Genomic DNA, 72,089 nt, shown 5'->3' with positions numbered 1-72,089 from the left:
CAAGTGTTTCGTCAATGCGTGGTAACGGATAAGCATCTTTGATGGTGGCAGCATTGAGTTGCCGATAGTCCACGCAAAATCTCTGCGTTCCGTCTTTCTTACGTACAAGAACTATGTTTGATGACCAGGGACTATCTGTTGTTTCTATTAGCCCTTTATCCAAAAGTTCTGATACTTGTCTTTTGATCTCAGTCCTTTGACCGAGTGGATGCTTCCTAGGTCTTTGTCTAATGGGATGTTGTCTTTCCGTGTCAATGCTGTGTTTGACAAGATTGGTTCTGCCAATATCATTCTCTCCTTGCGAGAAAACATCGTGAAATTCAGTTAACAGATTTGCTACATCCTTGTGATACTGGTGAGGAAGTTCCTCAGTGCTTCTTTCTAATAGATCTCGCAAGTGTTCTGGTACTTCATCAGAGTTTGCTACTACAGAGTTTGGAGTGGTCTCAATGTCATTCTCATCAACTACTGTTATCGTTCCCAAGTAAGTTCCTTTCTTGATTACTTTGTTTGAAGGTGAGGGATTGAAGATTCTCATTGGGACAGTTTCATTCCCTGTTCTGACCAAAGTACGAGCTACGATCAGTCCTGACTTTGTTAGATGGTTCTGAGCATCGCCTACTTCCACAATTCCAAACTTATTCGGCCTGAGTTTGTCTTTGACGGTTCCCTTGATAAGAACCTCATGTCCCGCTGGGACGGTAACAGTCTCTGTTGTACTAATACGACAGAAAAGTAATCCACCACACTCTCTTTCGCATTCAATGCTTCCCCATTTAGTTGAGAGCTCAAAAGTGCTAAAGTCTAACTTAGCTCCCATTCTACACAAGTTGTCAAGACCCAAAATACCATCATTGCTAATGTCAGCGACTAGCAATCTAGAAATTCCACAAGTAGGGCCTATCTTCAATTCGAGTGTCACTACACCATCGAGGGGAAGAGGAGAGTTATCTGCTAACTTAGCATTTCTGTTTGGTTTCTGTAGCATAGGCCTGTCATTCAATGGGATATTCTCATATACCTGTCTAGAAATGTAGGAGTCCGAGGCTCCAGTGTCTACAAGAAATTTGTATTCCCTATCATGAATACATACTCTAACAAACAAACCATCACAATTTGCAGTATTGGGGGAAGAGTGAGTTTTCGGGGTTTCATTGTTTCTTTGTTTTGGTTGGCGGGCCGATTCTACTTTGTGATTGGCCGCGCCGTGGCCCTCGTGGGCGGCCCAAATTGGTTTGACTGACGAATTTGTTCAGAGTTTCCCATGTGATCGTGTCCAGGTCGGTAGTTAGTCTGCACTTGCTGTCTCAAATCAGACTGTTTCTTGAAACAATTCCTCTCAATGTGACCTGGTTTGTTACAGTAGTAGCACACAAAGGTTGTAGCCTGTTGGTTCTGATTAAGTCTATCATTTCTGTCACCGTTGTGCTGAGACATTGCGTGTCTAACCGCTTTTTCTACCGCTTGATCAATTGTTCTCTGCAAGTCTTTCTGACATTTTTGCTCTCCATCTACGGCTCTGTTGTGCGTGGTCTTTTTCCACGAACGCTGAGATTCGGTTAGCAGAAATGTTTCAGTTGTTATTGCCGCTTCAATCATATTGTCCAAAGTCTTAGGTTTTGCGTGGAAAATCCCCGTTCGGATCTCCGGATTCCCGATAGCATCAGTGAAGTGGATCTTAGCTAGACGGTCAATTCCGTCCGAGTCAAAGTCTGGATAGGCCTTTGTGGTTAGTTCCCTAATAGCTCGTCCAAGCTCTTGGAAAGATTCGTTTGCTCGTCTCTTACGAGCACGAAGTTCAAGCAGGTAACTTTCAGCTTGTTTGGAGGACGAGAATCTCATCGACAGTTTGGATTTCAAGTCAAAGTATGTCCACTTGGTTGCTCTACGTTCGTTCAATAACCTAAGGGCAGGTCCCCTAAGACTAGCAGACAAGTATCTGACAGCTTCGTCGTCAGTCCAGTTGTTAATCGTTCGGCAAGATTCAAAGTGTGACTCATAGTCAGCCCAGTCCGCGCTACCGTCATATTTATCAGGCATAATGTGTGGGCGAGTAGAGAGACCATGTCCTGTTCGCGGTTCATTGTTATTTGGGTGGTCTGTAGTGCTGGTTGGTTGGAAAGTGTGAGTGCCAGTGTGAGTGACTTCTTCTACAGTCTCAGCCATTGGCTGATGTGTGGTAGCACTCAAGTTCTCAACTGGTTGTTGTTCTTGTTGGTCCTTGTCAAAGTTCAGCACTACTTCACTATCTAATGAAGATGTGTCAGTTAGTTCTTCAGTAGAAGAGTTTGAACCTGCACGTTTACGCCTACTTCGTTTGTTCGTACGTTTGGTCAGAGTCATCATTTGTTCCATCAATTTCGTCAGTCTAGAGAGAATTCGAGTTTGCATACCATGTCTCTTGGACTTAGATTTAGTCGATTTCCTAGACGCTTGTGTGGTTTCTGTGTCGGAAGAAGACTCACTAGACTCATTCTCTATTTTGGGGTATTCTGTCAATTGTTCTGTTATTTCATCTCCTTGTCCCTCCATGTTGGATTTATTTTCCAAATGATCCCACTCCTGACACCAAAAATTTGTGTGGCGGGCTGAGATGGCTTTTTTAAAGGTCGTTGTTGTTGTGTGTATCGCCCTTCTGAGTTGTTTGTTGTTTGATCGTCGTCGCCGAGGGCGCACTGTCGCCACTACCACAGAATATAATATGACCGAGAGTTATTAGTGTAGATGTTGTGTGTTTTCCAGAAAGATTGATCAACTCCGTGGGCGAGATGTTAAGCCCAAATGTCCGAGCGGTAAAAACATATACAGAGTTAATCGACCTTTCGGAAACTAATAGTCTCGGTGGGGATGAGTTCTTAGGTCAAAGTATATGACCGAGGAGGGAAGATGGAATATTAAAGGAGAGGAATATATGTGTAGTGTGTGTGTGTGTGTGTGTGTGTGTGTGTGTGTAGTGTTTGTATGTAGTAGATGTGTAGTAGTAGTAGATGTGTATGGGTTGTGTGGTGTGTGAAAATAAAAACTAAGTCAAGTGAGTCGTACACAGAAACAAAGAAAGACACAAGGTTGTGGTACTCAGATTTCAAGTTCAACAAAAACAAAAATCAAAGTTTAATCTTTCATTTACAACATTTCAAAATCGCCACTGTTACATACTCATTTATTAATGCATGCCTAAGCCAATTCGTAAATTCTAATACCGAACCATGCATACACTTCGTTTGATTGTACGTGTGAATAAATTCTTCTATTTCCCCTTTATAGTTTCTGACTCGCCAGAATCCCTAACATGACATCTCATGAAACTAATACAAAGCATGTCTCTAACTCTTTTTGAATTTGCCGAAAGATCCTAAAATATAAGTTGACATTTTACATGGGGACATAGGGGGGGGGGTGTAGTTGAGATGTAGAGGAGTGAGCAGATGCTCGATACTTGGAGTATAACTCCAAGAGTCTCCTCTACATAAGGGGAGGGGGGAGGGAGAAAGAAAGTAGTGTGTTGAGGAGTGAGCAGAGAGTAGCTCGTTACCTGGAGCAGGACTCCGGGAGTCTCCTCTCGATCTAAAAATTTCTCCTGCTTATATACTCTTAATGCGGACGTCGCGGGAGACACTACGCGGAGGTAGCTACGGTATGCGCTAAGCGCTGAACTTGTACACTCCGTAGATTTTGTGCTAGTTTGACGTCGCAAATCTCTATTTATCTCGACAACTATCACTTTCCAAGTATGGAATCCGTGTTACAATAAACTGTGAGTTATTTACCAAATGACCAGATACATAAGATAAACCACATTTCTCTAATATTGACCAGAATCGACAAAATAACAGCAATTTTTACACACGAGGGATCCAAATCACACGCTGACGTGGCTACGTCATAACAGCGATGCGAAGCCAAAGCTCGCATTCAAACTTGCATCAATTTGCGAGTTAGCTTCCGAAGAATAATAAAATTCATTTCTATCACCAAAAGCTAATTCATATATCAGTAATTACAACTTATTTTTCTCAGATATGGTGAATTTAGGGAATTTTGGATATGAATTAAAATAAATGGCCAAAGTATCGATGATAACGAACGAGGGAAGGTCTACAACCCTGAATGAACACTACGCGGTACGCGCATCTATCGGCAATGTTTTGGATCCTTCGTAAGAACTTAACATCGTCTTCAAACTCCATATTCCTTCATATTTCCGTCAACATGGGGTAAGTTACCACTCAAATATTCGCTACACATACTAAATCCTTCAATTATTAGAATATTCCTGGCCGTCAGTTCATAACAAAACGGAATTCCCTGCATTCTTCAATGCCTTAAAGAATGTATGAAGTTGCTGAATGCAATGTGCATTAACCGTTTCTATACTTATAACACGTATTCAAGCAAAACAAATTCAACTACGGATAGGTCAACTGTAGGTCATGAATGCCGTAAACTTCGATATTAGAATACCGATCAATGACTAAATTTCAGATTTCTATTCTCGGATTAGTTATGCTATGAGTTATATGCTTGTCATGACTAAAGCAACTCTAATAACTTCTATGACAATTCACAGCCAAAGCATAAACTTCTAGCGACTTTACAATTCATCTTACATTTTGAAGCAGTGAGAGAAGAGAAGAGGTGGAGAGTGAAGAAAAGAAAGTAGACATAGCAACAGGCGGAAGGATATAGAGTGAGAGAATAGGTGAAGAAATAGAATAAGGCACTGCTTCGTTATTGATGAAAGAAATGCATGAAAAGACATTTTTATATGGGAAAGCTACTAATAAAGAACTGTAACGAGGTTGGCTCGTTACAATAAGTTAGATCATCAAATCGAGAAAATAAAATATTTTCAATGACACACTCGTTATGTAAAAAAATATATATGAAGATATTTTCGAAGTCATCACAAATATTTCATTTCGTTTCTAGCAGCTGCAATCTCAAATATCTGAAATTGCTAAAATGGATGTACAGTATCTGTTTTTGTATTCAAGCTCTTCATATGGTATATATAATTATATATATATATATATATATATATATATATATATATATATATATACAGAGAGAGGGGGAGAGGTTTGCATATGTATATATATATATATATATATATATATATATATATATATACACTCAGCAAAAAAAAGTAAGTTCCCCCCTAACATTTGTGGATATATCTCAAAAAGTATTCAACTGATTTTCATAATTCAAACGGAAATGGATAAAGAATTTTATTACTCATAACATGAGTGGAAAATCATTGCCACCAGATATCATTATTGGTGTGAAAAAATGCATTTTATGTCAAAATGCATGGAAACAAAAGTTGCACTTTAGTGATTTGGAATGACTTTTACACAAATAATCAAACAATCACTCATGATTCTGAACATTTAAGCATGGGTTATTGCATATTTCTCTATCTCTTTCTTTTCATGAGCATATTATTATAGTGAAGTATTTGATAATTGATATGTCCACCACCCGCAATGACCAGCCGCCATCTCCTCCTCAAACTGTTAACTAAAGTTTGTACTTGGCGCTGCTCAATGTTGGTCTATGCTCTCTGCAAGATGCGCTGAAATTCTTGCAGTGAAGTGTCATCTTTCAACTTCTTGCTCGCTTTCCACTTAATGATATCCCAAAGATTCTCTACTGGATTACAGTCAGGGGATCTTGCAGGCCACTCCATACGTTCGATGCCATTTCCCTCAGCAAACTGATCTACAACTTGAGGGCATGATGCAAAATGCCCACAGGCACATTAATGTGATCACCCTGAATTGGAATTACAAATCACATGGCTTCTACCAATATTTTCATATTGAGAAGGCCTATTGTTCAAAAAGTATGCATAACATCTGTTTGATAGGGAAGCACATTGTACTTGAAGAAATTCCTGAGAATTACACAATTTAAAAAGATCATTTGATAACTTACATAGGAAATGTATACAATATGCTCTCTATGGCCTAAAGTGCAACTTTTTCCCCATGCATTTTGACATAAAATGCGATTTTTTACACCAATAATGATATCTGGTGGCAATGATATGCCATTCATGTTATGAGTAATGAAATTCCCTATCCATTCCCGTTCGAATTATGAACATCCGTAAAATACTTTTTGAGATATATCCAAAAATGTTAGGGGGGAACTTACTTTTTTTGCTGAGTGTATATATATTCATATATATTGTGTGTGTATGTGTGTATATATGTAATACACACATACACACATGTGTATAAATTACTGTATTTTGCCGTTTAAAGAAGAAAAGAATAGCTCAAAGTAACAGCTGATATATTTTTTTCACATCACCCATGCTTCGTAAAGATCGATGTACATGTATATTACGTGCATTTAGATGAGGAAACAAGCTACAGCTGTACCTCAAAATCTGCAGACATAAAAGAGAACGACATCGTCCGTGTACGTATTATGTTTGCACAACTTTTATACTTGATCATAAAGAAGCCTCGAGTCTTGTCAAGGTGTATGTGATACCTCTTCGGTGTCGTCAAAAGTGGGTCGCATAATAAATACTGTAACTTTCGTGATACACGTTTGATAAATATATACCAGCGCCAAACAAGACACGGGGCTTTGTCCCGCGTTGTTAAAAATACAGATACACAAAGTGCATGCAGCCCATGGCAATTCCCAAAACAGTGCTAGCCCCAAACTCATATATTATTCATGCAGCCATTCAGCAAGTTTTACCGCGACATTCCGCCGGAGCGGACAATGGGCCACACTACATGTACATGGAACTCACTTTCCAGTCAACGAGAAAGTTTGCGTCTTCACCCTCTGTGACACGAAAGAAAAGGTCAAAGAAATCGATGGTTGCGCCGGGCAATCCAGTATACAGTGTTGTATTATTGTCCCTTGCTCCAAACTTCCTAATTAATGCACTACACACACGTGGTATAATAGTTACACAAAACATCTGACCGTTCATTATTGCCCCAGACTTCGTTGCTCAGATTATACGTGTTCCATCACATATAGTTCCCGTTTCTCAAGCACTTTAATCTACTTACGACCACCAAAGCTGAAAGGCTGATTTAAGGTGAGTTAGCGTCGAACACTGAATACTTTTTTGTGTGTTCTTTTCTTCCTGTATGCACCAGCATTCTATTACGTTTATATTGGCCTTATTGCACTTTATGGGTAAAATGCGTTATCGAAATTCTCCCCCCCCTTTTTTTTTTGGGGGGGGGGGTCCAATTTAATTTGGAATTTTAGGCAGTTTGATAAAACAGTCATGTAGTTATATTCCCATGTAATAAGATGCATGCAAACATTGTGTACAGTAAAAATTTAATGCAACCTTTTCATTAGCATCAGAGCGCTATAAATGACAGGAAGTAAATATAAAATAAAAAATAGCACCTATGTCATTTGAAACATATTTAGTGGGTCCATTGAAATTATGTAAAACAAATGAAAATATTTCCAAATGAGATATTCACAGGAGAAGATGTGTTTTCAGTACTTTTAACAAAGAAATTGACCAGTCGCCTGCTTAATTTCGTCTTACCACTGTATGAAACAATTCAAAATAATGTGTGAAAGTTATATTACATCTTACGTCTGGAAGAAAAAAAAATCGAACTCATGTAATCTGACAGTAAATTCCTAACTTAACTTAGTACAATGGTAGTATACTTACAGTGATGTGGAAGCGGATGAATAATGCTAAGAGCTACAGAACTATAATACACAGTATAGGTTTACTACGTTTTTATTCGCGTCAAGTAAATTACTTAAATTCCACAATTCCAATTCCACACTGATATAAGTTACAACCACAAACTCAAATTGCCAGGCGGAATTGTGTAATCTCATCTCCCAAAAGTCTTGATCTACATTCATATTTACATAAAATCTTCAGTAAAATCTTTCTTTTTACATCGAAGTAACAAATGATGTATCTTTTATTTCAAATCATTGTTGTTTTGTAGTCATAGCGACGATGAATTTAAAAGGGGGAAAGAGAATGCAGTTTCTGAATTATCGACCCTAATTATGATTGTAGAAGTTTATTTGTGTGTAAACCAATGGGAGAGAGAGAGCGGGAGAGTCCTCAGGTAATGGCGTCACCACCTCTTCGAATTTGCATGCATTTGGTCAAGATAATTATGCGAAATGTTAGAATTCCATAGTTTTCTCATTTTATGTCCATGTTTTTGCTGAAACTTGAATTTTATCGTTTAGTTCGGCTGTTAGTACTCTATATTTCTAGTAGTAACATTTTGTGTGTGTGTGTGTGTGTGTGTGTGTGTGTATGTCAATCTTAATTTGTTTCTACAACTTTTCTTTTTCAAGAATAGAAATGAAAATACAACAATAGCATAGAGTTTGGTAAAATAAGGTTTGTCTATGTTTTGCTGAAACTTTGTATCATCGTTCCGTTCGTCTGATATTACTCTAAATCTATTTAAGTCATTTTTTCAATTCTAATTAATTTCTGCAACTTTTCTGGAAGATTTTCTACTAAAAATCAAGTTTTAGTATCAAATTCAATAAACCATTCGATCACAAAATACAGTAAATTGTTGTATTTTCTCTTCCGTGACAATCCCGTATTCCATGTTGCGGGAGCTGTCACAGTAAAAATACGTAATGATGCTTACTGAGATGACAGCCCTTTATTACTCGTGACAAAACTAATACTAAGTAAACTGTTCTCAAGGATTTACACGCAAAAGAAGGGGGAAGGTGCAAGTTGGGTGGGGGGGGGGGGAGGGAGGAATCACGAACCCTGGTTTCATTTTACTTTGGAAATTGTGATTACATGCTTAAAGCGACCATGAATTTATATAACTTTGCGTTTCTGTTGTAGTTGTGAATATACTATGCACTGTATTACAATAAAAAACTTTTTCTTAAAATATGACTACTTAAAAGAAAAAACTAGATCTATCTATCATAACTGGTTTGATTTTCTTTTGAAAGGTTTTAAGGAAAATGTGAATCGTTTCAGGCAGTTACCTATAGGGAGAGCATCTCATACATCAGGTCAATGGTTCCTATACAATGATTTTGTCCATACTGTCTTAACATTGAATACGGACTCACGGAGTAGAATATTGCATTGTACAATGATTGAATATATTACTCGATAAAATACTTTGTGCTTTTTTAGCATGCAGAGAAGTGTGAAAAAGTTATCAATATCTACCAATATCGAGCACTCTTTCAAGAATGGGAGGTTCCACACAATAAATTATTTTCCCACAGAATTAATTGCGGACATGCAATCCTCAGGTTTACGTTTGTCACGTTATCAATTCCTGAATTACAAATGTATTTCATTTAGATACCTAAGTTAGATAATTGAAGATGATCTATTGTGCGCCAGAACTCACTACCGATGAATTTATATTGCCCACAAAATTCAATTCTATCAAAATTGGTAATAGTTAATGGAACTGCACGCATACATGCGAACAATGTCAAGTCTAACATCAAGCGCAATAAGTCATTATAGTCAATAACCATCGTGGGATACTTTATATGAGGCTCTCATGGAGTTTCTAAACCGGGGTTCTAAACAGACGGTCTTGTTCTGGGTTCGAATCTTTCCCGGTATGCGTTCATCTTTGGACAAGAATTCACGTCATAAAGGTTTTCGTTGACCCGTATTGGCGATTTGCTTACTAGTACTTATTAATAGTCTACCTGACAAATACATGAGCAATTATCAGGGTGGCAGGACCCTCTTTATGGACAACAACGCTAACACTGAAAAAAAAAAACAACTATCGTTAAAAGGTGACGATGTCATACCTTATTCGTTATGAACAAACTCAAAGCCCATCCAACATGCTTAATCATGGCTTTTGTCTGAACAATCTCTTTCCATTCGTTCAGTGCATGATCGTAACTGCTTAACACAGACAGTGCATTTTTTTTTTTGGTACGGTTGCCTGAATGGATACTTTTATGATTTAGCTTTGAGTACAGATACAGATACAGATACAGATACAGATATTTTTATTAGTCTTTCTTCCAACAAAAAAGATAATCATTTTCCAGGTGAAAAAATACAATACAAATTATACAAAGTACACTGTATACACCACGGTATACATAATTCAGACATGAAAATATAACTACAACAATATAACTTAGCAGTCGCACATAATATACAATCCACATAAATTAAAACACAATATCCACATGATAGGTACCTGCCCATGTGGACAAGTTTCTCCTGTGTAGATTTTATTGTTAATTGATATTTCCAGTGATTTCTGATCATTAATATCACGTGACTTTAGCGTTTCTTTCAGCCCACATGACTTCTAGCTCCTGCTATATTCTTTTGAACAGGACATTACAAAGATTACTCAACGTCATTCTGATAGGACGTTGTGTAATGTGTGAAAACGTGCGACAAGTTTTCTTTATACTTGTTTTGGTGCCGAAAACGGACACTCTGACGGAGAAGTACGTTCATTTTTTTTAAACAACATAGTGTGGTGAAAATGGAATTTAGGGAAACGTCCCACACAGGTGTGAAATGTGCATGTCCCCCATGAGGGAGCTGAAAATGGAAGTGTGGTTTGTAAGTTAATTAGCATTGGTGTACCGTTAGAGTGGTATTATAATAATCTCGATGTCTGTTACCTCTTGCAGCAAAGCAATTATGAAAGGGCGAGTGGATGACTATAGATCGTCTCTTGTTTTCTAAATCACTTCTATTTGATAACAAAAAAAAAAAAACTCGTTCATGAGTGGCGCGTATTAGGTGATTGGTGTATATGAGGAGCTTGAATACAATAGCGATACAAATGTGGAAACTCGGAGACTTCAAAATGACACAATCAAAAGAAAAGAATCATTAAAATTTATGAAAGAGAAAGATACAGGGTGACAGTACTCTTTACCGGACAGGATAAAGTTCATCGTTGTTTTTCCCCTGAAAAACTCCCAACTCCCGACGGCTCTGGCCAACGAAGTTCAAGTGCTAATCCGATTATGAGCTGGTCGATAATCTGTATCAGTGGTTTAACAGCGTTGACGCGTAGATATTCTTGATCAGGATTAAAATAACGGGGAACAGTTTCGCCGTGAAAACACCTACTCAAAAATATCCATCGCGTCCACAGTCGTGTCATGGATTGCAGTATATGAAATAAAATTCTCACGTATCTTTATATTGACGTTGGTAACATGAGTAAAATCTGACGAGCATAACAGTATGATATCGTACCAAATTTGGACTTAGAATAAGATTGATGTAGAATATAAAAATAGTGACATTCATATGTCCAATAAACAGCGACACTGGATATTCAGCACTGTCTTTTATTCTATGAAAATGATCTCGTCACCAAAGTAGCATCTCCATCCTGCGTTGAAGTAATTTTCCTTCTTATCAAAATAAGTTTAGAGCGTTTAATACTTCCCATCCCCAAAATGGAATAACTTCTGGTCAACGTGCCAAGTATTCCTGAAATGTAATCACAAAATAAGAGGCTGTTTTTACTGAAATTTACATTAAATTGAATTTTTCGATAATAAGGCTTTCCTTCTCATTCAATTTAACCACATTTGAGTCATAACTGGCCAGCTCGTAAAGGGTTTTTATTACATGTATCTATATACATGTATAACGTTATTAGACGGATTTGTCTATCAAATAAGTTACATCACAACACAAGACACATAAAACCAGATCGTTGTACATTTCTATTTGACTTGTGGAAAACCTGAGCAATTAAAACACACTTCTGTCGCCATGAACATTGTATCAGATATCTTTGTATCCATACACAGCACTCTTTGTTTGTGTTTTCTTTCAAGTCCCAATAAGCTGAAGTAATCACTAATAATTACAATTTTCAAATTTCTTTTTCTAGAATTTATTAGATAACCCCAAAAATGCTATCAAAACTGTGAGAGGAGAAAAACTTTGATAAAAAAACAAACAAAACTATCTACACTACCATGCATTTACAGATATCAGATACCTCCATAAGATATTTTGCTATTTTTTTTTTGTATAATGTGTATATCGTAAATTGAATACTATTGTACCATTCAATACAAGCTGGAAACAAATATTCCAAGCTCCTTACGGAACTAATAGGATCTATCCTCGGATCCATAACGGCATGATAATGTTAACAAGTTGATTAAAATAAGTCATCTCTGGGATCTTGGGAGTTTTTGTACCTGATGTAGAACAATCCCATGGAATGGATTTTTGTTAGGATAACAATTTATGAGCACTGTTATTGCATTCATTATCGACATCGCCAGAGCACAATTCTAGAATTGAATCGAATTTACTTCATATTACGTGGAAATGTGGCTTTAGATAACAAGTTAACAATGAGTATAGCTTGGTCCTTCAATACTGTCTATTGTACTTAAAGCATAAAAGAACATAAACACCTCAACTGAACGCATCAGTGGGTAATGTATTCACAATATTATGTTCATTTACACGTCTTGGCAGCAAAGGGTATTTCATGATTAAATCTTGCTTAGTATAGCTCAGTGTTGTGTCTTGAAGAAAAAGAAGAAAGACCTCAAAAACTTATTTACTCTTTTATTATACTTTTTGTCCACAAGACATCTATATTTTACATATAGATAACTTTATCACTTTTAAGCAATGAATATTTTAGCATCCAAACTTTTTCGTGTATGCCGTAATTATCAAATTGAAGAAAAGAGTAGTCATAACAAAAATTCATGGGAAATTGCCTGCCCCAAGTGCAGAAAATTGTTAGGATTAAATCAACAGTGTCGAAATATGATTAACCTTCACCATATATTGTGCTGGGTGCTGGGAGGTGGAAATTTGCCCACTGTAAGTTTCATTGTGTTTCATATTGTTTCATGGGGGGGGGGGGCGGTAATGGAGGACAAGGAGAGTATGAGGGATGGCCTTGGAACAGGCGTCATTGACTTACCTACACAAGAAGAGGAGATTTTCTACTTGTTAATTTCATGAAAGGGTATAAAGGATGGGGGAAAGTTTCCGTCTGTGGTGACAGCGCAAACTTCAAGACATGATGTCAATCTGAGATGACTTTTCTATCATGGCTATTCCAATACAGTTGTCAATTCCTGTGTTTGCAAAACTTAATTGAAACACATCAATTAATCATGAGATGAATAGGCTGTTCGTTATTTTGTTGTGTTTGTCGTCCGAATTTCGCTCCTTTTAGCATGAACTTGCCACTTCCTTGTAGTGGATTAAAGACAATGTGTTATGTTCCTTCATGCGTGCCACAAGTGCGTTATACTCTTTGTCTTCTCTTAATCACAGAAAATGTGTATTTTTTTTTTTGATATGTTGATATAGTTCGCGATGCTGCCATTTTGATGATATTTAGTAGGGTGTATGTCACCAATTATTATTTGGTATTCCTTTGACTCTGCACTCACGTGTATACTATTCTTTTTTGTCAACTACCATTTCTACAGAATAATTTTCAATAGATTAGTTAAAGCTTTAATTTAAACGTGTGTCACAGATTTCTCAAGTGTTATTTGTACATGAAAGTCAGGATCCATACCCCTGATACGGTTAAGTGTAGAATAAATAGAGGAGGTAGTAATACATTTTTATGTATATGCAATGGTATACATGCAATTTAGCAAGGATAAATTTCCAACATTTGAAGAAACTATATCTTCTATTTATTAAGCATTGGTTAAAGGATTTCCGAGTAATTAACACACATGGGCATCACATAGATCCAATACACTTATAGACAAACACGTGTTTATTTATTGTTACGAGTCTGAGCATTCCTTAGCATCCCTGCATAATTCGTCTATACATCGGTCATTCTTTAGCCTGTCTCTTGGTGAGTTCCATCAATATTTGTATCGATCCTTCCCGCATCCTAGGGGAAGACGCACAAACTCATGTACACACTCTTCGACATCCACAATACCAATTCCTCCGTCTCGGCAATCGATTCGGTAACTTTTTGACCAATCAGCGTCCCCCGTTAGCCCACTCTCCTTTGTTCTCGTGTAGCAACCTGTGGGTGTAGGCCTGTTGCTTAGCAAACGCGGGAGGAGCTAATAAAACCTGAACTCTTGGTGAGGGTGGATCATTCCCTCCACCAGCGGTCTCACCAGTGATCTCGTCACAAGCTCTGCTCCTGTGATACATTTTGGGATCTTATCTCGTTTGTGGAACCAACGAAACCGTACATTGCTCCAATACCGATAGTTATTAGCAGGAACTTTACAGAGAACATTTATTGTTCTTCTCAGGATCTATATTACTGAGCATCTCTATTTTTTAAGGTAAGACAACTTCATTTTCGGTTTTTGTTCCCTTTTTGTCGGGGGGGGGGGGAGGGGACATTGGCCTGTGGCACGACAGCATCCATGATTTCGGTGCTGATTAGAGCTGCAGTTATTTCTCAGTCTGTGTTGTTGCCTTTCGTTTGAAATTTATCCGGTTGAAGCTTTTCATTCTATCTATTTTAATATGTTCTGTTTCATTTCTTTTGAGCTTTCAAATCCGCGTTCGGACGAAAATGATTTCATATCCAATGGAGATTTCAAACGAAAGTGATTAAAGCGACGACGGAAGTCTCACTGTAGTATATTGTCTTTCAACTTTATTCGGATATCATTATAGAAAGACAGATAAGTTTTTAGAACACCAAAATTTTAGCATGTCGTAAATGATAAAGTCTCCCAGATCTGCATGTGACTGGCACTGCTACAGCGCGAGATTGCTTGTCGCCATAGCGACGGTGCTAAACGGGGTGCGCTGGGCCGGGCACCTGATCGATAAACGCCTTTCTTATATCCGCGAACTATAGAGGAGGACCTCCCCTGCGGACAGGGGTGTTACGTTGTTGCCCCCGACTACACCAAAACGGAGTTTCATGCTTTCTTGACGACTCCGACGATTTCCATTTATTATTGCCGAACTTCCTCGTGCTTCAATATTGTTTTCGTCACACTCTCTCCAAAACCTAATTCCCTTTTCCAAATAGATGTAAGTAATCATTGTTTCGAACTACTGCGTAGAAAACTGTTTTTTTTTTTGCAGAGTTGAATTTTTCTCACAAGTTAAAAAAAAAAGAACTCTAGTTGTTTTATGACAAACTTAGTCTAACCTTTTTTTTCCTTCCCATTGTTACTCAACAGATCTTCAACATCCAACTCCACATCTCCAGTGTAATGGCCCTGGCACGCTTTATCGTCTTCGCGGCTCTCATCGCCGTCGCATGTGCCCAATACATCGATGTCGACGCCTTTTCGGTCGACAGCCCTTCCACCATCTACGGCGGAGCCTCCTTCGACTTCACCTTCGACCTCCAGTTCACGCCTACGCTTGGTGCCGCCGACCTGATCGAGGCATCCAACGACACCTACCGCTTCATGGTGGCCATCACCCTCTCCGAAGACGGCTCCACTCTGACGATGGACGGTGCTGGCTCGGCGTCGCTGTCGAGCAGCCAGCAGCTCGTCGACATGACGGACGACTCGACTGTGACATGGAACAACCTCGCGGCCACTATGGATCTTTCCAGCGTTGACTGTGGTAACGGGGACACCTACCAGTACCTCTGCGTCTCGGTCACACCCTACCCCGGCGTCAGCTGGGATCCCGTTGACACCTCCAACAGCTCCATGTGTATCAGCTTCGTTTGCAAAGGTGAGCATCGTGAAGGAAAACTCGCACATCATCTTCCAAGTGTTAATTTCACTCTAAATGTTTGTGTGTGTGTGGGGGGGGGGGGAAGAGAAATGTACTCTAAAACGCATAAAAATATCAATATGGGATCGTAAACTATTTTACAAATGACAATACATCTTTGCTATTTGCGTAGGTATTATTTCGTTTATTGATGACTAACTATAGATAATATATAATTAATTTGATGTCGTTTCTCTCGTACTCGATAATTTACCATCTACTTTTCTCCTCTCCTTACTCTACCAACAGCTGTTGCTGATGTCACCGTCACCACTTTCACCATGACGAACCCCGACGACGCAGTGATCACTCCCGGTGGTGGCCAGGCCATCGAGTTCGACATGGTCGTTGCCAACTCGGGTTCAAGCGACGACGTGTCGGGCAGCGACAACTGGCTGATCCGCGCCTACCTCTCCGACTCCGAGACCGGCGGCACCGCCGTTGCTACGGAAACCGTCTCCCTCTCCTCCTCGGAAATGTCTGTCGATGTCTCTGCCGGCAGCACCGGCTCCTTCTCCGACTTGGCTGTCACCCTGGATCTCAGTGACGTCACTTGCGACGACTTCGACTACGCCTGCGTCAGTGCCTCGCCGAGCTCCAGCGCCTACTGGATTGCCCCCGTCTCCGGCGGCAGCGATAATTACCTGTGCATCAGCGTGACTTGCGGGGCGTGCATCGTTAAGACGAGTATGGCTGTCATGCTTGTTGCTGTTCTCCTAAGTGTATTCTTCAGCCACTAACTATAAGCATCCTCAAAAGCGAAAATAAACAAAAAACAACTACATAAATCATAATCTTATGACACTTTATACTACCGGGTATCGATTTCGACTGCGAAAAAGCTCTTCTGCGGGAGGCAAGGCAATCTCAGCGCTATTGCCACCATTTCATCTGATATCAACCCATGTTCTGGATTGATATGAAGAGACCGACGGCATGTTTAACCCCGGATATGAACAGTATCATAAACTGTAACAAAGTGTAGTCAAATGTACATAAAGAAAATATTGTATCAAAGACGATAAGGCTTCGATTAATGTTACTTGTCGCATCATACTGTGTATAGTATGCACAACTGTATAAATTGCCATATGAGTTTCTTTTCGTGTTTTGTATCGTACAGTTGCAAACGATAAGTTGATAGGGGACTCATGTTAGAAAGCACTTTGAAAAAAGAATAATGATTATTGCTTGCCACTTATTTCGGGTCAGTCTGACGGATGACCGTGGGATGTGAGATTTGCTCGGATTCGAGTAGTCGCAGCTTCGCGAGACAGAGTATTGCGTAGCGGGTCGGGATGTTTTGGCGCGCCTTGGTGTGACGACCAACTCACACCGAAAAATGTCACAACTCGCTAGCACTACTCGGTCTCGTCTGGCGTCGACTGGTTCATCTCCGCCCTACAGCGATGTCAAGATTATACTTTGATAATAATTGTGGTTCAATTAAAAAAAAAAGACGTCTAAGATATTATGTGAACTCTGTCCGCATTCAGCAAGCCTGGTGCCAATAATTATTGTCATCCAACCACCTTGATAGAATATAGCTAGGATTGTATTCGCTTTTGATTGTCATTTCTTCACCTTTCATTCTTTCTCACATAATGTTTCCACAAATTTGAAACATTGTAATGTAGCGCTACATCTGTTTCTCTCTTTTTTGTGCTCTATCCTATTTTTTTTTTTGTGAGAATGTCTTACCTCATTTTTTTTCAGCTGAATTATTGTGAATGAAATTTGTGGTGCGCACCCTAAAATGTCTAATTTACCATTCAATGTCGCAATATTTATTTATGCATGATGCTGAGTAAATAAAGTGGCCACTTTGTTTCCTGACTAAACGTGACGCTTCGATTCTCTGCTCGATTTGTTTTATTATATCATTTTACTATCATTGGGTATCTCTAAGGATTTGAATGAAGTGTGCACTTTGCAGAGTGTGATTCGAATGCTATGTTGTAAATCTTGACTTCACAAATTGAGAAATTCAATTCGATCAGCCATCTAATTCTTATCATATATATATATATATATATATATATATATATATATATATATATATATATATATATATATAATTGTATGTATATACATATACTTATATATATATATATATACATATATATAAATATATAGCTAGATAGATAGATATGCGTGTGTGTGTGTGTGTGTGCGTGTGCGCGCGCGTGTGTGTGTATGATTATAATCATAAGAATGCATATCATATCACACGTAGGCATACAAACTCAATGACTGACAATTCAGTGATAATTATCTCAAACAGAACAGTTGAATGTGAACATGTTTCGGCTCGCAGTCCATATAGGTGGGATTATTACCAGTGATAGATGGGAAATGTAGGAAAAGGAGAAATTATCAATTTACAATATTCTATACAATAAACACTCAATTGCAAGTTAGAATTTCGAAGGATTCATGCCCTTTTTTCACACACATATGCACATTTTTCTATCCCATCCAATCGAAAAGTTCCAGTACCTTTTCGTTGCTACCCCATGCAACAAAAGTGTTTGTGGGCCTATAACAATCAACAAAAGTTTATTTCTTGGACACCGCGGGAACGCGACTCTCAAACTAATATGCATATTGACCCCGGGCAAAGGGTGCTTTGTTGTTTCCTTGGATACGAACAATAGACCACTCCCATCGTTTTCATCTCATCTAGTGTTGATATCGATCAGAATGGTCGTTGTCCGGCGGAAGATATCGATCTTATCGCTGATGTACAGCAGTGCAGACATCAGGAACCAAGTGACCGGCGAATGGTACAGTGTGACACTCTCCCTATAACGGGACTTTACTCGGACTTAAAGTGTTCTTGTAGAAAATTGTTTACGGACTGTTTGGACCGGCAACAGTCTCACAAAGTCAAGTTAACAAAACAGGCACATTTACTTTCTCTTTCCATATTCGGCATAATTTGGAAGACGGGTGCCTCAACATTACTATAAACAATCCTTTATGGGCGATTTCTCCTTGCTTGGAATAACATCTTTATTCAAGTTCCCTTCTCTGAAAAACGAGCAAACAATCAAGCAAGCAAAAAACAAACAAACAAACAAACAAACAAACAAATCAATGAATGTTTGAAAACTATATAAAGTGTGACAATCGAAGTCTTGTATAAGGAGCATTTCTGCAATCCCTCATAATTATATAATAACGTCTGGGCTCGACACAAACTTTTTACTCTGGTTGCCCATTCGAGACCCTGAAATATTAAAATCCCAAATTTTGGTGGCACGAAAAGGAAATTGATCGGCACGAAATAAATGGAAAACCTAGCAATTCATTTTGAATCTTAGTTACCCGAGCGGGTCACCAAAAGTTATAATCTTTTGAAAAATTTGGCGTCCAGACATCAATTCTTTAGTGGCCACGAGTCGCCGGGCCACTGCTAATGTCGCGAGCCCTTATTTTTTATTTCATGTGGTGAACCAATTATCTGATTGTACTGACGTTTTCAGGCCTTACCTTTGAGAACACCAGGGAGACTTGGAAAAGAAATTGGATCATCGTGGTATAACATTGCAACACTAAATCTTGTCCAAAGATCGTCATTTTAATTTCTATCTAATATCTATATCTACTCCTGACTAGGGAACCCCTCTGTCTTACAACTACATGTACTTGAAACTCCCAAGACATTAAAAGGGAAAATGAACACGAACCCATGAAGCACTATATACCACACATAATCTTCCCTGTACACTGATCGACAGTTCCAGCTCAAAATTTGCAAAATATGCTCTTTTAACACTATACCTCATTATACTTTGTTTAAAATTGGGAGGGCATATCATATACAAGAGACTATGAATTTTAATAAGCCCAGATTATCTAGACCTACTAGAAAGTCGATGTGACTTTTTTAAACACGAAACCAGGAAAACACATGATGCTGACCCCTATCAATAGTTACTAATTTAATTGCGCGAGCAAATCTTTCCTTGTCGTTTAAAGCGTCTTTGTTAGAGACGTGCGCCTATAGTATCTTGAAGTCTGTTGCTACTTTTTTTTTTTGGTTTATAAGTATTTACCGTATATGCTCATAAATATTGTTCACAAGAATGTTTTATGATATGAGAGCTATCAACTGTCCCAGCCACTGTTGATATTTTGGCCCCATCGGCTGCAGTGCTTGTCATGCATTTGCCTCATCTTCACTTCTGAATTTTGATATTATAGCTACATTCTCGCGATTCCATTGCCACCTCGTAACTTGAGAGAGTCTCGGAGTGCTATATTTGATGAATTTGACATTTGCCATGGTCTCTAAAGAGATAAGTCGCAATTCACATAAAAAAGGAATGTGGTTTCCATGGTGACATCAAACAAAAATACTCTAAGCTATCTGGTCGTTGCCAAGCTATAGCCGTGGTACCGGCGGTTATTGGATTTTTGCGGTTATTGCTAACTGCTTTCTACATGGTGAAGGACCCTCAATGTACTTGATCGCCAAATTCCAATGCGGTTTGTGGCTCACCGGAAAATAAGAAACAAAGACGAGAGGTGAAAATGACCTTGACGATTATGCCCCCTCTGAACTCTGTAGATATGATAGACTGGCAATATCTTTATATAATACATGATAAGAGAGCGAGTGAGAGATAGAGAAGGGGGAGGGATGGAGGAAACGAGACAGAATTGTGAAATTGAAATCGTTTTTCATTTCTTCAAATTGTTGTGTCATAATCCCTTAGAATAGCACTTTGCCTTGCGTAAAGGGAATTACATCGCTATGAGTGTAACAATACAATGGTATATTTTGCGCGACATGACTGCGACAGCTGCTGCTCCTCTGAAAACTCTACTGTGCTGCTCCTGTGCCTTTGAAGGTGAGAACCATTTTGTCTGTATGTCAAACTGATTCACTTCACATTTTGCTGGTACGAAGAAGAATTCATGATATTTGAGCATGTATATTTGGGCGCTCAATAGTCACATTGCGACGAAAACTAATATCTGCTTCAAAAACCTTGTAATATATTCATCGAACACGTTTCTGGAAAAAAAAAATTGCCCGATAAATGAACGATGATTGAATACTAATATCACATGCACACAAGAATTCACAACTACTGTACTAATAAGTATTATGAGTCAAATGTCTTGTTCCAGTTACCCTGACCATACAAGACATCACACTGAAACTTTGATGCTGTTTTTATGTTATCTACCCTATTAGACTGTGGCAGAGCTATTGTATCGAGAAGGCACCTGACTTCGACTGTGGTCTATAGAGTGTCTTTGTAGATGTGTAAGTACTCTTACTAGACTGTGGCAGAGCCTTCTATTACGGACTGTGGACTTACATAGCCCCATCTACGTTCATGGTGAAGCAGTCTGAGGGTCTTGAATCAAAGTCATCGATCTCTATTATTTCCTCAGATCTTCAGATCCTCATCAGATCCCCAAAGATCAGTGATCAAATTCCAATGCGGTGGCTAACCGGAATATAAGAAACAAACCAGACGAAAGGCGAAAATGACCTCAATGATTATGTCCTCTCCGAACTCCCGATGATAGACAGGCAACATATTTATAATAAGAGAGAGAAAGAGAGAGAGAGAGAGATGGGGGTGGGGAGAGAAAGGGAGTGACAGACAGACAGACAGACAGACAGGCAAACAGACAGACCGAGAAAGAAGCAAAAGTGTGAAACCAAAATCCTTTTTCAAATTGCTGTGGCAAATGCCTTTTATAATATGTCATGTCTAAGATCACACATAGCCCTTTGTCATGAGTAAAGAAAATAATGTATTTATAGAGTGAATTTCGTGTGCCATGGCTGCGACAGTACCGTATTTCCCCGCCCTCCCCCCCCCCAAAAAAAAAAAATACAACGGTGCCCTCCGCAACGGTTAGCTATAAAAATAGTTAATCAATCAAAATGCCATTTCAGGGTATGAAACTATAACTCATTGCCCACACCTTACAGAAAACCCCATTCGATTTGCTTCAGTGGTCAAAGAGAAATGAGGAATTTTGTAGAGCATGTCAAGAATCTCTTTCCTCCAAGTTCTGTCTATTGTGTTCACACATTAATTTGCATTTCCAAGGGCATCCAAGTGCTAGACTTGGAAGAATCAGACTCATGACATGCTTTACAACAATACACATTTCTCTGTGACCGCTTAACCAAATTGAATGGGGTTTTCTGCAAAATAGAGCTAAGATGAAGTAGCATTTAGACGGTTTAGTCATATTGGGTGTTATCAGTGCGAAAAGTGGATTGTTTTTTTTCTTTGGGGGGGGGGAGGGGGGGGGGACATACTGTACAAGGAACATTATTCTGGTTAGATTTTCATTGCCAATGTGTTTTGTGTGTGTTTCTTAGATTGTGTGTTTAATGTTCGTGCGTGCGTATCAGCATTTATTACGGTGCCAAGGTGTGACATCTTCAACTTTTAATACCATATCTATTTCGGATATATGACCAAGCAGGAAACGTCACCTCCGACTAAAGCACATTAATGAATAAGCGTAGTTTCCTTTGTAACAGATGAGCACAAATCATTCAGCAGCAATTGCTCACATTCTTACTACAAAATATGACAAAAGAAATCGCTGAAATTTTAATTGAGAATTACTTTAAAGGGGAATTTACTTCAAATCTATATACATACATCTGGATTCAGGGAATTTTTCTAGCATTACAAAAGAGCAATTCAACTACCTCCTTCGGAAGGCAGGGAGAATAATGATTACTATAGTACCCATAAGATAATCAGTGACCAGATGACAAAATGTGTAGTTTTTGTTGTTTTTTAAAATGAAATTTTGTGGAATTCTCTTCCTATCTCCTGTTACATCATTTCCTTGCTGTGACATCACAAATTCCTGTAGTCTTCCCATCCAGCCATGACAGCACAAGGATTTGACCAAAACTTTGAAAAATTCCAAACTTTTGAAGGGATCATCCCATTTCCTTCAAACTTCATTGACGTGTTCTGCTAGGATCACTGCATTCACTGAATTCACATATAAATGTGTGTGTGTGTGTGGGGGGGGGGTCCCCTTTAAAAATTGTGTATCTGTCTTGCCTTTACAATTGCAGCTACAGCTGTGAATAACAGATAATCAAGACCCTAAATATCGTACATTATCACATATTATGTATATAATTCTTTTGTCTCCCCACTTTATTTGACTGTCTGTACAGCAGTCACTTATTTGCAGTAGAGGTAACTTGATTTAGTGTCTGGACATTTTCTGTCTAAACTGGGTGGAATAAACTTGGCTAATCAAAAAAAAGAAAAAGAAAAAGGATTGGAAATATGCCTCTCAAATTTAATGTTTGGTGACTCCCCTTTGTTTTATTTCACTGTATACTGTATGAAGGAAGGGTTATCTTCTTCTTATTCTTCTTCTTCTTTTTTTTGTTAATATCACAGTTGATGCTGAGCTGAGAACAAAATTAAGAGTGGCTTGAATAGTCACCGAAGTGAACCCACCTTTGACATTTCTCTACTACATTCAGTTCTGGCACTCTCACTTCAACTGCTACATGTGTATAGATCGAGGAAACATGAAATCACATCCACGGTTTGATTTTCATCACAAGTATTTCATTTATTCTCTCAGTTGTTGTGTGCCTGAGATTCATGCACGGAAAACAAACAAACATTTGTAGAATCTTCTTCCTTTATCCCATGAGACAAGTGGGAAATGAATAGAGGTATGGATACACTATTTCTTTCTCAACAAGTCACAGCTTTACAGGGGTATGTTAACGGCCATTGTCTGCTACATCTGCCAGTCTGAACAATCAACAGCATAAACAAACTACAGTCTGAACGATGCCCATCTTTCCACACATGTCTCTACAAAGCGTCCATTACTAGAGTATCAGCGAGGTTGACCAGTTCACACCACCATAGTCAAACACATCTTGATGCTGCACATAATAGAACTTTGCGAAAGCTACTCCTCAACTAGACCAGAGGGCTGGAATAAAAAGATAGATGCTATCTATAGCAATTCACAAGAAGACAAAATATATCCTATATTGCGTCAACACGAAAATTCAATAAAATATTTCCACTGAGCAAATTTAGACAAGAGATGTTACATCCAGTTGTCTTCTGATTAAATTCACAATGCGAACAAATCTAAAATTTACAAATCAACCCTTGTAATAATGAAACAACAAATATGAATATTCTCTACATTCCATTCAACATTCACATGTTATTACTATGGAGGTGGGACCACCTCCCTGTTTATTACATAATGCTGCACAGTTCACTCATATATCATACTTTACTAAATATACCCAGCAGGATGGAAGACACAGGGACACAAAACCAATACCAATTTGTAAGATTTTTTTTTTTTCTTGAGGGAGGGGAGGGGGACAGGGTAATGGTGGGGTAGGAGAAATGCCAGGGTACAGTGAGCAGCAATTGGGATGAGGTATGATATCAACAACACTAGCAACCTTACATTTTTTTTTTTTTTTGGTAAAAAAACAGCAATTCAGAGTAAAGATATGCATGGGCGAAGAATGTCTAGAGCTGCAAAATTACATCAGTCAGACATGTTACCATTAAAGACATTTCAAAGTTCTGTTTAGAAAGATTAGAGCAGGTATCGTAGCACTGTGAAGGGTATGTGCTGTCAGTTAGACATATTTATACAGCACTGTCATTTTCAATAATATCATGAAGTGAGAATAAATCTACTTCTCATTTTTTTTCTGCTTTTGAGCCGTCAAATATTCACTAACACACAGAATCTATTTCCACACATTTTGTGCATTGTAAGAAGATGAACTCATATCCTTATTATGTTGACAAACATGAAGGAAACACAATGGAAAAAGTAAACCATGGCATTTCAAATTCATGATATTGACCAACACTGTGTTATCATAATTGTATATTTGTTACCAAAATACTCTATCTGGCTGGTTTTTAGCATAAACTTCTTGTATTGTCATATTAAAAGTTTATGGTGAAACAAAGAGTCAAATTTGAAGTGGGTTGAGAATAAAGAACAAATACATATCAACTTAAACAGTAAATAAGAGTGTCAGATGAATAAATTAGATACTATAACATACCAAGTGACTACACAGATGTGTCATGTTAGTTAACCTATTAAAATGTGTACCAACCTTACTCCCTATACACACCCCACTATGAGCAGTTCTCTACAATCAGATGTACAGGGAAGTGCACTACCAGTATCACAAAGACTTTTATCATGTACATCTACCTTTTCCTTCTTCAAACTCTCCCTTCACTTTCATCCAATCAATGTATGTAAATTTGTACAATCTCTCACTCAGTTCATTTCTAATTCCTCTTTTGTTCGTCTATACAGGCTTGTTTTCCTATGAAAATAAAATCACTAGCTTCGATCGATAAGCACTGTTCGAGCGAATATACTGAAAAAAAAAATCAACAAACTAATAGAAAATCTTCCCCCTTACTTTGCTTGTTTCTTCCACTTGTTTAAATCAAGTTCATTTTTCTTTCTGTGTCTACATGTCATTTTGAGAAAAGCAGCTGAATTTGAATCATCTCTTCATACTCAAATAGTAAAATAAGTGATAGCCCGAGTACACATTTTTGTCGCTGTTGCTGTTGAGCCACTATTTCCCCCATCCCTCCTGAGAAAAAAAAAAAGATGCTTCACTGCCAGGAATTACTGTCACATCTTGCCACAAAATCAGATGGATATGTCTTTTCATCATCTTTTCCAATGTGCTCATATCCTTGTAAAAAAACAACAACAATCAAACCAAAAATCACACTAACTCATCCCTGCATAACCCTTCTTTCTTTTTCAGTGAAACCTCACAGACAAATATAAGCATGTGATTCACTAGTCTCACCAATAAATCACCATGGTTACATTATCTAAAAAATGATACACCAAGATGATAGATCCTAAATACTGTCATACTTATGGGGCTCACTTGTATGAGGTTTTTTAAACAATTCTTTTGCTTTTATAGCTTAGTAGTTTACAGCCGAGTTGTTTTGGTAATATGGAAGTAGATGTTCAAAATCTGGCACAAAAGGACATATTGCCTTCTTCCCGTCATCACTCACTGATATGAAATATGCTGATGAATGGATGTCTTCCCCTACAGACGAAATTTAGACATTGTATTTAAATGAGGGATGTGACTTGAAATGCTGTGGCTGTCCTTTAAAATGAGTAATGCGATGTCTGAAATATTACAAATCAAGTGTAATCAAAATTAAGAAGTTAAGGACAAGAAAAGAAATGCAGTTAATATATGATAACAGACGTCAGTCCTTGACCCACGATACATTCATGAGGTAAATTGAATACTTTGGAATGTATTTATCCAAAATGCTCAAAGTTGGGAGAGATCAAAGTTATGCTCCACTTTTAAAAAGGCGCTGCATTAAACATGCAATCATTTCTTCTTCATTTTCTAATATATGACACAAGTACAGTACTTCTTCACACACAAACTTGAACCTAAACTCTCCACAAGTCAAGGTGAAGACTGAGTAAATATTTATCAGGGGTTCGATGCGTTAATCAAACACATCATTTGTGCTCGGTAATATGCCTCAGAAAAGCTGAATCTGGGAGGCAGGTTGTGGATTTCACATGTCATACATCTCCCCAATGAGTTGTGCGATGATAGGCATGACATCATGTAAATGACAAATTGCGTAGTATTCTTTGCAAGAGACAATCAATCTCTACCGCTTAACCCATTGAATACAGGCTGATATTGCTACAACACGCATTTCCCACAGACACCTGCCCAAGTATACTTGGGACTGGTCTTCAGTGGGTTAAAAACCTGTTAGTGTGGGGATACCATGGAGTGGTAAGGCTGGCCCAGCTCCAATATATTTAGGAATCCCTGTAATGAATTGTCTACAGCTCTATCACTGATTTCTGATGTATTCAGTACACACACAGCCAAAGAACCGTATCTAGAGTCGACCATTATCAATGAGTGCACGCTTCAATGCACATATTCGCTGATGGGCACTTTTCATTGTTTTTCAATGTACCCAGGTGGGCAGCGAAAGAAGACAGATTCAATCCGACCACCCATGTTTCTCCATGCTATCAGGTCTTTAAACATGTGACTGAGCATATAAATTCATAACAGTCATGCCGACTGTGACACAAGATCAACTATTTCATTACGATTCTGAAATTGGAGATGTGGAGAGTGCTAGATAGCTGTTTACTTGTCAGATCACACACTTTTGTTTACATTTATTCGTCACATATGCATATAACCTATCATTCAGTCACAATGACATTTACTGTATGCAAATTGTACACTACATACTGTTTCTTTTTTTTCCCATCATTACTATTGCATTTATCATTGCATCTCTTCGTAGGCCCAGTAAGAATTTTAGAAGCTCCAAGGCAACCAAGGCTGAAATTGTCATTTCGTAATGCACTAGCATTCACAGGAACACTTGATATCAACTTGATGGGCAAGGAGAGACAATGTCTAAATAGCGTTACAATTTTGCAAAATGAAGCATCAGTTCTTCTGTTTTCTTGTGTTGAATTTTGTTTTGTTAAATTTTATAATTTATCATTATTACTATTATTTTTTTTGAGGGGGGTTCCCCACTAGAGAAAAAAAAAATATGGTGCTTTGTAAGGATGATTTCACTGCCTCATTTGCAGAGCTATACACGCTCCATGCAATGTATAAACACCAATCTTAAGTAAGGCTAGTAGGACGGTGTCTTTCCTTGCACTGTGTAAAACCTACACAAATCAAGACATTAAACCTGGCATTACAATATGCAACAGGCCTTTCATTCATGCAGGGCTTTGGTATCCAATCACAAGCTATGTTGAGGAACAGTTCTAATTTGGCTGGAGCATAAGCACCAAATATTTGAATTTGACTGATTTATCATTTTCCCCTTTCACTGTTAAAATAGCCAAAGCCCTTTCTGTAAAATTAATAATATTTCATCTACAATGTAAATTGATATTGCAATGTGAATCATGGAATTAAATTTCTCACATGGGGCATGTTGGAAAAGAAATGTGGTATAACCACTAATTTGATCTTTGTCAAGAAAATGCATTAAATTCTTTATTCAAACATCAGGGGACCGTTTCATGAAACTTTTTGTCAGTGATTTACACTGACAACATTACTGTTAAAAGCTACTGAAATCCTTGCGTCTGATTGGCTGATAGCAAATTTGTCAGTGAAAACCTCAGACGAACTCGTTGATGAAACGCCCCCCAGGTGTTTCCAGCCATGAGTTGTCAGTTTGCGCTCTACCCAGATACTGAGTACCTGCTTTCAACAAGAGCTTCCATGTTCTTTTGCAAGCAAAGATTACCAAACTATACTCAGAATTAAATTTGTTGTTCATTCTGGTGTCTATGACATCACTTGAACTTTACACATGCAGAACAATCATAAATGTATGTTAGGCCTGCTATTTTCTATAACACAGACCTGTTTGAAGTATAGTCTATTTCTGTCGGACTCATGTATATGCATTCGCGTCGACGCAGAACATTAAGAAAATACCTATAATAATACAGGACGGCATCTCTAATTCTTATCGTCTTACAGTTGAGCACAACTATCGGGTGATCCATGAGACTTAAGGCAGTGACCAAGACTTATTACAATCTATCATTATCATCCCTCCATGCCTTGAGATGATCAGGTGACAGAAATACAGAGAGAGAGAGGGAGCAAAACAGGGCTAGCTATCTAACTAAACAAAAGTACATACAAGAGTGCCCCTTTTGTGCATTTATGTTGAGTTGAATACAACTGAATTCAAACAAAGTGCTCCCTTCAAATGATTCACTTTACCTCAAAATATTAAACTTTTAAGAGCTATGTGTAGATACATAAAACATTAATCAAATAAACTAGTAACAAATATGTACAAACAAACCAAAATTAGTTTTTCCTATGAAATATTTCACTTGACCTGCTCAAATAAACATACACCTGTAATTTCACAAATTGAGCCACACAGCATGGGCCACTGCTTAAGAAACTGAATTTTTACAGCATAGTTATCTATAAAGTATATGATTTTTCACAAAAGAAACAAATATGAACTAAAATTTATGCCTATGACCTGCCAGTGTTTACTCTTTATCATCCCAGTTAATTTTTCCCCTGTCCAAGTGGCTGATTATTAAGAGCTTAATACCAACAATTAATGGTTACCAGCCCCTAACAGTACATCCTATACAAAACTCTTTTGGCTGTGCATGCTGGCTTATAGACAAGCTTGTGTGTCTGTTGGATCAATCCATTGCTCCTTGAGGGGGGTCCAAGCTTGCTGCAAGTGGGCGCGCATCCACATCACATAAAACTCAGGGCAGAGCAGGTCTTCTTACTCCGTAGGCCATGCCTTGTTGAGGATTTTCACCACCTCATCGTAGATGACGAACACCAGGGCGACGTCGAGACAGACACGTGAGAGACGTGGTAGTGTGCCCTTGTAGAATCTGAGAGAGCAGGGATTGAATTCAGGAAAAGGGTAAAAAAATTAATTCCTACCATTAATCATCATCATCACAACCACACACATATATTTGCATTTAGATATATTAATCATACTATGGATTGTAAATATGAAGATGCAGAAATGCACAAAATAGTTGGTTACAATTTTTGTTTTAAAGTTTCTGACACACAACACTTCGTAGATTTCTGAGGGCAAACATTACGGCACTGTGCATTTCAGTAAAATTAGCGTACTGAAATTGCATGGAAACAGTATGGTCAATGACAAAATACATGTAGCTTTCCTGTGTCCCTTTTATAAGAGAACAATCTTCTATTGCCTATAAACACTGCCATACCCTCAACTATCTGCAAGACTACCATCTGGTGTACAACGTGAAAGCATCGATCATCATCATCATCATCATCATCATCAGAAATGCACGATGAAATGCATAGATCCCAGTGCTATTGATGTGGTGGCGTTTAGGCAGATACATCGAAATAGCGCCGTCTAAGGGCCACTGATTTCTCAACCTGTGTGTGCATTTAAAATGGCATTGAATACTCACGCCTTTGCACCCTCGTACTTCCAGATCTTAACAATGCAGTCCCATGTGTTCTTGTACTTATGGGCATCCAGACCCTGTAACAGAAGAAAGAAATAATGTTGGGATGGTGATTTTGATGGACCACTTTCACCTGAAGTCCCTGTCATACAATCTTAATGGAGATCAAGTGGAGAATGACCATGATGACAAGATTTCATTCTTGCTCACTACTAATTCTACACGTAGGTGGAGTTTTACTCGCATAGTACACTGATTGGAGCTAGCTTGAGAATGTCAAAAGGAAAAGTGCTTGGACACTTTGAGTAACAGATGATGTAATGTGTCAGTGATTAAAGGACAAGTCCACCTTCATATACATGTGGGTTGAGTGAATGCAGCAATATTAGTCGAACACATCAGTGAATGTTTGAGGAAAATCGGACAATCCGTTCAAAAGTTATACATTTTTAAAGTTTCATTGCCACCATCACTGTATGAGAAGATTACTAAAGCTTGTGATGTCACCAAGAATAATATAAAGATAATATAGAACATTCAAGATATTTTCACTTTTCTTGCATAATCAAAGAGCACTTGACTTGCCTCTTTCAGAAGGCAGAGTGAATAACATTACCCTTGACATATGTTAGCAAAAAATTGAGGGAATATGAACTTGTAAAAAAAACCCAAAAACAACTTCAAAAAAAAAAAAGATTCTCTCTATGATATATTTTCCTTTTATCATTCTACACATGTGACATCACAAATTGTAGTAGTCTTCTCATCCAGCAGTTATTAACAGAAACGCACACACAAAAAAAATCATAACTTTTGAACGGATTGTCCGGTTTTTCTCAAACTTTCACTGATTTATTCAACTAATATTGCTACATTCACTCAATCCATCTGTATATGAAGGTGAACATCCTCTAAAGCATGCTGGCATTCAGAGAATGTTTGTGTTAAAAAAAATGGTGGGAAATGTGAACCTCATGGCAGCACTCCTCAATCTGCCATATTAGCACTTTACTCTTGCGATCATGTGGCTGGTCTTTTGTTACCTACTGCACCAATTCTGCATTAGTGCATATGATCTTGAAACATAACACTCAACAATACTCACATTTTCTCCCTTATAATCACTTTTATTATTTTTCTCAAATTGGCAACCTTTCATTCTCTCTCTCTCTAGAATAAAAAAAAAAAACCCTCCAAGTCTGTAAATAAAGCACATACTAAATCATACCAGTGAACTCTGCACCTGAACAAACACGAACAATTGGTAGTAAAATTTGCAAAAAAAATAGGAATTTCAATCAATCTCCTATAATTCACCATGAACAGATGGTCAAAGAATAGGAACACAACATTCAATAAAGCTTCTTCTTCAATTTCCTGACAACAACAACAAAAAAAGAAAAAAAAACAAATATTTTGATAAAAGTAGGACAAGTTGGCAAGTATGCAACATTAGGGAGCTTTAGATTTTAGACGCGCGGACGTTCAGAGGGAAAAAAACATGGTCTGAGCGTGCGCAGTAACTTGACTTGCGCTACTGCGCACGCTCAGACCATGTTTTTTTCCCTTTGAACGTCTGCGTGTCTAAAATCTAAAGCTCCCTATTATAGAGTGATCAAACATACACAAAATACACTCAGAAAATTTCTTTACCTATCTAAAGGAGTTGCTATCTGCAATCACAACATGCAAAATTATAATTTTTCTGGCATGGAATGATTTTGTCAAACAATGCAAACTGCAGTACTTGTTCTCCTCCAACTCACCTGCATGCGAGTTTTGACCACGTCCAGTGGGGTGTTGCCGAACACACTGGCCGCGCCAGCGATCCCGCCGAAGCAGGCGGTGATTAGGGGGTTGATGTACTTGTTGGGGTCGCCGCCGCGGTACCATTCCCGCAGGGAGTCCATGACGAAGAAGCGAATGGCCTGGTTGCTGCCTTGCTTCATGATGGTGGCGGACAGACCTTGGTAAGTGCCTCGCAGACCTGGGGTGGGATCAAAGGAGTTGTGGGGTGGAGAGGGGTGATGAAAACAGACAGAGAATGGGACTTTTAATATATTCAATCTTTACTCTACGTTCTGTTAAATACTGTAACATTGGTGTGTACACCAAGTTTTATGACATTATTCAGAATCTATCACATTTCCTCATATGACGCAACATTTGGTACCCTGCGGTACCAAATGAAAATTCACCGTTTTGTTGAATTATTATTTTTTTTTTTGCACAGTACCTGGTCTCTGGGTTACCAAAAAATGTGTAAAAATTATTTATGGGGGTGGGGTCTAATAATAATACTGTAATAATAATAAATTCTTAAATAGTTACTCAGTGAAATTTTTATTACCATTGTGATTAGTTGTCTAGATTACACAAGTTAACATGAAAGGAAAATCAGTATTGGGATCATTATCACCGTGCCAATTAATGACAGTGCTGATGATGAGAAAATAGTCGCCCTGATAACATTGCAGCTGGCATAACTGTATGATGATAGACATGGGATGGTGCTATAATGCCATACCCCGGTTTACAGGGGTACCCCGAGTAGGGCATGATGAATCATATGTGAGAATTAATATTCTCATGAGGGACAAGCATGAACACTATAGAATTCTAAGATGAAAGTGACCCAAACTTTCAGTTCGGCTCATTGTCACCTCACCTCTCTCGTACATCATTTGGTGCATACATGTAAGAGGATCTTATTAGACAATACACTCTTGCTTTCTTATACAATGTAGTTGTAACTCACCTCTGTGCTATTGAATGCTTTTCAATCTTTACCATTCAAATCAGATTTTCATACACATCGCAAAGTATGTGTCCCATTTAATACTTCATTCTATTTCCTCATGTGGGAACCAGGCATCCACTCAAATGTTATTTTGGATACTTATACACTACTTCCACAAGAAAAACAAATAACTATGACATTTAGCACACATAGAATGTCTACAGGTGCACAATATGCACCATGTGAAAATCCATAACTGTGAATTATGCAATTAATCATATTCCAATGTTAGCAAAATGATGGTGTTCACTCAGTTATAAGCTCTCTTTTTTATATTTATTCATTATTTTTTCATTTATTCATTTTTTCTTGAGGGGGATGGGGAGATGTGTGATAAAAACCTCTATAAAATTGTTTTGTACCTCTGCAGTGATTTTGCTCATAACTTTCATTTCTCCATTTTTGAACTTACCACAGGCAATCTACAGTGAAGAATGACAAATATCCAGGTACATATCGTCACAGGGGTGACAAGGCCTTGTATCTCATATTTTGGTGAAAATGACTATTTTGGGGGGATTAATGGTCAAATCAGTTAAGTGATGTCCTGTCCAAATCCTAGCTGTCTTACCCCAAAAATGAAGCCACCATGGCATGACAAAGGAAAAGCTATCCCATTTGATATAGTGCTTTGGCTGCCATGTATTTTTTTGCTCTCCTGAACATTTGACATTTTGTAGATACGAGGTTTTGTCTCCCCAGTGACAGTAAGACATGTTCACTTTGAAATTATCAATTTTGTAGAGTTGTTCTCAACTGAAATTCACTTTTCGGTGGGGATGGTGGATCTGTTTCGGGAAATTCAAACATTTCCTACTTACCCTGAGTTTTGATGATCTCTCGCAGCCCGTGGAAGAAGCCTCGGTACCGTGGATTGGCCGACGTCTGGTCGTTGATGAACTTGACCTTTATCGTCTCCATTGGGGTCACGGCCAAGATGGCCTCGCTGACCCCTGCGCCCAGGCCGCACACCAAGCTGCCCGTCTTGCTGAGGGCACCATTGTGACTGTCACGCCACTTGGTCTTCAAGTATTCGTTCGCGCCAAATCTGAGGGTAGTGGATCAGAAATTTGAAAGTTGACAAGAAAGATGATAGCAGTGCTCTCACATATCATCATGTGCTTTCTTAATACTGAAAATGAAACAAGTGAAGAGTTTGTTCACAAAAACCGATAAGTCCATATTTGCCAAATGGAGATATTAGCGATTAAAGGTCAAGAAAAATAAAGAGAATAATGAGAAAATGTTTGCTTCTTTTGACCATAACTTAAACAAGGAAAAGTAGAAATTACGCGGTGCGTAACATATGTCCCCGCCGGAAGTAGCATTTTGTAACAAAATGTGCAATATAGGTAAAAAATCAAGGTCAAAGGTCAAAGAAGTCAAAGGTCAAAATTCTGTGTAGAAGTTTTGAAGCCCTCACCTAGTGCCATCACATAAAGCAAATGGAATCGAAATTGGGTTAGAAATGGCGAAGGAGTAGCATTTTGTAGCCAATGTACAATATAGGTCAAAAATCAAGGTCAAAGGTCAAAGAAGACAAAGGTCAAAATTCTGTGTAGAAGTTTTGAAGCCCTCACCTAGTGCTATCACATAAAGCAAACGGAATCGAAATCGGGTTAGAAATGGCGCAGGAGTAGCATTCTGTAGCAAAATGCACAATATAGGTCAAAAATCAAGGTCAAAGGTCAAAGAAGTCAAAGGTCAAAATTCTGTGTAGAAGTTTTGAAGCCCTCAACTAGTGCCATCATATAAAGCAAACGGAATCGAAATCGGGTTAAAAATGGCGAAGGAGTAGCATTTCGTAGCAAAATGTACAATATAGGTCAAAAATCAAGGTCAAAGGTCAAAGAAGTCAAAGGTCAAAATTCTGTGTAGAAGTTTTGAAGCCCTCAACTAGTGCCATCATATAAAGCAAACGGAATCGAAATCGGGTTAAAAATGGCGAAGGAGTAGCATTTCGTAGCAAAATGTACAATATAGGTCAAAAATCAAGGTCAAAGGTCAAAGAAGTCAAAGGTCAAAATTCTGTGTAGAAGTTTTGAAGCCCTCACCTAGTGCCATCACATAAAGCAAATGGAATCGAAATCGGGTTAGAAATGGCGAAGGAGTAGCATTTTGTAGCAAAATGTACAATATAGGTCAAAAAATCAAGGTCAAAGGTCAAAGAAGTCAAAGGTCAAAATTCTGTGTAGAAGTTTTGAAGCCCTCACCTAGTGCCATTACATAAAGCAAACGGAATCGAAATCGGGTTAGAAATGGCGAAGGAGTAGCATTTTGTAGCAAAATGTACAATATAGGTCAAAGGTCAAGGTCAAAGGTCACGACTGAAATTCTGTGTAGAAGTTTCAAAGCTCCCATGTAGTGCTATCATATAAAGCAAACAGAATCAAAATTGGCTCATAAATGACAGAGAAGTAGCAAATTGAAGATTTTGATCACACACGGACGCACACACGGACACACGGACGGACGGACACACGGACGGACACACGGACACACACACGTACGGAGCCCGTTTCATAGTCCCCTGCTCGAACTCGTTCGGCGGGGACAAAAATGTACCTTATATGACCAATATATCATTTGAAATGTATCATTTAGTACTTTATGACAGAGACCGTACTTCAAATATTGACTTATCGGTTTTTGCGAACAAACTCCTCAAGTGTATACATGGTTGCACATCAGCACAGCATAACAGTGATTATTTTTCTGATCATACAAAGGTGACAGTGACATTGCCTCAAATAATACAAAGCTTGCACTACAATACAAATGAAATGTATACATGTATGATTTTATGACAACGCAAATATTTGCCAATGCTATAATATGTATGATTTTAAGATATAATAAAGTCAATATGTGTATTACACAGTTCTTTATCAATACACAGAGTGCAAAGAATGATGAAATAGAACAACATATCCAAACTGGCAACTGTCATTTGGGTGAAGGAACTATTGTACAATATCAAAATAAATCTAAAATCCTGCAGACACTACGCCAAAGTTAAACGACAACAAATGTGTTAGGTATATGAAAATTTAATATGTCATTTGATTTGAAGATCTACATCACCCACAGATATAACTAGAAAAGCACTCTGAGAGCACAGACCTCCGCCAAGCATGCAGCTCATTTCCACCACTGATCTTGTTCTTCCATAGAGATATCAGTAATTTCCACCCATAAGTACTTATAGCATTGTGTGCTGAAAGTCGCCCGATATCCCGATATAGAAGCCTTTGTTACGTCATAAACCCTCAGCTGCACGGCGCGCCTCGCCCCAGGAGAAACTAGAGCACGCACTTTATAGTGCGCGCAGGCAAACCTCCAATACGCACAGCCTGAACTCCCAAGTTCATTGACCCTACCTGCCAAAACATCAAAAATCATTCATAAATTCCCCCAAAATTCTCGGATCACTACCAAAAATTAATCGTTTGTTACTTGTGTCATTCTCAACCTTTCTTGCAAGTTTCATCCCAATCCCTTAACTACTTTTTGAGTTATTTTGCACAAGGACAAAGTAACTAACGAACAAACGAATGAACGAACACACAAACCAAAGGTAACAAAAACATAACCTCCTCCCTTGGCGCGGCTTGGCGGAGGTGATAAGATGATGCCTTAGCTTCATGACTTCATGCAAGCCAGACTTAACATTGTGTCAATCACAACAATAACAGCATGTAAGAGGAGTGTTCTGCTACGTGCCTCTTTCACCTAAAAAAAAAAAAAAAATTAACCCAAGTGCCATGGGCTCCGTTGCATAGAACTATAGTAACATCACATCAGTGGTAAGTTGGTAGCAGCACAATTCCATAGTGAATCAAAGCCAATCAAAGCCAAGAAATTATTGATGGTTAACATAGATTGCGGAGCTACTATTCACTGCATGTAAAGTTACTATATAGTATTATGCAACAGGGCCCTGATGACACTGAGGGTAGAGATTTAGAGAAGGTCACATCAGCTGCTGCACATCCTGTCGCTCAACATGGCAGACATTGTGGAATAATATGGTGGGATTGTACATTAGACCTGTCTATACCCATAACATCTGGTTCCTAGCTTGAAGTATGCATAATGTATTAGGATGCTCCCATGTAATATGATTTGCATCCAAAGAGCTGATCACCCCCCCCCCCCACACACACACACACACTCAGATAGAGAGATTATACACAAAACAAAGGGAAATCCAGGAACTTGCACACACTGGATACCGAGGTAACTGTTTTTGCAAACATCCCTATCAGTACCTGGTACAGTGCATTATTATGACTACTACACGGGTCAACTGTTCACAATCCATATTTCACCATTAACGCAACCATGCACCCACATCAATACTCTCCCAGTGTAAAATTGTGTACACATTTAAATGAGTCCACACGGACATTGGACATCTCTGATAACAAGGGCAGCATTTCATGAAACTTGTCAGTCACCGACAACCACTCTAAGCTACAGAAATCCTGGCATCTGATTGGCTGAGAGCAAATTTGTCTGTGAAAATCACTGACAAAACAATTGATGAAATGCCCCCCCCCCCCCATACTGCTCTGTGGTGTGGTTCATATACATCAATAGCAATGTACTGTGAATAAATTGTGAATTATCTTTTAATCAGTGTACACTAAATTTTACAGTTCAGACAGCTGATGATTTACATAGCTGTAACATCTGACTGATGCTTATCCCCACTATTTATGACCTACTACAATTTAAGTAATTATGATAGTTTGCACTTTTCTCTTAGGCTGCAGGTAGATATGTGCCCCAGGTTAATTGTCAATCATCTTTTTTCTTTACTATATGATTGTTGAAGAGAACAGTGAAAAATTGTTTGACTTCAACAATAAAAATATCTACAATGACAAATATCAGGAGATCACAATGTTTTGAACAAACAAATGTGGAAAACATTTTTTAAAGAATAAATATAAAATTCATGGTCGACACTCCAGATTTCATTTAAGTCAAAAGATGTTGAACTGCAATTTACAAAATGAAACTTAGCTGAAGAATATACACTAAAAAAAGCTACTACACAATAGATAATACATAGCCGGAAACAATTTATCTCTTGTGTGATCTGTCAATTACCTAAGAGCCACTGTTTCAGTTTCTTTTCAATATCCTGTGGTGTTGATTTTCAGGAGGTCCTTGTAAAATACACACAAGATTTGTGCTCATAAAAACGTACACTGTGAGTGTAGTGTTGATAGCATCGGTACTGTTATTTGCAATTTTCATGGTTAAAGATCATGGGCATATCTGTGGGAGCTGCGTGTACATCAATTGCCCTCACGTTCCCGAAGTGCCCTGGCACGCCTGATAAGAGTGCTCGTGCCATTTCACCAGAGTGAAATGTCAATTTGATTTAGGAGCCTGCAGCTGAGAGGATTGTTATAATCCAGCAATAATCAATATCACCTTGAAGTCAGTGGTTATATTCCATGGTCAGCCTATAGACGTACACCATGCAAGATATGAATGTGTAGGATGCTTTTTATGTTGACGTGATAATGATGGATGCCAAACTTAATTTCATATGTCAATCGAGAACTAAGTTTTTGTTTTGGGTTTAACAATAGCAATATCTCCTTTTCTCTCTTTTAATTAATTATAATTTATTATAATTTTCATTAATGATGGCAATTCAAATAATGTTTATTATCATTATCCTGAATCACAATAATGAATTAAAGGGGATGGCTAGTAACTGATCAGTGGGAATCAGTGGGAATGCTGTGGGATGATTGTTCCAATCCTTGTGGGATTCATTTAAGAGTACATTATTGTTGTGTGAAAATTATTTGCTTCAGAATGGTCTCATATTCAAGTAATGTGCAGTTTAATGTTTCCAGGTTAGCAAGCCTGTACAGTGACAGGGCGATCGTTAACGGCCTGTTAACAATCGCCCCGACACTGTACAGGCATGCTATTAAACCTGGAAACATTGAACTGCATATTATTTGAATATAAGACCATTCTGAAGCAAATAATTTTCACATGACAACAGATATAATTTACTCTTAAATGAACCCCACATGGATCAGAACAATCATCCCCCAGCATTCCCACTGATTCCCACTGATCAGTTACTAGCTATGCCCTTTAAACAATAATTTTATAATAGATAAAGATAATACAATATGTGTCAATAATGCAAAACATAACGGTTCCAGATAATAAAATTTGTTTTAATTAGCATCAATACCTTTTTTCATATTGCTTTGAAATGTTCTACTTCCTATCCAAGTTACACTTTAAATCATCAATATAAGAAGGATGTAAAATTACTTATTAGTAGTACATTCTACTTTCTAGCTGCCTGCTACTCTCTACATTGCACACTCTATGTATTGCAAACATTCATGTACAGGTATGAATTTTTACGTCAGTTTGATCTACTCTCTCATGAACTATCACCATCTTCTCCACAACATGTAAAGCCACAGCTGATCAAATACACCTCCAAATTTCCCTGGCCCTCTCTCACTTACATGCATGCACCCCTCAAGTGGTACTCCTACCTCCAGAAGTACCAGCTCTGAGTGAGTACACACAACGTCCCTACCCAGTTGCTTGCGTCGTATTGACAGTCAGAATTATGCAGGTACCTTCCCTATTATTAAGTTAACTGCATGCCCTCTTTGAGGTGAACTGACTAACCCTGTGCTGCATATCCTTAACATACGTGTACATATTCTCAATGAAGTGTTGTGCTGGTGACATTTGCACATTAAATAATTGAGATGCCCGGGTAAAGCGTTTATAACATGCATTTCAGCTGGTGAAATCAGATATTGGGGAATGAAACCCAAATATTACTGGATTGAGTGAATGCAGAGTAGTAGAACACATCAATGACAGTGAAAACATATTTTCACTGGTGATGAAAGAGCACTTGACTTACCTCTGTCAAAAAGAAGGGGGAATATTATTACTCTCATCAAACATTGTATGTCACTATTGTCAGTAACAAGTCGAAGGAATGTGCATTTTCACACACACACACACACAAAATTATTAAAACAAAATTGTGTGTATTTTCTTCATGTTATCATTCTTCATATGTGACACCACAACTGTAGTAGTCTTTTCAATCCAGTGATGGCTGCACCAAAACTTTAAGAATTCACAACTTTTGAATGGATTGTCTGATTTTTCTCAAACCATTTCACTGATGTGTCCTACTAATATCACCACATTCACTCAATCCACAAGTATATTTGGGTTCCGTCCCCCTTATTAACAATTAAGCGAGGCTTTTGCATTCTCTTGTTGGGACAAGAGGAGGTAATTCCATTTGTTTTTCCAGATCAGGGACAGGTGGAAGCTCCGCAATGGTGGTGATGCTGGTATTCCATTTTAAAGGACAAGTTCACCTTCATGTGGACTGAGTGAATGCAACAATATCAGTAGAACACATCATTGAAAGTTTGGGGAAAATCGGAAAATCCGATCAAAAGTTATGAATTTTTAAAGTCTCTGCGCAGTTACTGCTGGATGAGAAGACTACTACAGTGTATGATGTCATATGCGTACAACGACATAAAGAAAATAAAAAGAGAATTTCACAAAATTTTACTTTTTGAAAAAAGTGTACATTTCCTCAACTTGTCACGGACGTATGTTAAGGGTAATATTATTCCCCTTGCCTTCTGAAAGAGGGAAGTCATAAGACCTTTTATTAAGCGAGGAAAGTGAAAATATGTTGAATTTTCTTTATATTTTCTTTATATCGTTGCACTCATGTGACATCACAAGCTATAGTAGTCTTCTCATCCAGCCTTCAGTGAGCAGAAACTTCAAATGTGCATAACTCTAGAACGGATTGTCTGATTTTCCTCAAACTTTCACTGATGTGTTTTTGCTGCATTCACTCAACCCACATGTCTGTGAACGTGAACTTGTCCTTTAAGCATTACCAGAATCTGTTCAATCAAGCAATCTTTGGCAGTTCAGTGTGAATCCACACTCGCTGGGGAACCTCTACTGAAGATTTGGTACATTCAAAGACAATTCAATCATCTTTCCTATTTCACTGTAATTGATACTGATGACTTCTCAAAGCCAAAAAGGTACTATCTGGACGAGCATGAAAGCGTGACCTGAAATGAAACTGAGTCTTGAAACAAAGACTACATGGCAAAGAGCTGATCAGATTCTTAATGAAAAGTGTGACTCAATGCCTAAACAGTGGCTCAGTTTGAAGTCGACAGATTCACTGAACATCACCTGTCACCAAATCCTTATCCCTTCTCTCTACTCTATTAAAGGGTGTGTACAATTCTAGTTGAGGTGAGGATTTAGCTTTTAACATTTTGCGAGATATTCAGAAACCACTCTATGAGATGTCAAATAGCATGCAATTCTAAGAGGTATCAAAAGTTTATTTGATGAAAATCGGTTTTGAAATGGCTGAGATATCCAAAAACAAGGTGAAACAAAGAGATCCTAATAAAAGGCGTGGCCTGTCGCCTTTTATCATTATCACCTTTTTGGATATATCTCAGCCATTTGAAAACCAATTTTCATCAAGTAAACGTTGAACCCTTCTTAAAATTACATACTCTTTCATATTTCATAAGAGGTTTCTCATTATCTCATTTAGGAATGTTCAAAACACGAATCCCCACCTCAACCAGTACTGTACAGTCCCTGTAATACTACATATAAAGTACAGCAGCTCTTAATGCGATCGGCAGCATGAACTTAGCGCAGAGTTTCTGTCTGTGTGTTTTGCAGTGTAAACAACTGGTGTCAGTATAGCTGTGCTAAGCTCCAGTTAATGTGCAACCTGATATTGGCAAGATAATTGGAGTAATTTATTTCTGCCATGTACAAGTACATCAATCCCATGGGGTAATTTTAGAAAAGTAAATATGCTCATATGGTCTGTTTTCCCTCAAGAGTGTACAAATGTTTTAAGACATTATTTGGATAGTAAAACTTTTATGCAAATCACTAAAAATAATGATATAATTTTCAATGCAAAAAATTTCTAAATCATTAAACAATGGCAGCTGTTTAAAGCAACATTTGGAAGCAAATATAAGCCATCTACAGACAAAATCTATGTTAGAATTGGAAGCATTCAAATATTAGAAGAGCTCTTTTCTTGAAATGTGCTTTCCTGTCACACATGGACAATAAAGATATATAAAGAAAATATTAAAAATTAACATATTTTATTTTCTACCATAATGAAAAAGCGCTTGGCTTGTCTCTTTCAGAAGGTGGATCAAATAACATCACCTTTTTGTCAGGAGCAAGTGGAAGGAATGTGTACTTTTAATCACATATGACATTCAAAAGAATTTCTTTGTATTTTCTTCCCATCATTGTTGACTGTGACATCACGAAATGTTGTAATTTTCCTATCCAGTGATTACTGTACCGAACTTTAACAATTTATTTATACTTTTGAACAGATTGGCAGATTTTCCTCAAACTTCAATTACTGTGTTCTAGTAATTCTACTGATACTTTTGCATTCACTCAATACTACTGTATACCATCCCTTTGATACTTGGGTTTCATTCCCCATCTAAAGGCCAGGGGTTTCGATCTGCACACGTACCTGACGGCAGACTTTGGTATAGATCCGTAGAGTAGCGGACTGAGGCCCCTGTAGAGACCCCTGACCCCATGGTCTCGTACGGTCAGCTTCACACAGTGGATGGGCCCTCGGTACAGTGGCTTGGCGGCCCTTTCGTCCAGCTGGAGCTGGGTCTTTACATACTCTGTCGGGAATGTGATGCAGATTTCGATCCCGCCAGCGATACCACCTGCAGAAAAATTTGAAGGGTAGCTCGTCTTGTGAGTTGAGTGTTGTAATTTAACCAGACATCACTGGCCCAATACCAATACTATACAGCAGGACAACTGTGAGAGGATGAAATGGATTATACCAACCTGCTTTCTTTTTAGTGGTCAACAAGGACTATAAATCAAAATGCAAGGCTCTGTAAAAGAAGCTATACCAAAGAATATGAGTTACTTCAGTTTACTACATAGGAGAGACAGATAGAGAGAGAGAGGGAGAGAGAGATAGAGAGAGGGGGGGGGGGCAGGAGGACAGATATCATTCTGTCTTTCTGTCACGTTTCAGTTGTTTTGTTTATACAGCAAACAACCGAGGTTAGCAAGCCTAGCCATACTTGTAGGATAAAGTCCTTGTTTTCTTTCAGCCATTCAGTCTATGAAAGTCACTTTGTGGGGGCATTACTGTGGAGTACGATTCTTAAATGCTGAAAACAACAGTGCTACCAAAAAATCAGAGAAGACCTGACCTGGAATTTTTGAGCCAGGGTACAAGTATGGTTTTGTATAGCATGGAGGGGGGGGGGGGGGGGGGTAGGGGCTGTGTTATGCCTCATAGAACACCATATCAAATGAATGAAAATAAGGCACTGTGGATGTACAATGTATACCACTTGACCAGTTATCTATGTATCAATCACATACACATGTACATAGTGTGTAAAGGCAAATCATCAGGTACTACATGTGTGTGTGTGTGTGTGTGTGTGTGTGTGTGTGTGTGTCTGTGTGTGTCTGTGTGTGTAGTGTACTGCTACAGTATTTACAATGAGTTCCGGATTTCCAGGGCACAGGATATGGTACATATTATACAATTAAAGACCACTTTGGTCTCACACTTTAACCATTTCCTCACAGTGATATAAGCATTATTAGGAAAATTAACAAATTCTATAGAATAGACAGATAAACGATTCAACATATTTTCCTATTTCATTATCTGCATAGAAGTAAACCAACTTGTTTCACTTCAGTTCTGAAATTTGCTAAAGGGGGATTTCTGCTCAATCTCTGGACAGAGGAAGACTAACTGTTTCACTGTAAAAAAAAAAAAATGCATACCATACTAGGTACAAAATGTATTTTCTGAACCTATGGAAATGTGTGACATAGATCCCCTGACTTTAAAAAAGAAAGCATGTATAGCCTCTAAATGATGTGTTTACATGAATTGTATTGCACAAGGGGATTCAACTTTATCCAGGCTGGCAGGGCTTTTTTGTTGTGACTTTCCCCCTAATTTGATGTATAGTATCTTTGGTAAGACAGAGTGATGCTGTTTGGGATGGCCCATTTTATTTTAAGATGTAAGGCCTATTTCGATCAAAGCCAAAACAGATCTACATGTATGCTCCCTCACTGCTAATTCTGGTAGAGCATTTTTTTCTCTCTCTCACGATGTGTCTGAGTAAAGGGGATCTACTTTCCATACATTATTACACTTTTGTCATCGTTGTTGCATTTTGCGAGATGATAAGCCTACCGGGTACTTTTATAAAATGTGAGTTCATATCGTACCAAAATACCAGTGGCAGCTGGGTCTATTGGGATTTCATACATCAAGTAAGAAAAATTAACCACTTGCACATTTTCAATGCTACTCTAATCGCAACTAAGATGTATTTTTTTTTTCTTACCAAACACTAATTTCGTTATCCTTTAACATCACTGGGAGGGCTGATGCCTGCTTGCATTATAAATGTTCACAATCGACTACATTTTATATTCAAAATGCTTTTCATTACCTGTAGTTAGTATGCAAAAACGTTCTAAATCAGCATTTGATACAGGTTTAATAAATTTGTTCATTGCTTCAAAGACATCATTATTAAAGTAACAGACATTCTTGGCATACCACACAGTGAGATATTTGTGAATACACTGTGCATATAAAGTACCTGGTAAGCCTGTGAAATCCAGATCTTAGATTCAATGTGTGTCAGGTCATCATGGTTGTCTGTTTATTTGAATGTGATGGCATTCTGGTCCAATGCCAATAGTTTGTTGATGATAGTAAGACGCACACAGTACAGCTGACACACATTTAGTATGGTATGGTACATACAATGTAACATGACGCAGCTTGGTCAGCCAAGGCAAATGTCAGGTGAAAGGTATAGTGTCAGAGGCAGTGGATATATCCCATCTATCAATAGCCATGATGACGTTCCCCTCCAACCCACGCAATTCTGTAATTGGATTTCTCTCTGCAGACAGCACGCAAGTCAAGGGGGCTACCCATGCGCCAGATGATTAGGATTAGTCAACAAAGTGTCCCACAGTGTTGCTGCAATGACTGCTGGAATGACTGGAGAGATGATTGTTTATAAATCAATTTCTTTGATATATGTTATAATAAATGAATGGAAGCTTGCCTCTTCTACAGCCCTTTCACTTTTTCATGAATTTTGTCAATGTGTAAGCATTGTAAAAAGAGGGAAAACAGTTAGTGAAGGCTGGTGTCATTTAATCCAATGTTGCACACCATTTGCAACATGATAATTAATTGAATGCATAAATACATAGAATGTGTGCTAACAAAATTTTTGCTGTAATTACATGTAGCAGTAACTCTCATTACTGCCTCTGAATTTTAAAGTGATGCATGAAACAAATATGAGTATAAGGTGTCTGCTTTTGATAAGCAATGATGAAATCCATAATGAGAGAAAAAAAATGATAACATCTACCACAGGAAAAAGTTATTGCCATTTGGATCAAATGTGTCACATTAAGGTTGCATTCTAAATTTAGACAGTGAACCTTTTAATTTGAATTTTCTACCGTGAGAGATTGCATATATTTTTTGAGAGAATACTTCTGCTCAAGATTCTAGTAATCTGACTTAAATTTTGAGAAGATAGACTAAGCCAGCACATCTATAGGTAAAATGATGTACTGGTATACACACACCCAAATACATCCAATGCTAGACATTTGCTATATGAACTGCTCTATCTTTTGTGTTCACAAGCTCACTTGAAAACTGGAATGAAAATCTAAAACAGCTTAGTACAATAGCATATGGGCCTATTCCATAGCATCTACGTTAGATCCTTGAAATGACCAAGATGGACCATTGTCATCCCTTTCAGATAAAATTCTCTCTAACCATGATTCCCTGGAAAGGTAAAAAATGTGCATGATGAGTCTTATCATCACATATTTGCGCATAAAATCCTAGAGGGTGAAATACAAGTATTGTTTATAAGACACGGTATACAGCTCAGTTGTATTCACCCAAAACAAAGTCGTTCTTTATGCATGTACAGCTAAAAAAAAAAAGAGAGATTCAAGGAAATATCAAACAATAATGATTGATAGACCATTTACAGCAAACTGTATTAAAGTGTATAAGAAATGACGTCCCATAGCTTACTGGTCATTTGTCACTTGGGTGACTGATGGGCTATGCAATCAACAATTGATAATGTGGTAATGAGGCTGCAGCATCCTACAATTCTAGGTGCATAATACAATGTATGAATATTGTTCTGTCATTAAATATAATCTTTCATGAATCAAAGAAAAATGGAAGATGAAAGATAGAAATAAACTTGCAAACATTAATTACAGATAAGAAATAGAAGTGTATCAAAAATGACATTTAATCTGCACATTTGTCACTTGAGTGACACCAAAGTCTGACAATTTGTTCACCAACATAAGCCACCATAAGGAGGCAGCATCAACATTATACTGGGAAAGTCTGAAAGAAACTAAGACAAAGTCCCTATAATCCATTATACAGACTTTTGTTTTTCTTTCTTTCAGTAGTCCTCATTTATTTGCCCAGCACTATGAAATACTGGGATCTATTTTTATGAGCTTCCTGCAAAAGGTCCTGCTGGTACTCCACACATTACAGGGAAAACAATACTGGTACCACTCATATCACACATATGAGGATCTTGGCATTACAGTGAATGCTGTCACATACCTGTACCTTTACTTAATATAAAAAAGAAATTGATGCCACAAGAATACAAAAATAGCATCCCATTCATCCATTGCAAAAAGCCTTGGAAACTGCTTCGCAAAGACAGGCATGCTAGCATTTATTTATTTTTTTAATACACACCTTGTTAAATACCTTTGTAAGTGGTCTATTCACCGACAAACATGTTCACGCACTATGCACAAACACAGACTTATGTTCGTCTTCTTCTTTTTTATGAAAAACCATTTCCCTGAGCCCTGCTGAATCAATGAATACCAGTACCAAGGTACTAATAGTTCTTTGAAAAACAGAATGGTTGTGGAACTAACTTTATGAAGACAAGCTGCAAACTTGGATCTGTTCCAAGAACAAGTACAAACAGTATATAACAGTTGTATCAAAGGAGAAGAGACTCTCAAAACACTGTAACCTTCACACACACACACACACACACAAAATGAAAGAAAAAGGAGAAAAAGCCTGAATTGGAAGAGCATAAAATCATCCATGTACACTAACAGGGGCGGATCCAGGAATTCTGTAAAGGGGGGGCGTAACTATTATTTTTGGTGCCACTTCCGGGTTTCATTTCATTTTTTCTTTTTATTTCTTGTGTTTTTAACAATAAATAAAGGGGGGGGGCGTGCGCCTCTTGCGCCCCCCTCTGGATCCGCCACTGCACTAAACTAATATCTGACATTTCTTTTCAATAAAGTCATAGTGTTAAGATATGAGATACCAAAGAGCTTCATACTCTTTTGTCTAGAGCTTCATGTGATGTGACTTACAATACTTATTCTTATAGGGATGGTATAATTTTGGTTGAGATTGGGGATTCAGATTAAATTTTTGCTAGATGACTAGAAATCACTTATAAAATATGACAGAGCATACAATTTCAAGAGGAATTCAAAATTTATTTGATGAAAATCAAGCTTTGAAAAGGCTGATGTAGATAAAGTGAAACAAAGTGGTCCCAATAAAAGGTGGGTCCCACCTTTTTTGAGAACATCTTTGCTTTTTGGCATTTCAGGCATTTCAAAACAAATATTCATCAAATAAACATTGAATTCCTCTTAGAATTATGTACTCTTTCATATTTCATAGAAGGTTTCTCATTTAATAAATCTCACAAAAAAGCTGCAAACCTGAAGCCCCATTTCAACCAAAACTATACCATCCCTTTAATTTATATGAGTACATTTACAAAGTTGGTGGATTGAAGTGTGCTATCAATTTCTCTTAAAATGATAAAAATACAAGAATGTATCCTATATCATGTCTTTTTTTAAAGGTCTGTGAGACACAGAGACAGTTCCTGGAGTTTTAAACAATATTCCTCAATTAAACATGAATTTTTATCATCACATCATGCGGGCTTGCCAATACACACAGTAGGACCTATGTTTAACGTGAGGTCCGAGGATAGACACCATAGTGAAAGTTGAAGTGCCCAGTATCTCTAGGATGCAAACTTTGCTATTTTACTAGAGTTGCACACTTTGGATAAACCTCAATGAGTTGATTTTATAGGCAACACTTGCTTGTAAGATGCAGCTCAAGACAAATTGCGAATCCAAAAGTCAGTGCTCAGCAACATTGAACAGAAACAAGGGAACTGGGGTCTCGCTCTCACCCAAGTATTGCAAGTTCATCTTTCACACATTTTTGCAGAATGAAAGAAGAGTGAAGCAAACTTGGGGAGCTTTGGGGGACCTCCTGGAAGACATGGTGTCCATTTAAGGGCTCACTGGTAATAAAAACCTGTCAAGTTTTGTAGAAAATTTGACCAAGGCGATGTGCTTTCAAAAAGAAGACAAAAATGCAAAAATTGGATCCTAATTTGGTCCTGGACCTAAGGGGGCCACTACTCCTGAATATTTCTGCCTTTAAAGAAGACAACCTTTCTTTTAAGATTCATAAATTTGGGTCCTAAGTTAGGCATGGTGCCCATTTGTTCATGCTAGAGGTGAACAAAAATCTCTGCCAAGTTTGCCGAAAATTTGACCATGTATTTACAAGAAAAAAATAAAAAAAATGTGAAAATTGGGCTACAACTTGGTTCCCCCCCCCCCCCCCATTTGAAAAAAAATAAATAAAAAATAGTAAAATCCTATCACCTGGTGACAGTACTGCCTGGTGAGATCTAGGAATGCTATACATGGTCAAGTTTGATGGAAATCTGTCACAATCGCAAGTAAATACGATTGTCAAGAAGCCGAAAATGTAAAAATTGGGTGCTAATTGTTCTGCCACCTTCCTCCCCCCCTTCCCCGCACTGATGAGTGGGGCATCTCCAAATCCACCAAGCACAAGCTTGACACTACGCAGTCACCAATGCCATGTTCATGTATGTACTTTAATAGACTTCTAACATGTTAGCGCTATCACTTTTCACTAGTACTATCAGTACCATCAAGTACAGTAGTACAGTATGTCAAAAAAAAAAAAAATACAATGGGATTTTTGCATTGATAACACCCAATATGATTGAACAGTCCAAATGCTACTTCAGGGTCTTAAAATATAACATCTTAGCTCTATTTTGCAGAAAACCCCTTTCAATTTGGGTAAGCGGTCACAGAGAAATGTGGATTGTTGTAAAGCATGTCATGAGTCTGATTCTTCCAAGTTTAGCACTTGGAACTGCATGTAAAATTACACAATAGACAGAACTTGGAGGAAAGAGATTCTTGACATGCTCTACAAAATTCCTCATTTCTCTTTGACCACCGAAGCAAATCGAATGGGGTTTTCTGTAAGATGTGGGCAATGCGTTATAGTTTCATACCCTGAAATTGTACTTGGATTGATTCAAAAGTCAGATCAGGCCGCTAGGTGCGGCAGTCTTGCATTGTGCGAACACGCTGGCGCCCGTGTTTTGATGGGCGCTCTGCATCGGTTGATTAAAACTCGATTTTTGAAGAAAAAAAAACAGACAGGATTTTTTTCTTCTTTTCATCATGGATAGTGGACATGTGTGTGTAACAAAAAATCACCGTGCAAAGTTGCGACAATTTATACGTCAGATGTGAGATGAATAAGAAGTGAATAGGGGGCCTCATGAGGCGTTCCCCCCTGGGCCTCATGAGGCGTGGGGGCGGTCCTCATGAGGCGGGGCAGTCCTCGTACGCGGGAGCGGTCCTCATGAGCGGGTTTCCCGCACTGAATTTATGAAACTATTGAATTATCATTGAAAGTTTCAATTCTCCTTCAAACAACGGAGTCTGGACTCTGGTTATGGTATGGTAAATTACTGCCGGACTGATGTTAAACATGACAAACTTGTCCCCATGAATGATAAAGTTTGGAGGGGGTAGACATATTCAAAGGTCCTAAAGGTTAGGAAGTATGATAACTTAAGCCTACCGGTACTTGCCTGCAAGGATCGCTTTGCCGGGATGTGTCTTTTTGCCTCCTGTACGTTGAGGAGCTGCTGCAGCAGCGGCGGCGAATGTCCTGGGAGTGGGACTGCCGAACAAATTCCGACGAACTACAGTGCCTCCGACGTCGTTGAGACGGAGCTCCGGGTTATTAGGAAGTGAACTCATTGTATTGCTGCTAATAACTGAACAGCTGAAGCACCTTCAACTTTTCAGACGCTACCACTCACTAGAAAAGAGCTAAACCAAATCTGAAGCTTAGATACTGTAGTGTCGAAGCAAACTTCAGCAAGTTAGCTGGAGGGCTCGTTCAGACGTAACAGTTGCACTGCAGATCGCGTGATTCCTCGCCCGAGGATCTCGGAGTGGAGCGATGCAGCTCTTGATCACAATGCAGCATTCACATTCAGCTGGATCTCGTAGACAAGAACACGGTATTTTGGTACCCGAGTGTACGCTACGTCATGGGGGTGTGTGCGGTCAGAGGTCAACAGAAGCAGACGATCTCGCGCTTTTGAAAGTCTCGCTGAATCTCGCAAACTCAATTAAAGTCACGTCTCCTTCGAGATACGTAATGACGTATGCGGAAGTGCTGGATCTCGTCAATGTAGGAATATACCACTTTATTATAGGGTACAGTACTCTATCAGTTGTTTAAAATTACGTTGTTAATCTGTGCTCATCTAGTTAAAAATTACCTAGATAGCTAAATTAAATCATTATTGAATTTTCATTCATAATCAATGAAAGAAAAACAAAATAATGTCGTGGTAATTAGTGACCGTATGTTCGCACCATTTTTAGTCCAAGTATGCACTCCCCTAAAAGAAAATACAACGTCTGTTGCTATGCCGCGACACAAACATCGAGCTTCTATCGGTACACATGCACACAGGCGCCTACGGTACCAAATACGTTTTATAGCGTTGGAGACGACTTGAATTGTGTATGTTAGTGTGGTCTTTTGGTGCCATTCATTTGTGCAGATAACTGCTCACAGGCATAGTTGTGAGGAAGGAGATCTACCTCGTAGAACATAAACAGTGAAGTTCCTGTCGGTGAGTATGAACGAAAATGTTTGGTTTTCTAGCTAGATATTTATGTATAATAAAGAAATAAATAGACCATCTAAAGAAAAGAAAAGGAAAAAAAAAAAAAAAAGCTGGTGGCGTGGTGCCGGGGCCAGGGTCATGGGGTGGAGTTTGGAAGACCATACCATGCTATTTGAGTATTGATGGACATACACTACAGTCGTGAACATAAATGCATTAGATATGGTCTACTAGTTCTTTATCGTGTCTATAAATATGATGTATTAATAGTCAAAGGATTCAAGAATCGGCTTCAAACGTGTGGGTTGTTATTTTGACGCACTCACTCAGTTGTGCTGTGCCGTAGTTTTGAAACAACACCCCTACCCTCCATTAGCATTGACAATACGTCACGTGTCTTGTGAAATGCACGTAGAACATTGACATTGTCTCGAAACTCTATTATTCAAACTTTCTCTAATGCTTTTCCAATGGGTCATTAATCTTTGGTATCATTGTTTTGCTGTTGATCTGATCAGGTTTTTCAATTTTAACATCATCAAATCCCCAGGCCCAGTGAAGAATGCAAAACCACTGCCCGTACTCCGTAGTCTCATGTGCGAATGTTCGTTTAGTAGGAATTTAACCTACGCGAAATGTCGTAATGCAAAATAAAAGGGGTGTCGGTTTCAATGTAGACTAGATAATTTCTACAGTGTCGATGTGTTGACACCTACATGTTAGATCTATAGTACTATGGGGTATGGGTGAGTGTCCAATACATCGACACCGTAGTGTTGTTCTATCAAGAGAAACTTAAAATATCTCACAATTTGCCTGAAATTTTACTCACATGTCAAGAAAACACACTCTGAATTCACAAGCGCGCATCAAAAATGTGACTCATTTGCAGTACACACTCCAAGATACACTTGGTAACTGCTTCAAACGTGCGGGGTGTTATTTTGACGCGCCCAGTTGCGCCGTGATTTTGAGACTGACACCCCTTTCCTCCATTGACAATACGTTACGTGTGAAATGCACGTAATGCTTTTTCAGTGTGCATTTATAATCAACGGTATCATTGTTTTGCTGTTGATCCTGTTTATTATTGGGTTTTTCAGTAATATTTAGACATCTTCAAATCCCCAGTGAAGAATGCAAAACCACCTTGCGCAGTCTCATGTGTGAATGTTTGTTTTGTATACGCAATGCTATAATAGAGGGTTGTCGGTTTCACTGTAGTGTTGGTGTGTTGGACACCCACCAAGCTCGGGGCATTTTCTATACATTGTATTTGTGTTTGTATTAACCAGGTGGTTCTACACATAATGCAAGGTAAATTTAGGTCTATAAATTATAAATTGTCTCATTGACTCATGTTAAAAGGATCAGTGTTCAAAATTGTAATGTTTACTAACCATTCCTTGTATCTCTTCACAGATCCACATAGCCTTCAAAGAAGTCACATCAACTTGAAAAAAAAAGAAGAAAAAATGTCCAAACTCATCCAGCCACCGCAGCGCTTCACTCATGGCGAATGGAACTACTCAAATCATTCCAACTATAACAGTGCAGAGAAGCAGCGTGCCAGTGCTGAACGACTGATTGATGAAAGCAACAGACTAATTGATGAGACAGATGAAGCTACCAAGAAGACACAGAGAGATGTCAACAAAAAGTTTGGTAATTAACAAGAACAATTTTCTGTGGTCCATGTTTTATATCAATTCTTGGCAGTGAGAAATACAATGAGATCAGACTCTCCTGTTACTACTAGTATTACACACAAATGCTTGGTTTGTCGCAATGGTTATTCGAGTTTCATCAGTGAAGATAAAATATCTTCATTGCTTGTATCAAGATTTAGGAAAATATGGGTAAAAGAAGACTTTTGTTTAAAAAGGATATGTTGCTCTACAAATTACATTCATGTAAAATGACTGCAACATACCATGGCTGTGATTTCTGTGCAGAGAAAATCAAGAGATAATTGATTTTGTTTCCAGAATTTATCAAGTATATCAGGTTTCAAGGTTATAGATTCTGTGTGTGACTTTTGTCTGTGCATTTTGATGTTACACAAATGTATTTAGTGCATGTTGCTTCTAAATTATTGGGTCTACTGCATCAGTACAAATGGTAAAGCATCAGCTACACACATTCACATATAGTAGACATAATGATAAGACAAGCTGTATTATGACAGATGCACGTATGGCGATTGCGACTGGGTGCATGCAGGGGCCAGCAGTATTGCTCTACATTACATTGATTGCATCAATTAATGTATAGTTACAGAGCATCAACCCATCAAAAGAATGCACAAATGTCCTTTTGTGAAATTTGTTGGAATTTTTAAAATAAATATAGTTGTGATAACTATACATTACGTGTATCTGTTACATACAATGTACAGCAAAACAAGGTCTTTGCATAGTGGTACCCTTTAAAGGGATTGTATAGTTTTTGTTGAGACCTGATTTCAGGTTTATAACATTTTTTTGGTGAGATAATGAGAAACCTCTTATGAAATATGAAAGAGAATGTAATTCTATGAAGAATTCAATGTTTATTTGATGAAAATTGGCTTTGAAATGGTTGAGATATCCAAAAAAGAGCGATTCTAATAAGGTGTAGGACCCACACTTTATTACAATCGCTTTGTTTCACTTTATTTTGGGATGTTTCAGTCATTCAAAACCCGATTTTCATAAAATAAACTTTGAATTCCTCTTAAAATGGTATGCTCTATACTATATCATATGTGTTTTCTTGGTATCTCGCAAAAAGTTAAAAGCCCAATTCTCATCTCCACCAATACTGTACCATCCCTTTAACCATCATCCTAAATCCAATCTCATTTTCCTTCAGAGCAAAGACTTGATGATGTCACATACTGGAAGGATGAGCTGGAGAAGAAACTCAAAGATACCAAGGATGAGATTGAAATGCTGCTCGCATACAAGACAAGATTACAGAATGCACTGGAGGCCTGTATAGAGCCCCTGAGCATTGTCAACCAGTGTCTAAATTTCAGGTAAGTGTGTCACGGGACATAACTCACTGAAGTAACTGATGTTTTTTTTCAAGATCCCCCCCCCCCCCCCAAGTAGTGTGAAATATGTGTGAGAGACAACTGTGGAGAGGTGTGACACCATTTACAGTTACCAAAGTTGTACAACATTAATATTTTTGATGCCAGTTTGTGCAATGATTGCCTAGATTTCAGTCACAAATGTAAAACAAAAAAAAAATAATAATTGTGAATTCATATGTCCTGTCCCAAACTTCTTGGTCATGGTAGAAGTTTAGTTCAGTCTACAGTATAGTGATACATTCATTATTGTTTACCAAAAGTTTTGAAGCCAGAAAATGTATTTCAGTTGTTGTTCTTTTCTGTTTGAAGCAGTCTTTTAACACACATTTTTGTCACTCTTACAAACATCTGAAAGTTGCCTACCAGTTATGTACAGTAGAGAGTCCATTGTGCTGACTTTGAATAGATGATATACATCTCAATTTGCTCATTTTGGTTGATCTTGGTATTATATGAATTCATTCTGCTTCACTTTGTCTATCAGAGAGGGTCGCATTGGCATCGACCTTGTGCACGACGATGTTGAGAAGAACCTGCTGAAGGAGCGCGAGACGATCCAAGGTGTGATGGCGCTTCTACAGAAGACACTTGATCAGATCACAGAGCAGATTCGCATCATGAGGTCACGCCGCTTCTACCTCGAGAAGGACCTCAAGGACAAGTTTGGCGCCCTCAGCATCGACCAGAACTGCCGTGAGCTCAGGGATGACAACTCCACACTCCAGTTCAAGGATGGCGTCGCAAGGATCGAAACAAAGTGAGTTTCTGATGCCTTCTGCACTCTGACTAATTGGGTGATATGCCACTTTATTCTAAGGCTGACTTCGATAAAAATTATAAAGTCAAAGAACCAAATGACTTTGAGATTCCATTAGAATCTGATTGAACTGCGGAATTTTCTAAGATTTATATTTTCAGGAGCCATTGGCGAATTACAGGTTTTGCTGTCATTTCCCCACTGATCTCTCATCGACTTACATGCCCTCCGTGAGAATTAGTTTTGCTCAATCATTATGTAAATAAAACCCAATCCTACAAAAAGTCTTTATTATATTATGCAACTTTACGAAATGATCTGATGCCAAGGGTATGATTTGTTACCATTTTTCCATTTCAATATAGGATAATTATTTAATGATGACTTGTGTATAGGTCGATGGGAGACTTGTGAGGGATATGCTGTATATCAATTTTGAAAATACATAAAAACTTCGCAAACATAAAAAGTTCTATTACATTCGAAATGTGCATAAATTTGCGATGAAACTTCGACCACTCTATTCATTTGATATGAATTCAAAAGTGGTAGTCACTATGAGAAACATTCAAATGTTCTAAATTCTCAGCCTGGTTGACTGGGCAGGGTCAGGGATTTCAATGACAAGTTCCATCACATGTTATCTGAACATGTTCTGAACCCCCTAAATATATTTGAGCCTCGGGCAAATTTTAAAACTACATGATTCTTTTGTCTTTCCATGATTGCAGTTCGGTCACGCCTGAGGAGTGGCAGTCCTTCTCCAACGAGAACATCCTCAAGGCCGAGCGCGACCGCAAGAACGCCGCCGACCTCCGCGCCGTCGTGGACAGCCTTTTGAACACGACGGCCAACGACATGCAGCAACAGGTGGACGAGACCAACCTGGCCTTCAGCAAGCGCATCCGGGAGACGGACAAGACCAAGGGCGAGCTGGAGACACACCTGGCCAAGGTGAGTGGCCTGGGACACCCTGTGGGCTGGGAGACTCCCTAGGCTTTCTCCTGCTCCAGCAATTAACTTATTCGTTTTATTTGTTTGTTTAGGCTCTGCTTTGATTTTGGTTATTTTTTACCCTGGCAGGGAATAGTATTCATGTACATGATCATGCACAGCAATGAGATTTGCGGAAATGACATGAAATCCAGTCTTTTTTATTGTTTACATAAACATGGTATAGGTGAGGTGATACAGGAACAGTACTTTTTCTGAGTACTTTTTCACTTTTTTGAATATTCTGCTGGACCATCTAACTACAGTCCCTTTTTGAACAAAGATGAACAGGCTTCCCTTGGGTCTGCAAACAATCTGAAAGTGGCCTTGCATTAGGATATGTAGTTTTTGTTTTTAATGAAATGACTGTTTGGTGACTACAGTTTCAAATGTTTGCTCACCTCAGATCAGTTTACAATGCCCTTTCCTTAGTGTTGAAAAGTTATGTCTATTCAAATGATGCACTGCTAAGTGATGTGTACATGATTTATTCTGCCACAGGTCCTTGGCCAGATCCGGGAGATGGAGGAGAACATCCAGAAGCTCCAGAAGGCGTCCGATGACAAGATCGGACCCAAGCAGCTCGCCGAGACCCGCCTTGACAACCGAACTGACCGGCCCAACGTGGAGCTGTGCAGGGACCCCGTCCAGTACCGCCTCATCGGCGAGGTCACCGAGATCAACACCAACATCGAACGGCTCCAGATGACCCTGGCCCAGGCCCAAGCCGAGCTCAAGGGGCTGATCCGCAACCAGCTCAACCTCGAGGAGGACATCGACATCAAGTCCAAGTCGCTGAACATCGACAACGTGCAGTGCATGACCCTCAGGAAAAGCATCAACATCAAGCGATACTAAAATAATGCAAGGAACCCCTAAACTCAAAACTTATTAAGCTCTTGGGTATCTACATTTGCTATTGCATGAGAGAAAAAAAATAACCGAGCAGTAGTCCAGTAGATTCTTTCAAGAACAAGCCAGAAGCTGCTGTTTTTGAAAATGAAGTATGAAGGTGGTAGAGCCCCTCAGTTTTGCATGTGCATTCCTCATGTAGAATTATTTGCATGCACCTGAATACAAAGGCAGGCTCTTGAAGAAAAGTCGTTCTGTTTTAACCTTGCTGTAAAAAGCCAGGAGCATCCAACATCTTGTTGAAACAGAACTTTGACATATGTTACCGTGTCAGAAGATACAAGGAATGACAGAAGTAACCTTCATGTCTAGAACTTGGCCCTGAAAAAAACACTTCGATAAGTATTTTGTTCATCGCTTTTGCTTTATAATTGACATATATTCTTTAGGAGCACCTGTACAACTTGACTCTGCCAGGCTTTTCAATATTGATAATCTGTCTGCTGGCCATGCGCACTGTATTCTAATGATTTATACTAGAGATGCTCAAAATGTGTAGAAAAAAACCAATCATGAAATTATTAGATTTGAGAATAAAAAAAAAAAAGATATTGAGACCTTTTGTGTATCTTTGAAGTATTTCATTGACATCTACTTGTATTGAATTCCAGTTGTAGCTTCCTTCTTTGTGTTCCATTGATGAAATGTTATTTTGTGATCCTTGTCTGAAAAATTGTTTGGTTTGTATATGATGTCCTGTTCTCTGTGACTTTCACTATGATCATGTAGTCTTGAGGAGGAATGAATCAAATTGTATATATGAGAAGTTCATGTTAATAAACATATCAACACAATTTGTGTGAGTATAAAGCAAGAGTGAGATACGCTTTCTTTCATTATCATTGAGTATCAAAAATTGAGAATGAGAATTTCTTGCAAAATCATGGAAAATAATAAGAAGTTTCATATTTTCATTGCACTCCTGTTAAAATGAATATTGTTATAATGGAATTCTCTGTACAACAAAGTTAAAATTCAGTTCTCAAAAGTACCATCGATATGTCTATGTATAAATTACTGTTCGGCTATAACAAAACTTTGATATAACGAAAGAAAACTAACTGCTTGTCCCAAGGACTTCGTTATAACGGGAGTGCACGGTAGTTCAATCATCATAATACACTTTGAAAGTGAAAACAAAATTGTAGCACTTGAAATAGACCTCACATTCCACAATTATCAAAACCTCAAATCTTTCCTAGGCTACTAAAAATATTACTGCTGTTGGGTTTTGATTAAAAAAAAGGGTTACATATGTTCTCTTTACTTGAAAAATATGTGCCTCATGTGAAGGATTCATACGTCATGACTAGGCAAATAAACAAAGCACACAGAAACAAAGATGACAGACAAAATATCGCACTCTCAAAATGCTAGATAACATATTCATATATTTTCTCCCATAATAAAAAAAAAAAAAATTATAATAAGGCAGAGATATCTGCACATGTGAATACAAGATTTCCCAACATAATATGCCCAACACTGAAATAACGCCATACAACAAATGCACATACTGCAAGGATACTGTTATGATAAGAACAAATTTCAGAATCATTCGAAGAAAATTTCCAATAATAGGTCTCTTTCAGAAGTCACATGGGTAACTGCATGTGACCCAGATTAGACTACGGTATCTATTCACGTTTTCTGCATCAATTTATACATTTACAGATGGTAGTCTGTCCCACAGGGAAATAACATTGTACTGCAGCAGGGTAGATTTTGTTTCCATCTACATCTGCACTGTAGTCTTTGATTTAAAAAGAGTATGCAAACATGTATACAAATAAGACAGACAGAAAGAAAAAAGGATAGAAAGCAGAGTGACAAATATGTCTGCCAATTAAGATCTATTTTTACTCATCTTGAAAATAACCTATATGACACATATCGTACAATACATAAGTGCTTATTGCATCCTTGGTTTGCCATTGTCCTATATCCAAGCATACTCTGCATCATCTTCAGTGTGAATACACAGAAGTAATTGACTTGTCAGGGCATCCTATTCTATCCTATCCTATCCTATTCCCAAAGAGTGACCTGAAATGGGCAGACTCACTGCACGATGTGAATGCCACTAGCCCGTGCGTGTATGTGACATAGTGCCCTTTACTACACTCGTAAACACCCCACACCAAAATTAATTAGCCCAATGGCACAGAACTGGATGAAATTCTACCAGAGGGGTAAAGTTATCATCTACAAATAATGATGATACTTGATGGCCTTATTTCATTGACTCTAAACCGTTGGGAAACTTTGCACTTGCTGGGGCAACAAATTGCACTAGTCTTTGCCTCATGGAATATGTAGGCCTTGCTCAAACAATATTTTGTGGTACCTCATTCTGTACCATCCAATGATAATATAATATAGATAAATATAATGGATGTTGACCTTCTTAAAATACTATGACTGTTTTTCTACTGGACATCTTGTATTACCTGGCATCACCACAAATTTTTGTCACTTGCTTCACCTCTTAATTTCCTTCTACCTGAACTGTTTCTACTGAGCAATAAAATGCATGGTAATGCAGAGTATTGTGAGGAATTTACAAACTGCAAGTGAACCAGGAGGTCGTATATCATAAGGTCACACATTAGGTTCCTGTAATGACCAGTCAATTGAAAAACACGCGGAATCTCTTGGTAGGAACTTGAGAATTCTGCCACATTGCAAATGTTGTTACTTGCTCTGATCCAACAGAAAATCGTCCCCATATTACCTTGAACTGACCACCTAAAAAGGTTGTCTACTGATCACCTTACATTACCCCACAGCACCCACTACCCAATGTGTTTCCATTGAGGATAACATTGAGGTGTTACCTGCATTACCTCACATCATCTCAAATTGTTATCGTTCAACAGAAACTAACAAAATGTCAAATCCCAATGCGATAACATCCTGTGACATACACCCTGTGACATCAATATTGCATTTTAGTCACTGGAGAATTTGTATGTACTGTAGAATTGTATACTTACTAGTATGGTATAGAATAGATATATTACTGTTAAGCCAAAAAAATGTCAGCATTCCTAGCTGTCCAGACAATGGAACTCCATTTCTCATTAATACATCCACTGCAAATATCCCACAATATCCACAGAACTGTTGGCTCAAAATTTCTATCCCATTGTAGAAACATATACTTTATACGCTGCAAACTTCTTACAAGGAACAGCAATGGTACATAGCAAGCTGTGTGCATTTGCACTACTGTTTAGAAAATGAAAATGCTCTCCAAAAATATGCTAATTTCTTGTTCCTGATAACACACTATTTCAGGCAAATGATTAAAATATTTGAAAAAAATATTCAGTTATTATCAGTAACGCTTTCTGTATAAAAGTCACATACCATAATGTAATGGAAGACAGGGCATATGGCACACGGCTCTCTAAGATTTAACAAAACACATCTCTTGTCTCTACATATACCTCAGCCTCATCCTGTTAATCCTGTGCAATCACTGTCAATGATACTTGTCAGTTTCAGGTCATTGGGCAAAGATGATGTAATCTTCTTCTTCACGCGATACATCCATGTGGCATGACCTCTGACCTCAGTGGATGAACGTCAGCAAAAGAAAACTAAGAAAGGCAGCATAATGTTTCACTGTACACAGTGGTAAATCTATGGTTGGGCTTCTACTTCATACAAACTGTATCGGTGAGACAGAGATACCCAAACAAGACACATCCAGATCGATGGAATCCTCTCTCCCATTTACTCCAGTATTGCAGTACAGTAGTAGCAAGCACTTCTACTCCATAGCTGTCACAAAATGAGTGATGTAGGGACACGAAACATGTAAACTGCAATCATATTAATACTGTTTCTCTTTCTATCTCCCTATCTCTCTTTCTCAGATGCACTCACACACCCTCTCTCTCTTACCTATGAGTAGAATCTTAAACCTCTCTAGCATGACTATCAACAGAACATGCATTAACGGTAGATAGTTACATGTAAATATGAGTTCTGGAACTTTTGCACAAGAAACATAGATGACCATGCAGACAATTTATAGTCTCAAATGGTAAAATTTCTTTACAAAATCCCATGCGAAACACACATTGCGACTAGATGAGAGTCACGTTATCAGAGAGCTGACGTAAGACGCACGTCCCAACTGAAATAATTCATGACTCAAATATACACGTACTCCTCTGGAGTGTAAGTGAATACACATAGTAGGTAGAGGTATACAGCAGGCACAGAATTTAACCATAACCCTCAAATCACTAGAATATTTACCCAGTCCATGACTAAACCAAAGATTGCAAAGATGATTTTGCACAGAGGAGATCAGCAGCTAGCTAACCTAGCACCAAACACTGTATATGTTTTCATCCTCCCCCTAAACATCAGTCCCGCTCAATCGGACCGCTGTCGGTATACACTGCTCTCGTCCACAGGTAATGTTTCGGGTCGTGAGGAATGTTACCATGGGTGCAAAGTGGTCATGAGCCGCTCTCCCCCGCTGGTTCTTCATCCGTGTGATACACCCTGATGTAGTGGATGATTTCAAACAGGACCTAAATGGGATGAAAGACATATTTAATGCACAGGTGAATTCCCCTTGGCAGTTGGGAGTGCTCATGGGAAACAGAATGATATTTATACTGCATACATAAGTATATATCCAGTTTTACAGTATTTGTGACATTTTCATCACTGCCATTTACATGTATTTCTACTGAGAGAGAAAAAGAAAGAAAGAAAAAGAAATAAAAAGAAAAGAAAGATGTCTGATTTCATAGCAGCTGCTCTATACGACAATGCATACCTGAAGACTTAACACCTATGTTTTGTGGTGTAATATATTAATCAAATGATTTTCTCTCTCAAAGACACTACAGCTTTATTGTCATAACTAGCAGCACCCGTGGAAATCCACGGGTCTGAGGGGTTTTATTTTTTTCTCATCGTACGATTTTGCACATGTTTATTGAAGAAATAAAAAGAAAAATTTTCTCATTCTTTCGTTAATTGTGCTGTCTTCTAAATGACCGCCCTTCCCAGAAATTTAATATTCCATTTTTGTAGTATGTGCCCGGCTATCCGGTCCATTGGTAGGGATCATTCCCGCCACTACTTGCTTTTATTATAGAACTTGAGTTTCGAGGGGTTATTTGCACCCGTTGAAGTCAAACAGTTGTCTTGTTTTCCCTCACTCCTCCCCCCCCCCCCCCCCCCACGCACACACACATTTCCACCTCCGCAGGGCAAAAAACAAAAACATTCAGGGAAAATTACCAAAAACGCAAATGAGATTCCCCGAAATTTCTGCCCACAGATCATTCCCGTCGAAACGGGGAGATATTAACACTATGACTTTGATATCAAGTACCCCCTGCTCTTGCATCCATGCAGGCACTCGCGGGCTGGTCTCAAGGCCTCGTTTTTTTTTTTTTTTGTATTTCTTTTCCCCACGTCATGAGAGAAAAATAAAATATGTTCATCTTTATTTACTGCCTCTTTGTTTTTAGTCACCAAATCTTGGCTTGATATATCATAGAACCATCTGTTCATCTGCTTCAGACTGTACATTATCATAATTAATATTAGGCCTACAATTTGCTCTTATTATTGTTATTATTATTATAATTATCATATTATCATCATTGTTATTTGGGGAGGGGGAGATCATAGTCATCAGGTTTAATAGGCACCCGTGGGAGTAAAGTACTGGACGTCTCACGAAATCGTATTTTTTTTTTGTCCAATATTTTCCCATGTTATGGGAGAATTAAGAAGAATATAATTATATTCGTCTTCATTTGCTCCCTCTTTTTTTTTTTTTTTATCACCAAAACTTGGTTTGATAGACCATAGAACCACACATTTTATTTCCACTTGTAATTTTAAAAATAGGCGGTCGTCAAAGCGAGGTTTTCCCCTACGTCCGCTCATCTTATGAATATGTATGTTTACAGCAGCTAGCTCTGCAGTAGACGAATGGACATAGCTGCGCGTGTAATCTGATATGGAAGGGCACGATCGGCAAATATATTTAGCCGTCCTAAACAGTCTGCGTACAATGATACCCGATTTGAGAGCAAACGGCGAGCAAACTAAATGACGTACCTGAGCTGCATAGTACAGTTGTGTAAAATACAATTAAATAATAACGTTCGTTGTTTTCATTTGGGGACGCCAATGGCGAACTGTACGTAAATGCCCTTGTAGTCCATGTCACGCGCACGCAGATGTAGTGCTTCGATCGTGTAACCATCGTCAATACATACACGTAACAGGCGGAGGCAAAGGTACATCACAGAACTCTACACACAGTGCAGAGTGTGTAGAGTTCTGTGAGGTACATTGTGTGTGTGTGTGTGTGTGTGTGTGTGTGTGTGTGCGTGCGCGTCCGCCGGAAGATGTCAGAGATTTCGCTGCATCCATTATCTTTAGTATCCCCACTGTTTCAGCAAGCTAAAAGATGGACGGTCGAGAAAGCAGGAGTCCAGCGCAGGATTGGTGAATATTAAAACGCTCGGCTCTTTCGTCACGCACAAAAATGCATTATGCATCTATCTAATTAATTTTTCTTTTTCGTCCTCGACGTCGACACGGAGGCTGAGCGGGGACGAAACCCGCGCCATTCGATGCAGGATACTCTCCTGCGGCCGACGGCACCGGTCGCAGCTGCTCGGAGCCGACGGCTCGGGAGGAGATAGAGAAACCAGCAACGCCGGAATAAAACAGGAAATACATAAGGCCGCGACAACAACAACAACTTCGAGTATTATAGTATAGGATAGCATTCAAACATCATCAATAACATTTTCCGTGCCATCATATCAATGATTGGATGCATTTCAAGACACACCTTTTTTTTTCTACTCCCTATCAAACATTTTTTATCTTCCTATCCTAAAGTTTATCTGGAACATGCACTGAGAAATCAACTTCAGCATCCAGCACAGGTTCCCTTGGGCACATAAGGACAAAAGAGTATTTCCCGGAAAAACTTAAGAGTCCAAAAATTGTCTTTCGCAATGATAAAAAACAACAATAATTACATTAACACATAAACACATTGGTTTATGGAATTCTCATCCACATTCTAGTAATCTTGTTTTATCGACAAGAAAGACAGCTCCATCATAAACACTGCAAGAATCAAGAAAAAAAAATTGAAATGTTGAAAAACAAGAGACCCGCGGGTCTAGCGCTCACCTGAGTATCGCAAGTTCACCTTTCACGCAGTCACTAATCTAAATTATTCACAGCTCTACCAAAATTTGACCACGCATTCTCAAGTAGAAGATGAAAATGTACAATAAGGGCCCAAATTTTTAAAGATTCCTTAATTTGGGGAATTGGGGGCCCCCTGGGGCCCTCTGGGTGGGGCATGGTGCCCATTTTGATAAATTGAGATCCTGACCCCCTAAGGATGCTACCTGCCAAGTTTGACGAAAATCTATCATGAGGTTTTCAGGAAGAAGATGACAATGTACGATTCAGGCCCCCATTTGGACCTTCCTAACCAACCCCCCCCCCCCCCCCCCCCCACCCCTGCCCCCAAGAGGGGCACCCCTGGATCTCCTATGAACAAACTCGAAACTACAGTCATTAATGTACTCACTCATAGTATTATCTTAGCTGTATAACTTCTGATTCTAGAGAAAATTTTTAACGATTCCTTCATTTGGGGGGTTTGGGCCCCCTGGGGGCCCCCTGGGTGGGACATGGTGCCCATTTTAACAAATTGAGATCCTAACCCCTTAGGGATGCTACCTGCCAAGTTTGGTGAAAATGGGTCATGGGGTTCTAAAAAAGAAGATAAAAATGTACAATTTAGGCCCCATTAGGACCCCTCCTCACCTCCCTCCCCTGGGTCCCAAGGGGGGCACCCCTGATTCTGCCATGAACAAACTTGAAACTGCAGTCATCAATGTACTAACTCATAGTATTAACTTAGCTCCATCACTTCTGGTTCTAGAGAAGAAGATTTTTAAAGATTCCTTAATTTTGGGGGATTTGGGCCCCCTGGGGGTCCCCTGGGGGCCCCCTGGGTGGGGCATGGTGCCCATTTTAACAAATTGAGTTCCTAACCCCCTAGGGATGCTACCTGCCAAGTTTGGTGAAAATGGGTCATGGGGTTCTCAAGAAGAAGATGAAAATGTACAATTTAGGCCCCATTAGAACCCCTCCCCACCCCCCTCCCCTGGGTCCCAAGGGGGGCATCCCTGATTCTGCCATGAACAAACTTGAAACTACAGTCATCAATGAACTAACTCATAGTATTAACTTAGCTCTATCACTTCTGGTTCTAGAGAAGAAGATTTTTAAAGATTCCTTAATTTTGGGGGGTTTGGGCCCCCCTGGGGGTCCCCTGGGTGGGTCATGGTACCCATTTTAACAACTTGAGTTCCTAACCCCCTAGGGATGCTACCTGCCAAGTTTGATGAAAATCGGTCTTGGGGTTTTCAAGAAGAAGATGAAAATGTAAAAAGTTTACGCACGACGCACGACGGACGACGGACGACGGACGACGGACGACGGACGACGGACGACGGATGACGCACGACGGACGCCGGACGAAGGGCGATCGCAATAGCTCACTTGAGCCTTTGGCTCAGGTGAGCTAAAAAGCAAATATCTTGTTTCTTTGACATGAGATGCTGCTAAAAGATTTCTGCCATGTGCTGTGCTGGCATAATGTCTAAATGTGAAACAGGCATCTACAACATGAAATCTCATAGAAGTATTAACATGAGTGGGCAAAACTTATGGCTTCAGACATTGTGACAGCATAACTCCTCTCCCTGCATCATTCCCGTTGCCTAGCAACCAGCACTACTCACCTCCACCATGATGAGGACAATGATCATCCACTCCAGCCGGTGGGAGTGCTTCTCCTCCAGGTGGGTCCGCATGAGCTCCACCAGCTCCGTGCAGTGGTTGAGCTTCTCGTTCATGACCTGGATGGACCGGGGAGGGCAACACAAGGGAATGAAGACTGAAGATTGATTCTATAATTCTTCTGGCCTGTTCACAAGATGACCATGGTTATGATCTCTGCCCCCACCCAGTATTATTTAGGGTACACATAGATGTTTCTTCCCTCCATTTGAATACATCCCCTCCCCCTCCCCCCAATCCCTGGACTGCCAAAACTTCTGGACCCCCTGAATCGTGACAACACTCCTTTTTCTACACGGTCTGTATCTAAAACACATGAGCAAAGGTTTGCTACAAGGGAATCTGCCGTTATTTTTTCCTTTTCTTTGTGGAAATATCCTTCTGCAGGTACCTACCCAAGTTTAACAGGCACAGGTGATCTGAGGACACAATGCCTTCAACACTCTTGCTGTAGAAGCAGTGGGAATAGAATCTATAGGGGTGTTCGAGCGCTCTCCTAAAGCAAACTGTAATGTACCGTACCTGTGTCAGAGGAGCTCTCGAATGCTCTTAAAGTGTATTGTACCATACTGTACTGAGCCAAAAGTGGACCACTTCCAGGTGTGTTCCAAAAGGGTACCAAAAGCGTACCAAAAGTTCGCATGTGAGAATGCGCGTATCATGCGCCTACGTCATAATGGAAAGACATCATTCTCTTTGTTCGGGACATCTGTAAGTAGTTCAAGCGTGCCAGGAGATTGACCCTTTTGCTACAAAATGTGTGACCTCTTCTAAAAATAACTCATGAGGTACGCTTTCTCAATAGAGTGCTCGAACGCTCCAAAACTGGCACAGTACGATACACTTTAGTTTAGTTCATTTTGGTTCGCTTTATAGCGCTCAAACGCACCCTTTACAATATAAGAAACTGAGTTAGCCTAGTATGCTCACATTGGTCCTCCGGGAGATGCTGAGGAACTGACACATCTTGTTGTACACCATCTCCAGCTCCTCCCGGTCCCAGTAGAAGTCCGGCGAGATGAGGAGGTCTGAGGAGAGGTTGATACGGTGGCGGAGGGCAAAGAGCTCTCCAGTCTTCTTCATCACCTCCTCCCTGGACAGCTTCACTCCTTTGCCCAGCTTCATGTTCTGGCAACCAATTAAAAAAAAAGGACAAATCACAGAGCCATGATGACATGTTACACATCTGATCCTCTTTTTATTTTTTGACAATTCTTCAAATGAGAACGGCCTGAGAACGTGGTGAAGGTAATTCAATATGTGAACTGTCACGACACTATCCTGATACAGTCAGAAAAATCAAAGCTAGGAAAACAGCAAAATATGTGGCTTGGCTTAATAAAAAAAAATTTTTTAAAGGGATTTCATACTTACATAAAAATTCCAGTTTTACAACTTCACTGTCACCTGTCTGAATTTCAGTCTCAAAATATTTTGAGATTTGACATTGTGGTTTTCAAGAATCATTATAACTGTGATGAGCTGAAATGACCCACAGCATATGAAGGCATAAAATCAGTCATGAGTTAACTCATCAAGCAGCACAATCTGTCAAGACAATTGAAAGTGACATATTAAGAGAGATAGATACTGTAAAAGTGGATATTTTCGCGCGACTAATTTTTCGCGCTTGGCTGGGTAAGAAGAGTTTCGCGTGTTTTTAATTCCGTGGAATAAAGACATCACTCATCAGCTACTGGAACATACGACACGCAAAAATATTCGCGAGTTTTTATTTTCGCGCTAGCTTCTGGTTGCGCGAAATGTGCGAAAATTTCAACACCGCGAAAATTTCCACTTTTACAGTAGAGAGTGTGTGTGTGTGTGTGTGTGTGTGTGTGTGTGTGTGTGTGACAGAGATGGAAAGTCAGTGAGGGAATGGGCAAAGGAGAAAAAACAGAACAAGTAAAAAAGAAAATGATGAAGAAAAAATGAATTTGAGTGCAATGCATTTAGATACTTGCCTCTGGTATGTTCTCAATTGATGCTACAAATTTGTCCAGTGCATATTCCCAAATTGCCAATTTCACTGCATTTGAAGACAGAAGCAAAGATAAATTCTGATAATTCGACAAAATATTTTGCAGACTTCAGACAACATATCAATACATTGATAAATGGTTACTGATGGATCATAAGCCATTTGTATTTTCATGACAGAAAGTTCAGATCAATTTTACTACTTTGTCTGGACACAACCTAAGTAAGGTTTGGTTTGAAAGACACTGCCATAGGTAGCTGAAAATGTGAATAGTTTGAACAAGGCTTAACATGACAATTTCAGTCAGCAAGGGGAAGAAAAAAATAGGGAGGCTGAAAAAATGATAAAACATGTATACACATAGTTGATTTATATGTTTGTTATTCTTGCGAGTTGTAAAGTGCTTCGAAACATTTTGGTCATAGGTACTACATAAGTTATTCAAATCACTAATATTGGTTCCATGACATTTGCTCCTGCAACAGTTGCTCCATTGAAATAATATACCTGCTCAGCCAAACATAAATTCTACCCACAAACATAACCCTAACCTTAATCATAATCCTCACATCACACTAAACCTAAAACCCTATCACAACCCTAACCTTAATCCTACATCCTTGAAGAAAATAATACTGGAGCAAACGTTTGTCACAGGAGCAAATGTTGTGTCATTATATTCAAAATGATAAATGCACCATATATCATACCCATCTTCATTTTTTCATTTTTCATTTGATTGAGTACACAAATGAAGCAGGCAGTTCATTGAATTAATTTGAACAGGAGAGGTCACAGACCTGAGAGCGTCATAGCATTTGAGAAGGCAAACTTTTCCAACGCCGTTTCGTTCTGTGACCTTGAAGCATCCAGCATTATCTTGCTCTTTATCAGGTTGGTCTTCTGTCTTCATAAAAACAATGTCACACAGAGAGAATTAGTGAGAGAGACAGAGAGAAAAGTTAATAACAATGATTGCTATATACCCCATACACACTATGTGTGGATGGGGGTATAATAACAAAGAAACATATGGTAACTGCATAAAAGAGTTGCTCTTTCATGATAAAAAATGCCTCACATCATTTTTTACTTGACCAACGTTTGTACATAGAGCTATGAATAACCTTGTTACACTTTGAGTAAAGAAATATATGTTGAGCATGATGCACTTGAAAATATTGCACAACAGTTTTGTCCACAGATTACAAAGCATATTCTTGACCAATATATTCAAGATCCAGTTCATTCTGTTTACTGACTCCCTTCTCTATTTGACACGTCCATGCTTGGGTTGATGACTCAACTTTTTATGTAGTCAATGCTATAGACCAAATGACTACCAAATGACATTCCATTCAATCTTTTAATTGCACACAAGGTTACATAAATACATGTTTCCTGACAATTCTTATTGATGGACAATGTGTCGCTTGAGGATATCAAAGACGTCCCTTCAAAATCTCGGACAATTTGTGACTGCCCTATTCTATGCTCCAGTCTTTACCCTCCTATTTGGTGACAAATCTTCCAACTTTCACCTTTCCCATTTTGATTCCTCCTCTCCTTGAAGTGTGTGAATATATCAACTCATCTGGCTCTCTGTTCCTCCCCCTCCCCAGACCCTCAATGACATTCCTCCTCCTACCAATGTCAAATAGCTAAACCTCCCAGGCAACTTCGTTGCTGCTTTTAAAAAATGTATACTAGTACCCTCTACTGCTCGTTACTATTGCCTGCACTGTTCAGGGCAGATTATGTACTGTCTTTGACACATGTGCCATTTAATCCCACAGGGACATTTGAGACTTCACTACACAGAAAAATGGAAGGTGCTCACTCATGGTAGCTGTAAGTCATCTGCTCATTCTCCCAGTTAACGAGGGCCACTTCGTAAGGTTGATGCTGGTGTCTCCCCAATATTCGCATCACTTCCTTTATCTGAAAAAAATTGTAACAAAACGAACAAATAAATTTAATAGAGCAATGTAGAGGTCTTTGGGTACACAGTACGGTCTCTATTCACTGGTAATGATTCCTGTTTTACCACTTTATGCAGAAAAGTAGACATGTTGATGGTATGACACATCATCATGTGCAGAATTTTGAACAGCTATGGTTAAATTGCAGTACCATTTAGGTAGCATGTTCATAGCATGATCTCATCCTAGCATGCAATCAAGGTATAAGCTAAATTGTCCAACCTTCTTTTTTTCTTGTGAATAGCATCTTGGTGTTTATTTTAATACCAATGCCCGCAAATGAGGACCTCCAGACTTACCACAGGGTCAGGAACATTCCAGAACACAACAGAACCCTCCCGGAAAAAGAACATCTCGCCTGGTTCAATGACCTCCCTGCTCTCGTAGAACTCATCTGACAGCTGTATGTGGAGGACGTCATGGGCATCTGATAGAGAAAGCGATGATACAGATGATCAAGTTTCCCCTCTAAGAAAAAGGTGTGTGCAATGACATTGCATCAATGCATATAAAACTTGTGCATTGTAAGTCAGAAAGTCCTTTGCTGCACCTCAAGGAAGTATGACAGGAGTTTTTTCACTAATCGTACTTTTCAAACAAAATTTTTGTGATGAGAATTTTAGATTATTCCCCTATAGCTGAGTGCAGGTAATAAGATGTCTGTTGAGTGTCAATCTACCCACATAGGGCACTTTTTCTGTTTCATTTTAGAGGGTCTACACAAGCTAATGTATATGCATTTTTGCCTGTATATCTACTTACAGGTAAATCCAAAGTATGTTAAGGTGGAAGACTTACCAATGTGCGAGACACCACAAACCCAGCATTTCCATGCAGTTCCATGACATTTGCCTCTGCGACAACCGCTCCCATGAAATACAACTTTACACGCTGGGCGAAACATAAATTCAACCCACAAACATAACCCTGATCCTAATCCTAATCCTCATATCAAGCTAAGCTTTAAACCCTATCACAACCCTAACCCTAAGACCTTGGAGAAAATAAGACCGGAGCAATTGCTGCAGAAGCAAATGCTGTGTCACCTTTCTATACACAGTTAAGCTCACATATTAAGAGAAAGTTGAATCCAAAGGAATCGGAGCAAATCCTTTGACTTTATAATACAATTAACACACACTTGTATCAATCAAGGGTACAATTTTCATTTGACTGAGCAAATTTTTTGACTTGTGCAAGGTTGACTGCATGTTACTCAATTACCTTGAGGCATTTCAACTGTGCAAAACTTGTTTCCCTGCAGCTGTAGGTCAAAACTTAGATGTTCTATGTTGTATTCCTCAGCAGTGGAGAAGGCAGTGCACAGGTAGGCATCCTGGAAACAAGGCAAGCATGACAGCATGAATCAAAGTGGAATCAGATCCACATATGACCTTTTGCTACAACATTATGATCGCATCATAATGCTTTGGTGGATATGTCTTGCCACTTCACTATCATGATAAAGCCTTTAATATGAAAACGTCAAAGTTACACATATTGCAAATACAGACAATTTTACTTTGCAAAAGCAGATTTCATATTTATTGAAAAGATATGCCCACAAGAGTTGAAAAGTCAGACAATATGTGTTTGTTTTCAATGAAGCATATTAAAATGGTGATTTGATATAACACACTGTGTATGAATGCTTAATTTTCTCAAGACACATGCTTGACTCAAACTGTACCTACATGTACCTGCATTTTTTAATTATTTTTCTTTTTTTTGGTGGCTGGCCTTTTTTCCCACTGTTACCATGGTAAGTTGTTGGTAATAAAGTGTAAAATGTAAAAATCTGGAAATCTGTGCTCAGCACACCATGTCAGGATTTCACGGTGATCAATTATGAAAATAGATGTCCGGGTCTTCTGGTATGTTTCCCTTTTCTCTCAAACTGAATGAACTATGAACAATGAACAATGAACAATGCACACCGCACTGCACCGCACGCCCTTCGCACAATTACTTCCCACTCAGTGAGTGGCAAGATTTTCTTTATGTATCTCTTCGTTGAGCCCATTGCACAATTACCCCCCACTCAGTGAGTGGCAAGATTTTCTTTATGTATCTCTTTACCTGGGACCATCATCCTCGTCAAGCTTAGCTTATGATGATGGTCCCCTGCATTTCATTTTTATCATTTCCTATTGCTTCCTTTCATATATGATATTCGTTCTTGAAAAAAAAAAAAAAGAAAATGTATGTAAGATCCAAACGTAACGAATATTAGCTGTGTAAATGACTATGTAAGTATCTTGTTGATTTGTTGATTTGTATTGATTTTGAAATGCACAAATAAAAACTGAACTGAACTGAACTATCCAAAGAGCTGAAAAAAAATCATCAAAATCTGTTTAAAAAAAATTGACCTCACTTGCCCAGTGCATCCAAACAAGAGCTTAGCACCTGTTGAAAGAACAATAATAAAACAAAAACAAATCAAAACACATGGGGGAATAAGTGTGCACACCTTTGCGACTCCATCAATAAACCGGGACGGCTTCTTGGTCCTCGGCCTCGGCACCTTAGACACCTTCTTGCCACTCCTGTCTGGCCTCAGCTTGTTGCTTGGCGACGGCACCGTGCTCCTGAAGACGACCGGCTTCTCCAGCCAAGCATCTGATGACTTTAACCTCTTGGCAAGTGCTGCAATCCTCGATGTTCCCTCACCACCAGTCCAAGACGATAGCCTCATATTTCCAGAATGATTT

At 38.8% G+C, this 72,089-nt stretch overlaps 4 protein-coding genes across 4 annotated transcripts; 2 read left to right on the top strand and 2 right to left on the bottom strand.

Annotated features, from left to right (window-relative positions):
• Positions 1 to 15,183: 15,183 nt before the first annotated feature.
• LOC139711953 (uncharacterized) lies at positions 15,184 to 16,443 on the top strand. The gene is made up of 2 exons (XM_071623803.1): positions 15,184 to 15,661; positions 15,953 to 16,443. The coding sequence occupies exons 1-2, from the start codon at positions 15,184 to 15,186 to the stop codon at positions 16,441 to 16,443; spliced, it is 969 nt and encodes a 322-aa protein (XP_071479904.1).
• A 13,289-nt stretch (positions 16,444 to 29,732) lies between these two features.
• LOC139711943 (tricarboxylate transport protein, mitochondrial-like) lies at positions 29,733 to 50,054 on the bottom strand. Its single transcript, XM_071623796.1, has 5 exons — positions 49,727 to 50,054; positions 42,166 to 42,373; positions 33,383 to 33,609; positions 31,528 to 31,748; positions 29,733 to 29,838 (listed from the first exon to the last, which is right to left on the bottom strand). Exons 1-5 carry the CDS (start codon positions 49,896 to 49,898, stop codon positions 29,761 to 29,763), a joined length of 906 nt encoding a protein of 301 aa, XP_071479897.1. The 5' UTR covers positions 49,899 to 50,054; the 3' UTR covers positions 29,733 to 29,760.
• Positions 50,055 to 50,680: 626 nt separating this feature from the next.
• LOC139711934 (tektin-1-like) lies at positions 50,681 to 57,183 on the top strand. The gene is made up of 6 exons (XM_071623784.1): positions 50,681 to 50,788; positions 52,205 to 52,447; positions 53,636 to 53,801; positions 54,346 to 54,618; positions 55,350 to 55,572; positions 56,113 to 57,183. The coding sequence occupies exons 2-6, from the start codon at positions 52,258 to 52,260 to the stop codon at positions 56,467 to 56,469; spliced, it is 1,209 nt and encodes a 402-aa protein (XP_071479885.1). The 5' UTR covers positions 50,681 to 50,788; positions 52,205 to 52,257; the 3' UTR covers positions 56,470 to 57,183.
• Positions 57,184 to 60,965: 3,782 nt separating this feature from the next.
• LOC139711381 (required for meiotic nuclear division protein 1 homolog) lies at positions 60,966 to 72,073 on the bottom strand. Its single transcript, XM_071623271.1, has 9 exons — positions 71,849 to 72,073; positions 70,600 to 70,711; positions 69,675 to 69,802; positions 69,234 to 69,334; positions 68,194 to 68,300; positions 67,377 to 67,441; positions 66,343 to 66,540; positions 65,355 to 65,471; positions 60,966 to 61,076 (listed from the first exon to the last, which is right to left on the bottom strand). Exons 1-9 carry the CDS (start codon positions 72,071 to 72,073, stop codon positions 61,002 to 61,004), a joined length of 1,128 nt encoding a protein of 375 aa, XP_071479372.1. The 3' UTR covers positions 60,966 to 61,001.
• Between the last annotated feature and the right edge of the window lie 16 nt (positions 72,074 to 72,089).

Source organism: Diadema antillarum, unplaced genomic scaffold (genome assembly GCF_040938485.1).
Source record: "Diadema antillarum isolate AM-2024a unplaced genomic scaffold, OU_Dant_1.0 scf00000040, whole genome shotgun sequence".
Taxonomy (NCBI): Eukaryota; Metazoa; Echinodermata; class Echinoidea; order Diadematoida; family Diadematidae; genus Diadema; species Diadema antillarum.
The sequence above is the reverse complement of the archived record's forward strand: the minus strand, read 5'-3'. Positions and strand labels throughout refer to the sequence as shown.

Bases quoted from the DNA above. Each gene is read 5' to 3' on its own strand.
- LOC139711953 (XM_071623803.1), top strand. From the start codon at position 15,184: ATGGCCCTGGCACGCTTTATCGTCTTCGCGGCTCTCATCGCCGTCGCA. The intron at 15,662-15,952 runs GTGAGCATCGTG...CTCTACCAACAG, and splicing joins TATCAGCTTCGTTTGCAAAG to CTGTTGCTGATGTCACCGTC.
- LOC139711943 (XM_071623796.1), bottom strand. From the start codon at position 49,898: ATGAGTTCACTTCCTAATAACCCGGAGCTCCGTCTCAACGACGTCGGA. The intron at 31,749-33,382 runs GTAAGTAGGAAA...ATCCCACCCCAG, and splicing joins AGAGATCATCAAAACTCAGG to GTCTGCGAGGCACTTACCAA. The intron at 29,839-31,527 runs GTGAGTTGGAGG...CTTCTGTTACAG, and splicing joins TGGTCAAAACTCGCATGCAG to GGTCTGGATGCCCATAAGTA.
- LOC139711934 (XM_071623784.1), top strand. From the start codon at position 52,258: ATGTCCAAACTCATCCAGCCACCGCAGCGCTTCACTCATGGCGAATGG. The intron at 52,448-53,635 runs GTAATTAACAAG...ATTTTCCTTCAG, and splicing joins AGATGTCAACAAAAAGTTTG to AGCAAAGACTTGATGATGTC. The intron at 53,802-54,345 runs GTAAGTGTGTCA...TTTGTCTATCAG, and splicing joins AACCAGTGTCTAAATTTCAG to AGAGGGTCGCATTGGCATCG.
- LOC139711381 (XM_071623271.1), bottom strand. From the start codon at position 72,073: ATGAGGCTATCGTCTTGGACTGGTGGTGAGGGAACATCGAGGATTGCA. The intron at 68,301-69,233 runs GTGAGCACCTTC...GTTTTTATGAAG, and splicing joins ATGACTTACAGCTACCATGA to ACAGAAGACCAACCTGATAA. The intron at 66,541-67,376 runs GCAAGTATCTAA...ATTGGTTGCCAG, and splicing joins CAATTGAGAACATACCAGAG to AACATGAAGCTGGGCAAAGG.